Raw genomic sequence first — 65,185 nt, forward strand, 5'->3', positions numbered from 1 at the left:
TGTAAAATATTTTATATATATGAATGGGCTAGGCTTATATATATATGTTGGGCTCTCAAGCTTAAAAAAAAAAAAAGGCGTCCGAGTTGAGTGTTGGTAATCTCTAGGCATCACCTGCAGAGCAGATCAAACCAGCGACAGGCAGTTTTGTGTAGTTTAATTCAAACTATTATTCCTTCTTCCTGCTGACATCCCGGATCCTATGAAATGCCGTCGTGAAATAAACTGTCCTTAAAGCCACACCGTGACAGCAGCGCACTCGATCCGCTCACTGTGGTTGGCGGAAGAGGCGATGCTGGCAGCGGGCGCCGAGCAGGCAGAGGGTGGATGTGCGAGCAGGAGCGCAGGGAGGTGACGGACCCCAGCGCCAGCCCAGCATCGCCCCGGCGGGGAAGGAGCCGGCATCGCCGCCGCTCTGCCCGCCCGGCGAGGAAGGAGCCGGCCCACCCCGCCCCATCGCCCGGGGGGCGGCCCGGCCACGCCACTGCCCGCCCGACCCCCGCGGTCTCCTCAGGTGCCCGGCCGCGAATCCCCGGCGCCGGCTCCCTTCCTCCTGCCCCTCCCATCAGCAGGCGAGGGGCGGGACCGGCGCCGACTCCGACTCCGTTTTCACTGCCGCCGCGGCCGCCGGTACAGCTCCCGCTGTCGCTCCGCTCCGCCGTCCCTGCCGCCATGAGCGCAGACCCCGTCGTGTTCGTGTCCGCCGCCAGGACCGCCGTGGGTGAGAGTCCCCGCCGGGCCTGGGTGGCAGATGCTCCCCGCGGGCCGGGCGGATGTCCGTGTGCTGATCGCTCTCCCTCTGTCCTCCCTCCCTCTCTCCCAGGAGCCTTCAACGGCGGGCTGTCGGCGCTCCCCGCACACGAGCTGGGCGCCGCCGCCATCCGGGAGGTGCTGCGGCGGGCGGGGCTGGCCCCCGAGGAGGTGTCCGAGGTGATCCTGGGGCAGGTGCTCACCGCAGGTACTCCGCGGCCGCATCTCTCCGAGGTTGCCCCAGTGGAACAGCGCAGGGTTCATCTTGCAGGACGTTATCCCTTGCCTTTAGGAGCACACGGTTCCTTAACAAAGAGCTTAAGTGGCACCGTGGCCCACTTCTTCACGTGCTCTGGGTGACCGAACCCGTTGCTGGGTTTTTGGAAATGATGTGGTGTGGGATAGTTTGAGGATTTTTTAAGATAACAGTGTGTTTATGAATGTCAGTTTACTTTTTTTGTTACAGCCTCTCTTCCCTTTTCTTGATAATCTCTGTGCCTAAATTTAACATCCTAAGTAATGATAACTCTGAGATTCAATTTAAGAGACAGGCCTGCATTTGTGTGCATCTGCAAGATCGACCTGCAAGATCTGTGATGCCACTTACTTGGAGACAAATATTTTGATTTAATGAAAATGCAGCTGATAGGGAATTGTTTGTTTTGAACTGGATCCTTCGTTTTCCAGGGTCATGTTTGATCAGCAGAGTCATAGGATAGGTTTGTGTTTTAAAGATGGAGGAAGAAAATAAAGGAAATATTTTTGTCTTACTTAAAGCTGATTCAGATTCCTGTATGCTTTAGCTTGCTGAATGATGTGCTCTCCTTACCCATTTCTTTGCATACAAAGAGCTGGCATTAGTTTGGCCTGGGGGGATGCAGATGAAGACTCTTTTCTTTGAATATAGTGCTCCTGTTATCTCCATCAAAATTTCAACAAAGACTGGAAGCTTTCAGGAACTGCTTTTGTATAATTGTGCTTTTGATTTTCATGTGAACTTTTAGGGAAATTTGTCTGCTGGTGATGTACAGAAGATGTCAAAAGAATTTCACAAGCAGCAATTTAAAAGAGTTCTCACACACATACAATGGGCTAGTACTAATCTGAAGTGGGTGTTTCATCTGACCTGCCATCAAAAGCAGAGTGGCAGATATAAAACTGTCACTAGCAAATCCCTGATCTTACAGGCAGTTACTGATCAACAGTATAAGTGAGAGAAGCTCTTGTTTACAGATTACTGCTGGGAACTTCTCCATCTACCAACTGAAAGTAGGAGCAAGCTCTAAATTTTGGTGGAATCACAGTACTATTGTGGAAAATGACAAGACCAACATTCGTTAATTTTAAGAACAAAGGAAAAATACTGCCTGTTCCCACAGGTGCTGGCCAGAACCCTGTCCGGCAGGCGAGTGTTGCTGCTGGAATCCCATACTCTGTGCCTGCCTGGAGCTGCCAGATGATCTGTGGGTCAGGCTTGAAAGCAGTGTGTCTCGCTGCTCAGTCCATACTCCTGGGAGAATCCAGCATCGTGGTCGCAGGAGGCATGGAAAGTATGAGCAAGGTAAAGCAAAGCATTGCACTCTGGTTTCTCTGTCTTTTACTGGGAGCAAACAGCATTAAGTTATGTTGAAACTCCGTATTTGTAGGCTGGCACTCTGGAGGCAGATTGAAAGAGTAGCCGTCTGCTCTTGCTCTGCTCTTGCGCATGAATTTACATGTGCAACAATTGACTTCAGTAGTGTGGGGTTTTTTTTAAAAAAGGGCTCATACTGTAGCTAATGTTAAGGTGCCACGCAAATACACACCACATTTAAATTCCCATTTTCATTTCCATCTAGCCCTGTTGTAGTGAGTGATTTTCCTGAGACAACTAGCAATAGACAGGTTTTTTGTGTTGCAAGAAGGCCAAAGAAGGGATAACTGAAAATGTTTATGTCCACCAAGCAATTTGAGCTAGAAAAGGGAGCAAAGCATGTTTTTTTCAGGGTATCTATCCCAAGGCTGTATTCAGGAATCAACCTGGACCATTGATCTGATGTCCAGGAAAGGGATGGCTTCTTCTGTTGGGGTTTAGGTGCCCATGCTAGGGTGATGTTGGTCCTTACTGGTGGCTGAGTGTATTCAGGAACCACCTAGCACAGACTGGTGTGATGGGAGACCCATGGCCATGTGGGCCCAGGGATGACTGATTCAGTCTCTGGAGAGGAAACACTGCTCCATGATCTGCTGCCGGGGGAATGCACAGGCCAAATAGTATGCCAGCTGGCAGGCTCTGGAAGGAGAGGCAGAGTGGGCAGCTGGGCAGGCTGCTGGGATTTGGAGTAGCTACCTGCAAGGCAAGGGTCTGTCTCCTCAGTGGTCTGGCTGTATCGTGCACCTGAGGTGTAAACCATCTGACTCCTTTTGAAATACCCTCTTGCAGGCTCCTCATGTCATTCACATGCGAGCTGGGGTGAAAATGGGAGAGGCTTCCTTGCAGGACACTATAATCCTTGATGGCCTTACAGATGCTTTTTATCAATATCATATGGGTATAACAGGTAAGTGATGACAGTCCAAATGAAATGGTTAACTGGAGAGAAAGAGAATTCACTGACAGGAAATTTGGGAAATCTGAAGTTACAAACAAGCTGTTACAAGCTGTTGCTAAGTTGTAGTCATGAAAATGAAAGAAATCTGTAATACTGAAAGGCATTGAAGGCATCTTTCATTTTGTTTGTAAAGCTACTGTTTTGCGGTTTTTCATGCCTGAGCTGATCTCTCTGCATCTCTTCTACATGTGAGAAATTTAATTTCAGAAAAAAAAAATGATCCCTGTATGTAACTGGAGCATTTAGCAGCACAGATTTCAGTGGGGGAGAAAATGCATAGTGTGCTGTGGGTACACATGGTACTACAACTTCAGGTTATTTGCTTCTGGATGGATATTCAGCCAACTGCTTTTTCAGACCTGGATTGTGAAACAGATTAACTTCAGAACTGTACCCTCTTCTGAAGAAGCTGTAGAAATATCTGACCATAATAGTCCAAAGAAACAATAAACTGGAAAAGCTTGTTTGCTTTTGTATTTAATTTGATATAACATTTGGGAGGAGATCACACATGGAAATGTTCACCCTCACAAAAAATTACAGTACAGCAAACAAAATGAGGAAGTCAGAAAGAAAACTTCAACAAGCTCACCTGCTTGCTACAGCAAACATTAATGACTGTGTTTGTGCTTACAATTTTACAACTTAAAATTTTAGCATTTCCTGATGGCAATTTGCACTTTATCCCTATTTCAGCTGAAAATGTGGCCAAACAGTGGCAAGTCAGCAGAGCAGAACAAGACCAGCTTGCTGTACAATCACAAAACAGGGCAGAAGCAGCACAGAAAGCTGGCTATTTTACAAAAGAAATTGTTCCTGTTCTTGTACCATCTAAAAAAGGTAGGTGTGAATGGATAATGAAAGCTGTTTTTAAAGAAAAATCTGTTTTCTACTGTGACTCCTGTAATCAGTAGATGGTTTCCCACTTACACAGCCTTTCTGTGAGTATGTAGCCTGTTGCTCTCCTTTTCAGCTTTCAGTGGTTAGTTTTTAAATAAGAGAGAAGCAATACAAATATAGAATATCTATATGTAGCTCTATTTGGAAATAACTAAGACTGTGTTTTACTGGAAATATAATAACTACCTAGAAAAATCACTGACTTAACATAGTCTTGGATATGTTATCAAAATCAGTGTTTTTCATTTTATTAAGGTTCCTGCTGCACCAAACTTAAAAGTCATGCTGATCTAGCAGCACTTTCATGACATCAGTTTAGATAATTATATTTAATGACACATGACTTCTCTTTGCAAAAACATTACTACAAGTATCATTTGAAATATAGCCTTCTGCTGGAAGAGAAGCTATTGGGTTAGAAACAAGATCAACTTTTGCACAACTAGCCAATCTTTTATTTGATAATGTTTTTCTTGGGAAACCTGAGCTGTCTGCTGTGCTAGAAGGAGCTGGAGGGTTACAGCAATTTGATAAACTGTACTGAGTTGAACCTTGGCTCCAACATAATAATGGCTTGTTGGTTAAAAGGAATATGGTGTATATTCCCACTTAGCTGGTTGGTTGTGCCGGCTTTCTGTCTGAGATGTGTGTGTGTGATCAGACCCCTCTCTGAGGGCATAATGCTCTGTTTTGCAGGTCCTATAGAAGTTAAAACAGATGAACACCCTCGACCTGGGAGCAACTTGGAAACAATGGCAAAGTTAAAGCCCTGTTTCCTGACAGATGGAACTGGGACAGTAACAGCAGCTAATGCTTCAGGTTGGTCCATCTGGCTAAAATGAAATGAAAAAGAACAATAGCTGCCTGTGGCTCAAGGCAGGGTCCCTATGAGGGGTGGGTGCCACGTGGGTACCACAGGCTGGGCTGCCATGTGGGTACTACAGGCTGGGCTGCCATGTGGGTACTGCTGAATGTATTTTACAGGAAATGGCAATGTGTTTGACGACTTAAGGAGACCTCAATTTTAGATGTGGGGGATTTCTTTATAGATGTCTTCTTTTGCTTGTTTTCTATGAAGTAATACAAGAGTTTGGACAATAACATCAATATTTGATAGGGTGAAATGAATAGAAACTGCATTCTTTCCTTTTAAAAGCAGCTGTCTAAAGCTTTCTGATACTGCAGGTCTGGACAATGGAAAAGTTAAGGATTCATGTTTGAAAATGTTACTCCTGTGGGACTGCCACAGGCAGTTTTGAAGCTTCTTCCTTGGTCCTTATGCTTCCTCTTCCAAAGTCTACCTCATGAGTCTGATGTGCTTCTTTTTTAGATTGTACTTCAATTATTCCACCTGCTGCTTTCCAAATAGAATCACAAATGTGTCACATTTACAGCAGTATAGTAGATAGGTTCCCTTTTAAGTGTTTGTGGCAGAGGTCAGACTTTGCTGATCTGAACAGTACTCACCTAAACCAGTAAAATATTTGTGATTTTTGTTTTGTCTAGATCATGAACTTACACAAGCAGGAAAAACTGGTACAGTAAAAGCCCAAAAAAATACATACAAGTTGTTTGCCATTCCACAGGTCTAAACGATGGAGCTGCAGCTGTAGTTCTAATGAAGAAATCAGAAGCTGCTAGGAGAGGTCTTATGCCTTTGGCTCGGATTGTATCTTGGGCTCAGACCGGTATAGATCCATCTATAATGGGAGTAGGGCCCATTTCAGCAATAAGGAAAGCTGTAAGTAATCACCTATCTATCTATACTTCTATTGTAGTTGTAACTCTTGCTTGTAATGGCTTTTCATTTTCTGATCATGTCGTGGTTTTTCTATGTTCTATGGAAAACTTAGTAAAAAAAATAAACTAAGCAAAAATAAGGCTCAAAATAGTGGTGAGATTTCTAGTGCTACCAGGCTAGTGTCTACTGTTGAAAAAAAAACCCAAATGTGTAGGCACATGAATGGAATTTAGAGCATATAGTCAGGTTTGGGGAAAAGCAACCTTGGAGGCTAAAGGTCAAATTTCAGGGATGTGTATATAAACCTAGTGATGATTTGGTCCTACCCCAATATGGTTGATACTGTGCCTGGCCAGGTTAATTTTCAGATCATCGCCTGATTGTATGTGCAATAGCACAGCGCTCAGAGGGGCCAGTGAGTGCATCTGTATTGGCAAATGGGATGGTGCTCTTTGTCCTGTGAAAAGATTGGAGCATACAAATTGGATTCCTTTCAGGTGAAACTGAACAAGGTGCACTCTAAAACCACATCTAATGTGCTCAGACCGTTACTTCACCCACTGATGTGCTCAGTGTTCAGTCTATAGGACAAGGTTCTCAAACAAAACACCCCAGTGAACAGCCCTGATGGTACCACACTGCTTCCTTGTACAGACATTGCCCATGGCAACCCCAGCTGTTAAAACTGAGCTATGAAGTAAAGCATGAAAAAAACTCTTGTACAGCTAAGAACACATTTGCTTTAGTATTTGTTCTTAGTTTTTTTAATAGTATAAAGGCCTTATTTTTCTAACCTCTGAAATGTCCTGGCAACACAGTTTAACTTACATTGACCCAAGCTCTGTGGCTTTTCACAGGAACATCAGAACTGTAATGCTGAAGCTTTTTCTTACCTATCTCAAATTGTTTTTAAATCGAAAATGCTGTAGGTGCATATAGAATACTGTTTTAATTTAAACTGTAGAACAAACTATTTAACAGTACCTATAATCGTATAGGTACTCTGAAAAAGGGCACACTGTTTCTTGATGTAAACTTTGTGTGTTATCAAATGCTTTTCTCTTCAGATTTTTATAGTAGCAATTTATAGTGAGAAAGCAAGTAGGTTATACATTTTAGTGTTAAAACATAACGTATCTTAATCCTCTCCCAGAAGAAGTTTCCATACTATCTGTCATAGAAAGAGGCCCTTCTCCTTGACTATAGCCTTGAAGTGCAGCAGTAGGGCTAGCCTAGGTTGTGAAACATCATTGCTGCAGATGATTCTGCTGATAAAAGTAGCTGTTAAGAGTGGAAGTAAAAATGTATATATGTGAAACAAGCTTCAGCCTGTACCAGAGTAGGGAATTGCATAACAAGAGTTTCTCAAGTGAAAATAGGAGCCAAACATCTTCCAAAATAGTTACATGGAAAGAACTTCAAGTGGAAACTTTCAGCTTAAGGCAGCAGGACTGGACAAAAGTCTCAGTACTAAGTAGCAAATCTCTAGTCAGACTATGTCCTGAAAAACTTGCTTTGAATCTGTTAAAGCCCACTTTTAAATGCCGTGCTTGTCCCAGTAAGGGCACCATGAACAGTTCGATTTCCAAAATTGCGCCAACACCACTACCTGTAAAATTAATGAAGATTTTATGAGCAGCCAGCATGTTACTGCACATTGTACCGAGTTTTGACGACACTGAAATTTTGGCTGTCATCTTTGAGAATCCTGTCATCAACCTTGGCTATGGAAAAATTGTTTTCCTTCAACTTTTTAGAAGTGGTAGCTTTAAATTAACCAATTTAAGTCTTATGAAAAGCTTCTTCTGGTGCTAAAGAAAACCTAAAAGCTCCTATTTGTTTTCTCAGGTTGACAAAGCCAGCTGGACTCTGGAACAAATTGACCTGTTTGAAATTAATGAAGCCTTTGCATCGCTATCTGTTGCAATAGCAAAAGAACTGAATGTAAATCCTGAAAAGGTAATGAATATATCTGTAGGCTGAATTTCTTTGCCTCCTGCAATTCAAACGGGTTCCATTCTGTGCATCTGGATTGTATGGGCGAGCACAGCCCTCTTGCAATCACTTTGCTGTAAGCAAACAGGACAAGAACCCCAACAGGCATTTCCTCACACTGCTTGTGCCACCAGCTGGCTTTGCTAGCAGGCAGCTTCCCAGCTGAACAGGTTACACGTGCTGCAGTGAATTTTTATGCAAATCTAGATAACTGCTTGAGCATATTTATAATTCAGAACTTGGACTTGCGCCTGAAAGTGTATGTTCCACAGTATTCTTCTAGTGATGGCAAAGTCATCCCTAAATTTACCTTAATTATCTTCAGAGAGTAATGGTAGTGTGCTTTCAGAAGAAATACTGATTAACAGCTGTTGCACTCATGTTCACTTTCACTGTGAAATGGTGTTTGTGGTTTCAAGCTCACATATAATCAAGGGCTACATCCAGTGAAGTCATGCATGTGAATGTCAGCTAAGCCAGTTGAATGTTCTTGACCATCTATATTGGCTTTTTTTTTTTAGATTAATATTCAAGGTGGAGCTATTGCTCTTGGCCACCCTCTTGGTGCCTCTGGTTGTCGCATCCTTGTAACTCTTCTACATGCGCTGGAACGCACTGGTGGAAAACGTGGTGTTGCTGCTCTCTGTATCGGAGGAGGAATGGGAATTGCCATGTGCATTGAGAGATGAATGCAAGTGAATGAATTAACAGCTGATGTTAAGCTTTCAAACATTTTACTAACAAACTTCTAATAATGGAGCTCACAGTTGTTTGCTTTGCCTAAAATTAAATAAACTTACACAATTACTTTTTGCCACTCAATTGCTGCCTTGTCAAACACAAGAACTTACATTCTCTTTGCAAGGACCAACCTTCCTTTCAAAAATTAGTTTGTTCACAAGAAAATAGCAGCAACATTCAACCACCTGTTTTATTAACATTTGAGTTATAAGAGTGGGAAGTGTAAGTGAAACAAACATAAATAAAGCCTAAGTTATTCTTCAAGTGCTCCAGACTGAACTGCATCCTCATAGCACCCTCTCTCTTCTTTAGTCTCAGGGTGCAGCTTAATAAGATCATCAATTCGAAGAATAGTAATTGCAGCTTCTGTTGCAAACTTTAGGCTCTTAGTTTTGACCATGGTGGGTTCAAAGACACCAGCTTGCTTGTTATCACGAGGTTTTCCATTGATCAAGTCAAGACCAATCCTGCAAAGAAGAAATGTCAGATGGAGAGGTAAAAAAAGGAGAAACACAGCTGGAGTATGCTGTGTAACTATGATGTCAGAGACACAGACATAGGACTGAAGAACAGAGGCAGAGAAGCTCAGTGGTAACACATACCACCCATTTTTTACCATGGAAATCATGATTCAGTAAACTGGGAGAACAATATTCCATCTAAGTCACCAACCCACATCACTTTTGCTTGCCTTCTAACAGACAGATACTTGCCATTTCAGATTCTTGCGATCTGGATTAACTTGAGCCTCATTGTGGAATGCTCTCAACTTTGCAACAAGATCTGTTGCATCCTGAGCGGCATTGACTGCCAGTGTATTTGGAATTACTAAGAGGGATCTTGCGAATTCTGCTATTGCAAGTTGTTCACGAGACCCCTAAAAAGAGGAAAACAGTTTGTAAACCAATTGGCTGCAACAGGAGAGGAAAAAAGAGCCATGATCAAGAACATCAATAATAGGTAGGGGTTTACACATGCAAAATGTCTTGCAGTCTAATTATCAGAGAAAGAATAACTTATATTCTCCATTTTAAAGATGTGTCTTATTTTTTTAAGATGACTAGGTTTTCATGAACCACAGAAATGACTTTTAGTAGATGAAAGTAAATGTTTGAAAATACACTGTTCCTGTCTAACACATACACACTGTTCCTTCTTTGTGCAAGACTTACCATGCTGGTTGCATAATTTTCAAGATATATTGAAAGTGCTGCCTCTACAGCACCACCACCTGGGACAACAGACTTGGATTCCAAAACCCTTTTGACAACACAGAGAGCATCATGTATAGATCGTTCCATTTCATCACACATGAAGTCATTAGCTCCTCGTAAGATAATAGATGCTGAAGTCCGGGCCTTTGTGCTATGGAAAAAAAAGGAATCTGAAGTCAGCTGTGTTGAACAGAATATAGAACTCTTCTTGCTAAAAATATTTCTTCTAAAATCCAAGTTCAGCTGAGCCTCCTTCTTTCGACGTTTAAAAGAAAATCTAAACATTGTTATGCATCCTTGCAGGATACATACATTCTAACTTAGTAAAGTCAGTATTTTATACTATGCAAGAACCTAGTTTGAGTTTTAGTCTTTTGAAGAAAGCTAGCTATCAAAGTATGATGACATTTTCCCATCAGAGGGGAAAGCGTACGTAGATATTAAGAAAGATGTTTTGCACACCTATCAAGTAAGCTCATGACTGCCAACATTACAGTATAGGCAGTCACCATGGAGCTGCCCCACAAGTGCCATGATGAGAGCATTTCACTGGCACACAAATGAGACTACAGGAAGTTCAACACTGAGAAGGAATACTGAAACAGTGGAAAAGTTAATATCCAGGGTATGCTCGGATTAAACAAGCTGAAACTCAGGTTTTCAGGTACCACACAGCAGTGAAACCAACAGAAGTAAATGCTGTCTTCCACTAAAAATGGTTAAGATTTAGCTTGCACCTCTTTAGTCACATGCAATTATTCAGATGGTACCTATTGCTCTTTACTGCCTGTAAAGAGAAGTCAGTTTAAAAATATTTGTTTAGGAACAAAAACTTCTGTACGATCTACCAATCTGACTGTCTGACACATTATGTTTGGTGAAACAGGTGTCCACCCACAGCAAGAGATTAAATACTGACACATTCACCTCTAATATGCACTGTATTTGGGTACTCTTTCCCGTGCACATAACTATTCAGACTACTGAGGTAGCATGGAAATAAATCAATGGAACTTTATATCAAACTCAGAAAATATACACCAAACTGAGCGTTTTTAAAAGGATCCTTACTTCTTGATTAAAATCAGCTCATCGTCACAGATTCTCTCTTGAATCACCTCTTCTGCCTGTCCCAGCATTAATGCCTCAAAACTCTCCTCACCTTCAAGGTTTGCAAGGGTTGAACACACGGTTGCTTTAACAGACAAAAAAAGTGAAGTTAACATTCAATTCCACCCCATCCTCTGCCAATTTCCCAGAACAGACATACAGAAAGACAAACAAATAAAAACTGCCTAAGTAGATTTTTCTTAAATTAAACAGCACTTTTCATTCTCAGGCAGCAATTCTAATATTTTGTTGTTTATAACCAATGTTGCTGCTTTTGCTCAACTTTTACAGCACTCTTCTACAGGTAGCACAAACTTCCATGCTTTACTACAATGAAAGTGTTTTCTTCCAAAATTCAGAACTGACAGATAAAAATCTGAATAGGACCAGAATTTTTTAAAGTATGTATTTAGTGATTTAGGAGTTCTTCATTCCTCTTCAACTGTCTAAACAACATACTTAACTGTCTAAACAGAGACTTATGCATGTGTGTATAATAAAAGACTTCTAAATAAATAGAGATTATGGCTCCCATTTCCACAAAAGGCCAGTCTTCACAATGCAAGGCAGTTTTTTCTTTCTCCTGTAAATCTGGAGCAATCAACTCTTACAGTAGTCACCTACTTTGACAAAAGTCACTTAAAAGCAAGAGTAAAGTTAAAAATAAGTGGCTCAGCTTTACTCATCCTGGCCTTGCATGTTAAGAAGCTGTATTTCTAGAATTAGTTACTAATATCCTAAAAACGGCTTTTACTTTAAAGAATACTTTAAAAAAGGTACCTTTTATAAACACATACCTCCAGATGCCTTAGCAATCCGCTTAAGATCCTTCTTTACCACTCTTCGTACTGCCATAGCCCCAGCATCAACGAAGTATTTCAGACACATGTCATCAATACCTCCAGTGGTGAGAATAACATTAGCACCAGTGGCCAAAATCTTCTGGATCCTTTCTTTAGTAATATCTGACTCTCTGCAAAGATAAAGGCAAAGTTATAAAAACATACTTAAAAATCTACCATCAGCATTACCTGAAACCTTAATGCAAGAATGGACCACTGCATAAACATATTTGGATTTCTTCAAAACTGACTTAATGCTGGTTCTGCCTCTAGAAGCAAAGACTTCTACCATTAGTATTTGGTATTGTTGGCTAACATTCAAAGTAATTTTACCACTTGCTCTCAGCCAAAATGACATTGAGCCACCTCAAGCTGAAGAGACCAAATCAAGCCTGTGAAACCCCACTGTCTCAGTTACACACGCACCTTTGCCTTATCTGGTCCAGCTTCTCAGGGTCTGAGATAACAACCTGAACCCCAAGCTTCATTTTTGCTTTCTGCAGGCTGAAGTCAAGGCATGCAATCTTTGCATTAACTATTCTCTTGGTCATCCCTGATAAGGAAAAACAAGACAGAAAAAGGGTTTTTGTCAAATCGAGTTAACAGAACATCAAATCAGCATTAAAGATTAAAACTAATGTCACATTTCACATTTCTTTGTTTGTTTGCTTCTCCACCTCCAATCCTGCCCTAGTGCAGAAAAACACTAATGAAGACATTCCTGTAATTTATTACCTTTTTACATACCCTGTCCCCAAAATGCAAATGACCATGAAAATCTGACCAATCGGTCTTGTATCCTCTATGTTACCTAATGTAGCTCTGCTGAATGTAACAGTTCTCCACAAACCTGGCACTGGCTCCGCACAAGGCAGGCAGTTAAATTCAACCTGACCCACAGTGTTACAACACAGCTGGGGAAACTACAGCAGCATACCAACACTTTGTGTGTCACTACCAGCTGGCAGGCTTTAGTCTAAAAAACACTGGTGAAGTGCAGCATTTTGTGGTCATGTTTAACTGTTCTGGAATTGAAAACACACGACTCACGACTAATGCAGTCAGTAAGAAGAGTCACACAGAAAGACTAAGAGGACTGAGTTCACACAGAAGATTTATGAGGCACAGCATGTTCTTACCCTGTGAGCCCACCACGCAGTTCAGAGCGTAACCGTTCACAAGAATGCTCTCTTTCTGGCTGCGGCCATGAGCCTTCAAAACATTAACCGAGTTGATCGGATACCGAGCCTGACCCTTCTGGTCTGTGTATTTAACTGCTAGGGCAGCATCCACCACCATATTAGCAAAGAAATCACCATCACTAAAATGCTGTTAAGGTTAAAACTGAAAAGAAAACTAGTATTACGCTTGAGAGAAAAAAGAAAAAGTCACAAACACTGCCCAAACTAAGTTTTAAAAAAAGAACTTCAGAAAGTACTGAAAAGAGCTAGCTCTCTTTTCTATTGCCTTAAAAGAATGAGTAATTATAAAAACTGAAACACTAGTAAGAACATTATCACAGGCTAGTGTTTTGCCTACATTTTATACACCTTTTGTTCCTTATGAAAAATACCTATCCTGCATTAAGTCTGCACAAAAGCTAAAAACAAAGGTTTTTCTGTGACTATGGAGTAAAATGGACATTTCTTTCCTCTGGATTCACTCCCTAGGTACTTCTGTAACACATTCTTCCATTCACACAACTGTTTTTCCAGTCTCACTAACAAGCAGTGCAATTGTTAGGAAACAATATGCTGTTAAAGCTATCATCATATGCCAACCCAGATTTAAATAAATTGGAAAAGGTTGAACATGCTTTCCCATATGCCAGGTCATAGTATCTAGGAAATATTTTTCACACTCCCATTATAGAAGGAACAGCTTGAATACTTTACCCCATTCATAAAAACTGCTGCAAAGGCAGCTAGCCTAGCTCCTCAAGCTCTCCCATCACTCACTCAACTTGACTCACTTGATCAAGTTAAAGGATACACTCCTATAATTTTTGAGGACATTGATGTTTTAGCAGCATTAATTAGGCACTCCCTGCCCAATTCATCTGTGTTAATAACAAGATTTTCATTGATGTAGCGAACAGCTTCTCTGTAGAATAAAGACAAATACTGATAAAGAACCACCTCCACAAAAAGACAAAAAACATACATGTTTTCAGCCCTTCTAAATGTTACGTCAAAGAACAAAGGGCTGAAATCAATTAGTCTTCTAGGACAGTAACATGACTGTCGTTTGTTATGTGATAACAGAAATATGATTTAAAACCCCTCAATAACATACAAAAATCCCCAAACCAACAAAAAAACCAACACCCCCCAACAAACCACCCTATCCACTTGGCACCAAGAAGTTTCTGTTAACACAGTCGCAAATACAGAAATTCAACTGTATTAGTTTCTTACTTGCAAGCAAGTCGGTATCCACCAATAATAGAGGTAGGATGAATTTTCTGTTTCACCAGCTCATCTGCATTTTTGAGAAGTTCTGCAGCAATAATTACCTGTTTGAAATACGAATGTTAAATATAATCCATATAAGCAAAGTAACTACCTTTTTCAATCTAGAACCATAGTTTCTGACATCAGGTGAAAGCCACCTGATTCCACCTCTCACCAAACTGTCTTAATTCTCTAGCCAGTTTTCAACACTCAGCATCCTCGTAAGTTCTAACACTTGAATTTCTCACAATTGTTAAAAATTAAAAACCTTAAATCAGTACCTATCATCAATCCAAAAAGTTAAATACTGGAATTGAAGTGTGCAAATTCCCTTCCAGAGCACCAGTCTCATATGGAAATTGGCACCCCTAATGCAAAGTCTAATGCTTTTATTCTTTAGCCTACTTTAAAGAACTGCTTACATTCAGTTAACCACAAATTCTTAATTCTATACAGCTGATCAACATTGTAACAAGATTCATAATGGGTAAATCAAAAGCCACACTGTGACAGTAATAAAACACTGACTTTTGATGTTTCTGCCTGTAAAACTTTCTACATACCACTGAGGTGGTCCCATCACCAACTTCTTTGTCTTGCAGGTCTGCCAGCTCACAAAGAACTTTCGCAGCAGGATGTTCCACTTCTAGGAGTTTCAGAATGGTTGCACCATCATTAGTAATGGTCACGTCCTAATTTTCAGAAATCAAACGTAGTATGACATGAATTTCTATTATATTTTCAGTGTTGTTTCATAGTATTCATATGAATGGAAGTAAATTATTTTTTGCAGATGTCCATAAAATAACTATTCATACCAAAAATTTTTTCCTTCCTTTTAACTAGGAGTCCCATTCTAAAAACAGAAACAGTACCAATGCAAAATCTGCACTTTCCTTTTATCAGAAAAGCCTTTGTGCTACAGAATCTCATCAAACATTTTGCACATACCTGATCAGTAGTCATGAAATGACTACCTTCTAATACACTATTTCATTACAGGAGCCTGGAATGTGACAAACATTCTTCAGTTGCTTGAAATATTTTGAAATACAAAATATTGTTTTAAAATCATTATGGGATTATCTGAATTGGGTTTTTTTTTGTTATTTCTCCTGATGTGGAAGCCAGGATATACAAGTTGGCATCATGTTCTGTCTGACTTAAATTGTGATACTCACTTCTTGGAATCTGAGCAGTATTTGTAAGTGATGACAAGAACATATAGAAAAGAGGTAACTGTACCACATAAATTACAATAAATGAAACTAAAACGATGCAGCACAAATTACCTGATACTCAATTTTACCACAGTTCTCCTCCTCTCCCCTCTCAGAACCACTGAAAAAACAGGCACATGCACCTGAGGCCTATGAAGCACACTAAGTGAAACCACTTTTACCCAGGAATACAAGCCCTCCTGACATTTCTCAAAGTAAGCTGACTTACCCCAATATCATCCACCAACATCTTATCCAGACCAACCGGCCCGAGAGAACTCTTCACAATATTGGCAATAGCAGATGCAGCAGTAACTGAATAAATGAAAGAAAAAAAAGAAAACCATAAAGTTTTTTCTTTTTAACTTTAGGGTGAGACTCAGGTTTACAAGAGATCATGCCAAGAATCCACAATTCAGAAATTAGAGGTAAATGATATAATTTAGGATTAGGTTTCAGACTAACTTGAAGATCTATCTTACCTTTGCCAGGCTTGCTCTTCCAAAAAAATACAATCTGTGCCAAACCTCACTCATCCCTCCAAGCTGGTTTAGCTAACTAACCTGACAAAACTGACTGATCAGAAAATGCTATCTGGGTAAAATGGAGGACAGGACTGAGGTCAGAATAGCAGCAGTGTTATCTTAGGAGCGATTGGTAGTACTGATGCTTTTGACTGCAGCAAGTCATGCCATGAGACTCATTCTCATTTACTCCTCAGTTCTGTGCAGACAGAGATCAATGGTATCACCATGTATCAATTAGTAAAAACATCTTTTTGGTCCGCGACTGAAACAAAGCACTTACTCTGCAACTAAGTCACCAAAATAAAAACGTGAGCCTTTAGTCAACGTAACATAAAACTAAAACACTGGTTCATTCAATGGTTGTTCTGCCAACTTCATATAGGAAAAAGATACAATCAACCTTTTCCTTCAGACCGTGGCAAGTTTTTCTCTATCCCACAAGCATAGCCACTTAATCTAGTAAACGAAAAAGTGGTAGTTAAATGGGAATAGTTACAACTCGCATACCTTCGCTTTGAACTTCAAACAGTTCAACTATATCTTTTCCTTCCTAAGATTAACAGCAGCTTTCTGGAAAAAATAAACGTGATAGCAAAGATGCTATCTCGCAGAGCTTCGTCTGGAACAAAGCGACTGTTTATTTTGCTTTAGAGGAATAGTAGCAGCTTTCTGAAAGAAAAACATTGTACCAAAGGGTGCCATTATCGAGTACAATCTCAGTCGTGAATTAAGGTAATTCTTACTCTAAGTGTTCTCCCTGAAGTACCACCAGAGCTGCAAGACTCTCAGAATAATCAGGAAGCAGGTCTTCAGCTTTTCCCTTTGTCTTCTACGTACTCAGAATCTGCGAGCTGCCTCAGAATTTGCAGCGTTCCCGCAGGACTTGGCGTGTAACCCTGAGCAATGCGGAACGCGTTCGAGAACCACAGCCAGACATCCATCCCGAAGACGGTCCCCACTTCCACGGTTCCCTTGTGCTAGGCAGCAAGGCCCTTCCCTTCCCCTGCGGCCCCTTCCCCAGCGCGGCCGCTCGGCCAGCCCAGCCCGTAGGCTTTGCCGGTTCACGTCCTTTGCCGTCGGGACTGGACCGAGCGATCTCCGCCCAGCAGTCATCCTGTACCCCCGCGATACGGGATTCCGTCGGCACCCGGACTCCCGGGAGCGGCGCGGGGCTGCGCGTGCCCCTCGTGCGGGCGCTGGGAAGGAGCAGTGCCTCCCCACCGCCTTCCTTCCCGCTCTGCGGGCGGCAGCAGGCCGGGGCGGAAGGAATGCGGCGGGAGGGCGCGGCCGCTCCGGGCAGGCGAGCACATGGCGGCGCTGACCATGGCCGCGCCATGTTCGCTCCTCCATGCCCCTCCCTTCCCCTCCCGCTCCTCCAGCCCCGCCTTGGGCGTACCGTTCTGCGTGCGGACCGTATCGCCGCTGGTGCGCTCGCCGAACACGGCCAGGGGCCCCTCCATGGCTGACATGTTCCCGCCGGGCCGCGGCGCCGCACGCACAGGGACGGGAGGGCGCGGAGCGGCGGGATGGTCGGAGCGGCGCGAGGCACGCTGGGAGCGCGCTTCCCCCCGCGGGCGGGCGGTGGCACCGGGGCCGGCCCCGGGCGCGCGCAGGGGGCGGGACCATGCCGATCATGTCCAATCACGGGACGCGGCGCGCCCGGCGCCGGGTCGCGATTGGCGGGCGCGGCCGAACAACCCGCCGCGCGACGGGGGCGGGGGCGCTTCCAGGAGCTTCTAGAAGGTGTAGGGGCAGTGCGCGCGCATGGCCAGGAATGGGCGGGGAGGGGCAGTGGGAGATCCTTAATGGCCGGCGCAGGGAACAGCCTGTTCTGGGAGCTGGAGACCCTCCTCGGGATGAGAGTCTTTAACTGCGGTTCGCAAACGTGTTCCGCGTTGCTCAGGGTTACACCCCAAGTCCTGCGGGAATGCTGCAAATTCTGAGGCCTGTTGCAGATTCTGATAGGAGAAAGGAAGAAACTGAGGAGCTGCTTCCCGATTATTCGGAGTCTTGCAGCTCTGGTGATACCTTAGGCAGAATACTTAAAATGAGAATTACCTTAATTCACAACTGAGATTGTACTCGATAATGGCACCTATTGGAACAATGTTTTTATTTCCAGAAAGCTGCCATTACTCTTCTAATGCAAAAAAAACACAGATGCATTGTTCGAGGGGAAGGTCTGCGAGTCACCACTATTCCCATGATAGTACCGCTGTTCCCGCGTACTGCCCGCAGGCGGAGCGAGGCCGCGGGCCCGTGTGCCCCGTTCGGCGGCCGCAGACCCGCATCCCGCCGGGCAGGAGCGGCAGCGCGTTCCCATCCACAGCGTCAGGGAGACCTCGGACTCGAGCGGCTCGGCCCGCTCTTCCCCGTGGCTTTCGCAGCCGCCAGGAATCCCCGCCCAGCCCCCTGCCACGCTCCCAGCTCCTGCTTTCTTACACCCGTCCCAAGCAACGCAGACCCGGTCTCTGCAACCCGGTATCTCCCTCAAGCCTTTTTCCCACGTGTCTATCCTATCAGACGTGACCGACACAAGCGCGCACCTCCCGGAACAGTTGGCGCTGGAAGCGGCACTCGCCGCTTCCGCCTGACCCCTCCGGCGGCGGGCGGAAGTCCCGCGGCCGCTTCCGCGGGAAGTGCCGCCCCGCGCTCATGGCGGTGCCCCGGCGTTCCTGATCGGAGGGCACAGAGGTGACGCCGCCCGGGGCTGTGGCGGGCGCCGCTCACCATGGCGCTGAGCTGCCCCAGCCGCCTGCTGCTGGCGGCCGGCCGGCTCCGGGCACCAGCGGGTAAGCTCACGGCTCGCCGTGCCGGCCTCTCCCGGCGGGGGAGCGCTCCCGCGCCGGCCGGCCGCCGGGGATCTTGGCGGGGCTGCAGTGCCAAAGATGAGAGATTTAGACCTTGTTGTTTGGCAGCGTTGTCATTGGTTCCTCTTGTGTGCTTTGTTTTCAGTGTTTTGTAAAGTCTTGGTCTTAGGGATCGCCTAGTCACCTGTGAGTTTCTGTTTTATATACGAGTTTTGAAACAGGGCTAATATATTTGCAGTTCACCTCATTAATTGGAGAAACAGGTTGAGGTCTTGCTATCTGTCTTTTACGTATTTAGAAATAAACAAATTTATATTGCCCTGCTGACTTTTAAAAGCAGTCATACTATACTATATTCATTCTACTATCTGCACATCTTTTTTTAATCTATGTCGTTTTTTTCCCTGCTGTCTCCCAAAGATACATGTTTTGCATCAACTCTAGCCAGTCTTAAAACTGAGACTAAAGTGGACACAAGCGAAAATGAGGTTGTTGCCCCGGACTTCACTAACAGAAATCCTCGGAACTTGGAGCAGTTGGCCCTGGCTAGAAAGGAGCGCGGCTGGAAGACAACTTGGCCAAAGCGTGAGTTCTGGCATAGGTGAGTCAGAAAGTCACCAGCAGAAATGAAGACAAAAAAAAAAAAGAAAACAACCAAACAAAACCAAAGCCCTGGCGGAAACCCACTAAGTGGAAATTATTCAAAATGTGCTTTTCAGGTTGCTCAGTGAGTTGCTGTGCTAGTGTTTCTTAATCAGCAGGTATCTTCTTTGTTCAGAGAACAGCAGACTACCATCATGTGAAGATCAGCACTTTCATCTACTGTTAAGGCAGCAGTAGTATTGCTTAAGCAACTGCTTTTTAACTCAGGATTCTCTTAGTCCCGTGCCGACCAGCTTCATTGTTTTATTTGAGACAATGTAATTGTCTGGGGTTGCTTTTTATTTCTGGGATTTTGGGGGAGACAGGAGGAGTGTTTGCTTGGTTGGGTCTTTTGATTTTTTCTTTTTATTTGGTTGTCTTCTGGAAAATAAGTTCATTTTAAGCTGGGATTTCAAAATCATTATTTTGTTCTTGAGGGGACAACCATATCCATTTTGTTTGTATTGGGAAATCCAATATTGCCTCAGTGCAATAAAAAATAGCTGCTCCTAATAAATACTCTATAGTTACGTGTAATTAGAAGGTACCCTCTAACCACTTGCAGATCTCAATAAGGCATTACCTGCTGTGGCAGCACAAGCCTTTAAGGAACTGTGTAGCAACCGTACAGTTCCATTTCTGCTGGAGCAGTTCCCCTCATTCTAGCTCATATATACCTGTTCCACACTGTGCAGGTGTACAGTGCTTGGTTTGGAGTAAGTGCTGGCCTGAGGCAACACAGGAAGGACCTGAGCAGTTTCTCTGATGAAAAGCTGGTGTTGGAATTTCGCTCTTCTGGATTAGTAATAAAAGTTCTATTTTATCTCTAAATAATCAAAAACCTCCATATAATATATCATTTTGTATAATGTCATGTTAGTACATTCAATTTTATTTTATAAAGGGAGTCATTTAAGCATATGAATGTGTTCTCTGGAAAAGACATCATAATGCCACATTATTTCTTTTCTGTGCTCAGATTACGGCTTGAGCGGACACAGCATTATGTAGAAGCCTTCGTTGAGCGCTCCAATGGGGACATCGTGGTATCTGCCTCTACCCGAGAGTGGGCCATAAAAAGGCACTTATACAGTCCGAAGGGAGTAGCTGCGTGCAAAAACCTTGGCCGTGTAATGGCACAGCGCTGTTTGGAAGCAGGAATCAACTTTGTGAACTTTAAAGCTGTTATTCCTTGGGAATATCGTTGTGACTCGGCAAGTACCCATCTCCTTACTCCTTTGGCCCTTCTTTTCCTTTTTAGGCATTAATTTTAGTTCACCATTAATTTTCTTAATGTGTTTTGACAGTCCCTCCTTGTAACACTCAAAAAAGTAGCTTTGACAAGCTGCAGCTCATGGTGTTAACCCTTCCATGAGGCTGTTAACCTCTGCCCTCCATGATATTTCAGTTCTGATGGCTTTTCTTTGTATTTATTCGTGTCTCTGTGTTTTAAACAAGATTCAGGAATTCGAAAAAGCTATGGAGGAGGGTGGTGTTGTTCTGCATGAGCCACGAAGAATCTATCGGTAAAATGGAGACTGCTAGCAAGACTTTTCAAGGAAAAAGGATCACTGAAGAGTGTATACAGGTCCAGAGCTGGGAAAAGGTGGAACATGTCATATAATAAATACTTTTAAATGGACAGAACTGTGTCATATACTTCATTCTAAAATGATCAACACCTTTAAGGCTAGAATAAACATCATAATTCAGCCTGATAGGTTGACAGAATTTACTTTGTAATTCAACAATTTTAAAGTACATTTTATTTTTGTTATTTGATTTTGTTTGTTCTAACCTGAACTCTGAAAATGCTTTGATATTTGATCCCTGTATGGTGCCAATCTAATTTAGCAAAATGTATTCGTTATGTGAGTGTCAAGAACTGTCATAAAGAGTATGTGGTAATTTTGGTAAAAAAAGATGGAATTCCCCCTAACCCATCCTTGTTTCCTGCAACCTTGACATTTTAACTGCTTAACCTCATAGGTGGGAAGCTGCACAAATGCCAGCTGTAGGGAGTAGCAACCCCATTCTCTCCTGTCCCTGCCTGATGCTTGTCCACAGGCTGATGCTGCCAGTATCTCCAGCAGGTGGTCGGCACTGAGTATGTTCAGGCTGTGTATCCCACACTGTGTGTTCGCACCCCTCTGACAAGCAGCACCTTGTTCAGAGTGGCCAAGCCTGGCCAGTGCAACTCCCGTACCTGTATCCTGGTGCTGTACCTGCTGCCAACGCGTGCAGGCTCTGGGAGAGATGAATGCCACGGTTGTGTGCTTGGGTTCAGCAGCGTGCGGCGTGAGCCCGGGCCCCGGTGCTAAATCCTCAGCGTTCAACTAACACCATGGTTAAAAAAACTTTCTGCCCTTGTTCCCGCCGCTCGGATTACCCGCGCACCCCCCATGGTGCTGCCTTTCTCCTTGATTGCTGCGGGTGGGGCCCGCCCCGCGGGGCAGTGCGGGGCACGCAGGCGCGCCGGGCTCGGCCGGGCGCGGTGTCCGGCGATGGAGGTGTCCGCCGAGGGCTTCGTGCGCTCCCTGCCGCGCCTCAGGCGCCGCATCCGCCGCGCCGCCTTCGTGGGTGAGCCCCGGCTCGGGCGGGGGGGGCTCGCCCTTGACCGCACAGAGGTGCATCGCAATGGGTGATGGTGCCGCTGTGCCAGCGAACAGCGAGCGCTGAGGTTCGGGGTTTAGAACAGGCGGCAGAGCCGGGAAGGGGAGCCCTCGTTGCGGTGCTGGCCTCGGCCCGCAGCGCTGGGCGCTCCGAGGTTACCGCGCTGGGGCGCGCACACTTCACAGGGGGAGTCCGCCCCTCGTGGGCCATGTGTGTGCGGCCGTGCCGGATCGCCTCTCCCTGCCACGGGCATCAGCAGACTTCGGGCCCACAGCATTTGCCTTTTCTCTCGGGCATGCTGCCGGTGTGTCTGAAGGAGGTTACGGTGAAGAGAAGTGTCCGAGAGAGCCCCGCCCTGGTCTTGGTGAAAGACTTGCCTCAAATTTCAAAGTCTCTTGTGTTCTTTCCACCTGAACAGCCATTGATGCGGAGTTGACTGGCTTGCATTCAAGTTTCCCGCAAAACAACGAGCCCAGGTAAAGCTGTTGGATTTGAAACGTGAGCGAGACTTGTTGCTCTAGCTCTGTGAGAGCAACCTGTGCGTAACAAACCTTGGCATGTCCACTCTCCTTTCCCCAATTTTGGTTTTGTTCCTAGCCTGTTTGATTCCCCAGTCGAGCAGTATCTGAAGGCCAGGCAGAGTGTTCAGCGCTTCACTGTTACTCAGCTTGGTAAGTGCTCTGATACAGAAAGTGATCTTCGAGGACTTACAGGTAACCAGCATTTGCCAACAGGTGGGTCCTGCAGGTGGCTCTGGTCTTAATTCACTTATTACAGAGACGTTTGAGTTTTTTCCCCCTCTCTCTGATGTTTAATACTCTCAGCTTTTTAACATTTTAAATAATATAGGGTCAGGTGGGCTGTATACTTTTTGGTCTAAAGTTGATTATATCCTAATGTTGCAGTTAAAAAATAGGACTTTTAAATTAGAGGATGCAAGCAAGAAACGTATGATGGCAGCTCCTGTTTAAAGTTGTGTTATTTCATATAGTGCATGAGTAAGGGGACTATCAAAGAAAAATGAAGGCTACTATTTCTTATACTCCTAAAATAACAAAAAAAATCAACAAGAGACAGAGCCTCTGGAGGATGGCTATTGACAGTTAAGAACCAATAAGAAATAAAGAGGTGAGCTCCAAAATTGTTTCAAATACTGTTCAAAACCTTAGAGTACGTAAGATGTTAATGTGCCTTTTAGGGATTAACAGAAAATAAAAAAGAACCTGAAAATTAAAACCTACATTTTAGTCCTCTCTGGTGGCCACCTCCTTCCAAACCAACGCATAGTCTGAGACATTGATCACCAGCTGATCTTTTGCCCATTGCTCAGTGTTTGTTGTTTAATCCCTTTCCCACTTTGCAATAATAGCTTGTCCTTGTTCAGCTCTCGAGGAGCTGAGGAGCGGTCAGGCAGTTGCTGTTAGGATTTGCAGTGTGACATTACTGAGTGTGAAGCATGTACTTCACGAGGGATTCCCTGCATCCCTTATCTAATCTGCATACTATCTGTAGACATCCAGGTAAATTTTGCCATCTCAACGGGAGTTTCTCTCTTGTAGGACTGGCAATATTTTCAAAAGAAAATGCAAGCAAGTAAGTAGAAAAGCAGTTTTCTGCTATAATGAAGAGACTGTAGTTGAGATTTTATACTCGTTCCCTTAGGGGGGAGTTATTTCTTGTAATTATCTTCAAGAGATATTTTTCTTTTCATTTCAGGTATGTGGTACATTCATACAACTTTTTTCTCTTTCCCTCAACTCTGGGAGTTAGGGATGTGGAATTCACCCTCTCTGCATCTAGCATTCAGTTCCTGTCTCATTATGGCTTTGACTATAATAAGGTATGTAATCTCTCTGCCAAAAATCCAGAACAAATGAAATCTGTGCAGTTACAGAAGAATCAGGATTAGTATCCCTAAACGATATGTTTCTGGGGTAAATAGCATCTTGCTAAACTATGAATGCATCATGCAGTTTGTTATCAACAGGGATAGTGAGTTCTATTTTTTTCTGAACTAATGTAGAGGCAATAACCACATCTTTGTCAGCTTAAGGCAGGTTTTCCTGCCTCGAAAAAAAAATAAAGTAGTAAAAAACCTATCTCTGGTGATCTGAGAAGTTACTAATAAGACCCTAGTGGGTGTCCTTACTAGCCACAAAGATAGGAAATTATCAGTTTACCTATGTCTTGTGTATTGCCACATTTTACATAAAATTCAGACTGTCATACCATAAAGGTACAGTTTTGCAATTCTGGACAGGAAGCATCTGATACTTGACACTTGGAAGTATCTCATTAAAGGCAAGGTAAAAGCAGAACAAAAAAAATTATTACAGTTATCCTTTTCTTTGCTCCATAACTGTTGGATTGCCTGCAGTTTGTCCTGGCTGACCTGGTAATTCTCTGATATGCTGCAAGAAAATCCAAGGGAACATAAGCAACCTGACATGTTTTTTCCCCTCCCAGTTCCTCAAAGATGGAATTCCATACATGAATGAGGTACAGGAGGAGGTCCTTAGGCAGCATCTCCTAGCAGGTAGCTGGAAGTTCCACAGGTGAGCACTATTCAGAGAGGTGGCTCCTCAGTACTGACTGTGTTGATGGCTCAGCTTCACTTGGATCTTGTTTTGTGGAAATACTGTTGGTCTGTGGAAAGCCTGTTGGTCTGAATGTGTTGCCACCATCTGTTCCAGCATGCTGAGATTTCTCTGAAAGAAGACTGAGATCACAGGATACAGTGTGAAGAATTGCATGAATGTTGGGAAATGATGCTTTTGCATTCTCATGGCAAGGCACAAGGCCTCATCTGTAAAGCATTTCTCACACTGTGTCTTTTTCCCTCATCCAAAAGTAGTGCTGTGGACAGGGATGTGCTGAAGAAAGCTATTGATGAAGTGACCTGTTGGATAGTTGCAGCAGAGGAAGAGGAGACTATGATTCTGCAGGATCTGAATGGTATGAAACAGGTTGCCTCCCCTTAGGCACCTGTGGGCTCTGAGTGGCTTCATCATTTCTCCTGTACCTCTGAAGCTGCCACTGCCCTTTGCTGCTTGTTCTCTTAAACTGCTCTCTTGAGAAGGAAAGCACTAGTGTTCATTCTGCCCTTACAGGTCTTTGCCACAGATTACACTCAATTCCTGTCAGGAGTTCATCTCTGGGCTCTGCTTTTCTGCTCCATTGAGGTGGTGGGTCTTCCTGAAGTGGAAGTGGCTGGCTGGGTGCATGGAGCATGCTTTTTGGTAATCGACTTCCATTTTGTGCTTCTTCAGAGCAGCAACTGGAGAATGTGTAGTTGCTCTGAATCAGGATTGCTTTTGACTTGTTTTTAGTCCTGGGTGATCAGGTTTTTTGTTTATTTTTTTCCCCTTGGAAAAGGGAAAGGCAGATCTTCTTTCAGGTGCCCTCTCATGTGAAGCAGCAAGGAGCACCATGGAGACACATATATACAAGTGGGGAATAAAAAGGCCACTTACCACCTGTGCTAGGCTTTCGGAGCACTATAGCAGAGCTGAGGAATTTCTCTGCTGTTTTGAAAGAGCTGAAGGACAAGGAATTTTACCAGTGAATAATTTGTAGGTTTGCTCACAGAAACCAAAACTTAATCCTTTAGGTCAGGAAATAAAATACAGAAAAGGTTAGGAAGGACAGAAAGTATCCAAGGCTTTGTCTGTTGATGGTTTTTTTGCAGGGTGTGCAGTAGGAGCGCTGAGGACTGTGCTGTTTTTATCTACCTTGTCAGCTGTAGTAGATATGATGCTGATACTTTATAATAGAGTCTGGCAATGGTGAGCACCTGTGACAACGTATTTATTTAAGTAAGCAATAAGACAGACTAAGGCGTCTCTTTGAATGCTGTTCAGAAGAGAACTGTATTAGTTTCTTAGCTGCAGGTGAAAATGCATTGGTACCTCTTGTCTGCTTGGCTTCTGGGTCTGTTGCTTTGAAACCTTCCAAAACCACAGTGTGTCTTTTTTTCAGAGGAATAGCCTTTCTCCCTTTTCAGTTAGTCTTGTCCTTTCTTTTGTGTCCTTACAAAAGCTTATTTGCCTGAAATTTTTACTGTCACTTTTGTGGGGGTTTTTTTATGTTGTGTGTTTGTTTGTTTTGATTTTGTTGATTGGGGGTGTTTTGGTGGGGTTTTTGTTTGAGTTTTTTGTTTTGCTTTGTTATTTTGGTTTGGTTTTTTCTGTCATTGTGTTTGGTAATTTACCAGGATCATAATTCAAGAATATTTTCTATATGCTGGAGGAGAAACATCTGGTCAGTCGGTCTGTCTAGAATAATGTGTTTTCCCTAATAGGATTGTCTACACTTTTGAAGCTTTCACTACTTCTTTTTTCTTTTGTTTTTGTTACAGACTGTCATGTGCTTGAAGTTCAGCTGGTTCTGAGACAGGCTCTCCAAAATGTTTGGACGAAGCCTCTTGGAAACAAGAAGGTGAGGTGGAAACATGGACTTTTGAAAAGAGGACTTCTGTCTAGACAGATAGGCCTGACATTCTTGCAGGGACTCTGAAATGATACAGTCTAGGAGAAAAAGGCAGTGACAAAGGAATGTTCTAGGAGATGCTGATTGTGGGATCCCAAAGTGAGGAACATAAAAAACAAGTAACTCTGGTTTCTGTTTGTTCTGTAGCCAGAAATACATTGAACTGGAAATGGTTGTCCTTGAGGCACTTCTGGAGGGACTTTCTTTGTGTCTTCAGACCATATTAAGTTTCTCCTTCAATACCTCCACCAGAATGTACAGTTTCGATCTTTTTTGTGTTCTTCCTTTGCTGACTTTTGCCATGTAGTTGCTTTGAAGACTTTTACTCTTTTATGTGATTTGCTGTTTTGCTATTTGCTGCTCCTATTTTACATTTGGTGCAATATTTTCTATCATGACATGAGTATGGTATCAGTCAGTATCTTAGAAGTAGTTTACAGATATTGTGGTTTGTTTTTTTTTTTTGCATTATTCCTATTTTAGTATGATAACCAATGGCAACAATGTCAGATTTACTCAGCCTTCTCACCTGAAACGTCTCTGGGGACTCAGTTTGTGTGATTGCTGTTTGTTTCTGAGTTTTCGGTGCTGTGAATTTACCATATTGGTATCAAATTCAACTGAATTATGTATGTTTGTGCACCAGAAAAACCCTGCGGTTCCTACCAATGGTCTTCCTCTTAAGAAGAGAAGCATTAATAAGACACCCTTAGAGCAGGTCTCTTAGTTACTGGAGCACTCATCTCCATATAGAAGTGAGACAGTCCCAAAACCTCAGGGAATGCACAGTTTCTCTGTCCTTCATAGCCTTGAAGCTGAACTCATCCTCAGCATTACTGAACCTCAGTAAGCAATGTACATACAACTAACATGGGAGGCTGAGATACCCAGTGACTGTTCTTTTCAGGTAATGGTGAAAAAAGTGAGTCCGCAGCAACGTCAGTTTCTGGAGAACTCTTCGTATGACCACTGTCAGAAGGAGCTTGTTCTCCTGTCTGCCCGGGGCTTTACCACCCTCTTCCAGACACTTGTTAAAGCCAAGAAGGTAGAATGCCTTATCCCTATTCTAATTTTTCATGGTTTTTTTTTAATTTTCTGTGTTAAGTGTAGTGTCAAAAATCCTGGTGTTGTGCAATATGAGTCACCATCCAAGAAAGCTGAGCAGATTCTTGCCTTTTGGACAAGTTATGCTTGTCAGCATGTGACAGACCAGTTTATTGGACCATGCAGAGCATTGGTCTGACTTCGGGTGCAAATTCTTATGTTTTATGTGCAGTTTATTGAATGGATTACAGCTGCAGAAGACTATGGGTGATGTGCAGGCAAAGACTGTCCCTGCCCTTGTGAGTGTATAAATCTGATGACTGGAACATTTTACCAGTGTTCAGCTGAACTGAGAATCCAGCTAGCTCCTTAGGTCCACTGAAAATAGAATGCTGCTTAAAAAATACCCTCCTCAGAGTCCATAAGTCTGATTTCCTGCAAGCAATAGTGCTCCTGTGAGCCTTGTAGCCTGAATGACTCCTGGGTGAGTGTGTGTGGATGCTGTCTGCTGGAGGAAAGGGTTGTAGCTGTTGGGCATGCCTAAAGTTAGTTATCTCTGAGCTCTATCCAGAAATATGTTCCAATGGGCTGTTATGTTTGTGTTCTCCCTGTAGCCCCTGGTGGGACACAACATGCTTATGGACCTTATGCATTTTCATGACAAGTTCTACAAGCCGCTTCCAGGTAAAGCTCTATATAGCTGATGTCCCAGGCTGCTGCCTTTGCAGTGAGGTGGGACAGGAGGCTCGGTGGCCTTTGCCACCCCAGGCAGCCACAGTGCTTAGCCAGTGGCAATGATAGTTGGCTCTTCTGAGCCCCAGTTGTTGAAGCAGTGCATCGTTGTCTGCCTTAACCTCTCTATCCTATGAATTCGTGATACCCTTGGCTTTTCCTTGGTTTCATGATGCCTTTCTCCACATGTGTTTTGCTTTCAGAAAGCTATGAGGAGTTTAAAAGGAACATTCACAACTTGTTTCCTGTCCTCATAGACACCAAGACTGTAACAAAATCTATGCAGAAGGTGAGATGCACAGGTCTCTTTGTTTGGAGTTAAGGCATGTCTTTCACTCAGAAGAGAGGGTATCTTTGCTCAGTGTCTGTGGCTTCAGAACTGCAACCAGTTCTCAATGTTGCCCAGGGGCATTCTAATTTTAGATCTCATTTAATGAATCATCAGTACAGGGAATTGAATTCTCTTATCATGAGATCTGTCTTGGTTGGTTTTCTAATACATTCTTCTTTTATAGAATTACCTGTTTCCTCGAGCATCTAGTCTTTTGGAGGTGTATACAGTTTTGTGCAGGTAAGTGGTTGGCAATCCCCATGTTTTCTTTGGAAAGACATTCCAAAGTCAGTAATTCCATATGTTCATACTTTCCCTCCTCCAAAATGTTTTTAAGTTGGTTTCCTGTCTTTCTAAATTTAAAAGCAAAAGATTTAAACATCTTTATTATAGTAATTGTGTAGTAACTTCCTTGTTTTAAGTCACTTCTGATACTGTATCACCATTACTTCATTGATCACAAGTTTGGTTTGCAGACAGCTGTACGTGCAACTTGAAAATTATGTTGATTATGTCGTGTTCTGAAATGAGTTTGTTTCAGTTCTCGGTGAAAATACATCCTAGTTTCAAATGCCTGCTCTTAAAAGAGGACTGCACTGAGCCCAAAGTAGTAACTAAATACAATGTTCAAGTGGAACACATGAGTAGATAGCATATCTCATGAGCTTAGTAAAGATGTGGTAGAAGACATCTCTTATTTTACATTTCTTTTGCAGCTAAGTTTTTTTCATGTGAATTTTGCTAAGGAAAGCAAAATATTGCCTGTTTTCCCTTACCCCATAGTCTCAGGAAGCAGATGCAAAATGAGTATTTTTTTTCAAAACAGTACTGGGATTCAGAGTTTTTGTTAGTCTGTTTCTTATCAAACTGCAGATTCTCAGTTTTATGCTGGTTTGTTCTTTTATTTCAGTCATTCCATAGGTGTCCCTTTATCCTTCAGGGTTCCCTGTTCAAATAGAACCATTTAGTCAAGCCCCTTTCCTTGGAGTTTTAGTTCTGCTCACATTTTTATGATGCAACTAGAACAGATATGCTGGTTACAAGTTTTGAGTGAGGGAAGAGACTGAGGAAGTATTTAGGAGTTAGTTTTCAGGAAGAAAACTGGTAGATACTGTTCAGATAAGCATTTTAGCCTTTTCACAGAACACTACCAAAGTCTTCAGTGGCTTTTTCTGAAGTGCAGCTGCAGGTCACTAGAGAACAGTAAATTGTATCTTAACATACTGAGGAAAGACAAAAATCTTACACGTGCACTTGTCTTCAGCAGCAGCCTAAATCCCAAAGATCCACCGTGGCCGGTTATAGCTCTTGCAAGTGGCTGCTCAAGATACGGTATGTTCTTAAGCAAATCTTCAAAGTCCAGTAGGTAAAAGAGTTTTGTATTACTCTGTGGATGACCACATGCAAAGCATAAGTGAGTGCCGGGGGAGTCTGCTGAATTTGCACAGAGCTGCTGATACACATTTTTGTCCAGACCCAAAGAGGCTCCCAGGGTGTGTTCTGCATGTCCCTGGTACCTGTTGAGGGTAGTGCAGCGCATGTTTGCGTCATGGTGTGAGCACAGACAGCATTTAACTAAGTTGACCTGAACAGATCCTGACTTGAGGCTGTGAAGAGTCAGTAGTCCTTGGAAGGGACAAGAGAAAGTAGGAAACAGCTGTCCTAGAAGGGAAAATAGTGGGAGATAATGACAAGGAAGTCCTGGAAAGTAATAGGAGCTTGATGGCTGGTGTGCAGGGTTTGTGATGCTGCATGTGCAAGAGGTGTACAGTGTGTGGTGTGATACTGGCTGTGAGGCAGATGTTTTGTGGCTTCTGGCCGCTCTGCAGCACAGGGCCTCCTGTGTTTTGTAATAGGTCCCATACTATCAATAACATACACAACACTGTTTTCGACATTGGTAAAAGTTACAGTTTTTTCATGTGCATCTTGCTGAGCTTTTCAAACATTAATGTAATTGCTGCCTTTTTGTTGGTATTGTTTTAAAATGCATGGTAGAAGCACAGAGTATAAAGTTTTCAGGTGAGGAAGGAAACTGAGCTGAGGGTTGGGGGCAAAAAAACCCTCCAGAACAGTGGATCTTATGAATGTTAGGATTCTGCAGTGCAGCAGTTTTCAGAGCATGCTAAATATGTTTCCTACTTCTTGATTTTGTTGGATATTTACAGCTGAGAAGAAATCTCCTCATGAGGCAGGCTATGATGCATTTCTCTGTGGTTCAGGTAAAATGCTTCTTACAGACTCCTTCGGAGATTGTGTTGGGACTTGGCAATTCCTTTCCTTCTCTGCAGCTCTATTTGATGCTAAGAAATATTTGTTTATATACAGTCTGTTGCTCTTAGTAACTTAGCTTCACTTTAGTGAATTTTTGCTTTCTATTTATTTAGTTATGTTTCTTTAGCTTTGTTCTAATGCTACCTCATTCTTCCTTCTAGTTCTTCTGATGTCAGCTCATTTGCTACTGTGCAGATCCACAGAGTGAGTAATGTTTAAGTATTTACTGAAAATTGCATTACATGGATGGGTCCTATGGAAAACAGTCATCCGTTTGCTCTGGCTGACTTTTTGTTTTGCAGGCTGCCCTTCCTTTTGGGTAAAAGAAAGTGTTACTGGAAATGTCATGTTCTAATTAGATTTTCATTTTATAAATCTGAAAGTAGTAGTTTTATGTCAAAGCTGACATTTTAAAAATGAAATCAGGGGCCATGCAATGGTTCAGAGGTTGGGAAATGACATTGTGACTTCTTTGTCCTTGAATGAGCTCTCTCTCTCAAGTTCACTTCACTTGGGTAAGAGTCAAATAATTTTCCATGAGTTTCCATTTTTGAAATCTCTGTGAATCAGTGCCTTCAGTTAAGTTCATAAGAGACAATGTTCAAAACTCTTCCTTTCAGCTTTTTGACTTCTGTAGGAGATGCCAAGATCTCAAATACCTGTTTTGTCACTGCTTGAAGAGCTTGACACTGTGCAGCAGTGCAGCAGTGGGGAAAAGCAAAACTTTGTTCTGTTTTGTTTTTTGATTTAGTGATGCAGTGGAGGCTGATCCTTCTTTCTCGCAGTATCTCACCGTGTTAGCTGAGTATGTGAACAAAGTGAATTGCATCCGTGGTAGTATTTCAAACATTGTACGTATGAATTGCAAGTCTGTGACCAGTTTGTGGGGTACATAGGTCAGTAGTCTAGTCGGTGGCTTCATTAGAGGAGAAGAATCCACCAGTGCTGGGACTCACCTTGAGAGAAATTATCATACAAGTGACACAATGGACCTCTAAACATGGCAGATGTGTTCATATTGTTATTCTGTAAGATGACCCTAGTCAGTTTATGTTGCTGTTGCTCTGGTGGTTTCTCCATGGTAATTGTGACAGTTTGCTTTTGTAAAAGAAAAATAATTTTACACCAACAACTGTATTATACAACCTGTTATTTATTTGTTACATTTTGCATATTTTCTGATTATATTTGTAGTGCTTCTGTAGTATTTCCAAATTCATATATGTCTCAATATTGTATATTTTCCAGAATTTTTCTGGGGAAGATGCTCCCTGCCATCATCCCCCTGTCTTGGTTGTTCATGTCCGAGGCTTGCCAGGGCTGAATGAGAGACAGATTTACCAAGAATTTAAAGGTCTCGGTCGCTTTGATGTCAGACGGCTTTCAAAGAACCAGTTCATTCTGCTCTCCAATAAATACAAGCAGTGAGTGATCAGAAGGTCTTAATTTTTTGTCCTTTGCTCCTCTGATCCCAGTCTTCATCCCACCCTCTTTCTGCTGTGACAACTCTTAAATAGAGATTTCTGCCCTGAGCTGTGGGCTGCTGTAATAAGCAGTCTGCAAGCCATAGCTCAGGACATGTGCTTTCATTGCAGGGTCAGGCTTGTCCTGCAGTATTACAAGCATCACCCTAACCTGCAGGTTTCCGTCTATCGCCACTGGAGGCATTCTCCGTTCGTGAACTGCCTGCTGCAGTGAGTTACAGGAAGCACAGGAATGGGGAGTGGGGGAAGCATTCCTTTCAGGATTCAAGGCCCTGTTACAGCAGCAGCGTGCTGCACGTTTTTATTCCTGCCAGTCCTTCAGCAGAACGACGGGCTCAGAAACAGGTTTGCTGGCTGCTGGGTGGCTGCTCAGGAGCTTTCAGCCCTGGGAAACGCCTTTAACTGTAAATTGAATTGAAGGTTAACCGGGAATGTTACCTCACGGATAGCAGGAAACTATGGATGTGTGTGCTATCATAACAGACAGGTGGTTATCTTAGTGAGCTGTAGTGCCAGCTCTAACAAGCTTGATGAGAGGGAGGCAGTCTCCCAGGTGTGGGATAGATCTGTTTTTCCAACAGCCGTGTTGAAAGCTTGGTAGTGGGAGAGAATTCTAGATTCAAAGTGCACCCCCCTTGTGAGGTGGTGACAGTGATGCTCATAAAGGGTGAATTTCTGGCCTGACATGGTTTGGACGAATCTCAGGGCTTAATATAAGAAAAGTTAAGCACTAAATATAACTAGCCTAACAGTATTTTATTATCTTGCCCTTTAGAGTCTCTGGTGTTGTGGCACTGTGGTCTCTCTTGGCCTTTGTACTCGGAGGAGCTCCTAGCTGTTCACTCTAAAAGACTACCTTAGAGATGAGACATGAGGAACATAGATCTTACTACTTCTGTTTGTCTGTTTTGTTTCATTTAATTCAATAAACTATGAGTAAAAAGACCCAAACTTCAAAACAATGAATATTGTTTGAATTGTTTTCTTGGAAATATATTTTTTAAAGAGGATGTGTTGGATTCCAATTAGTGGTATTTTGTTGATCTGTTCAAAGCATCATCCCCTATTGAAGACGGAGATGATTCTTTCAATGCCTAATTTACTTTGACTGTCTGTTGGTTCTTCACAGCTATTCATAGCCCCCGTTTGTTCCCAGTGCTTGTGCTTGCTGCATAAAACACATTTCTGATGAGGTTCAGGAAGTTATGAAATGAGAGTATTTTTAGCTTCAGTTGTAAGGCAGGGGAAATGTCACTGTTTACCAAATGAAAATGGGCAGAGTTGATGGAGAAACCACTCTTGGGGCTCACAACAGATTCTGGGGACTAGTAGATAAGCTGCAGTGCTGTCAGTGCAGTATCATGCAGTAGTATTTTCAGTGACCGTATACCTGAGGATTGACACAGAGAAGTGGAATTTATCAGGTTCCGATCTGTAGAATATACATACACAGGTCAGGTGGGTCAGCTTCCAGTGCACAGCATGTGAGCAGTCCTTTACCCAAAATAGCATGAGACATGCTTTGTGGATCAGTTTCTCTTGATATAGCTGGAGTATTTGTCAGTGCAGGAACTTTGGTTTTCAAAAATTTTTTCTTATTCATTTTCTTCCCTTCTTAAAAACAGTCTGCTGATCCAGAGTTTCGAGATAATGGTTCCCAGATGTCATTAGTCACACTTAACTGGATGGGGCCTGTGATCACCTTATTGGCAGAACCTGCCTTGAATCGACTGTAAGGTGGAAGTTGGTGCAGGGGACCATAAGGCCACAGCACAGCACTGCAGTGTGCCTGGGGATTACACGTGCTCTCTGCTGCTGAGGGCCTGCTGCTTTGCTGCACTTTAGGAGCAAAGGACAGCACATCTTCAGGTGTGGTTCTCAACTTCTGCACAGCTTGTGGTTTACAGCTCTCGTTTCATAAGCTCCTAGCAAGACAAGTAGCTGACTTCTTTGTAACTTTTTTTTACCCCCTTCAGTAATGGGGTTCTCTGTCATGGTGTTCCTTCAAATAGCACTATAAGCATCTCCCTGTTCATTCTGTAACATTTATTTGTCTTTTATCATCATTAAACCCCCTCCTTATGTAAAGGAGAGCACAGACTCTGTGTGTTGTGTAGAGTTAGGAAAATTGTCACTGTGTGTTACATGCAGTAGTATGTGTTTTCCCATAAAAACTCTCTTGGCTTATGATCTAGGAAGCATTGTTTTGAGACCCCTTGTTCTCTGGGGTCTGGATTCATTTGGCTACTAAACATGGGGAGACAAAGCTTCACTTGCATCTTATCTTTACAATCTGGGCATCATTAAGTTAGAGATGCTCTTAGCTCTGAGAAGCCTAGTAGTTTTTAAGGAAGCATACACTTTCAAGGAACAGAGAAATGGTTTGTTCTGTGTTTAAATTTTGTTCTTTCCTCCTATTTTCTTCTCTGAGTAGCATAGCACACTGTCAAATGAGTCAGTTCCCTACAGTGCTGTTCTCTCTCTTGGCTCACCCTCTAGAGAAACACACTACCCCATGGAAAAAAGCAGAGATCCTTTCACCCTTTTTGGAAAAACAGCCTATGGGTCTGATCATCGTGCCTTTTCCAAGGGACAGATTCACCTCATGCAGCAACATAGCGTAGTGAATCAAGACACTTGGCTTTCCTGCTTTACAGCTGGGAGAAATTAAAAGTAACAACTGCTGTAGATATACTAGATATTCCAACTGCGAATCGGTTAAGTTTATGTGCAGAGTAAATACGTGAAGAAGAAATAAGAGCAGGTTGAATATATTCTGGTTCCCTTCCTAGGGGAGAATTTACAGAAACAAGTTGCCTGTCTGTAATAATTGAGGGTCACTCACTGTTGAGAGCCCCTTTAAGAGATCAATCAGATGTACCAGCAATTCTCATGAAATTAAATGCATTAGGTGGGCTGATCTAATAAATTGAAGCAGAAATATTTGGCAGTGGGAACAGAGCTATGAGTTTTTCTGAGCAGGTATCTATCAAGGCAAAATCTTCTTGAACATGTCAGAGAATTACAGAATATTCTGAGTTAGAAGGGGCCCACAAGGATCAAGTCTAACTCTTAAATGAATGGCCCATACAGGGATCAAACTCATAACCTTGGCATTATCAGAACCATGGTGCAACCAACAGCTAATCATGTGTCAATCTGGCCATTCTGATCTCAGCTGTTTCTTTTGCTTCAGACTAGGGAATTGTTACTCATTGAAGCTGGACTTACCAAAAGCATTTCAGGTTGTGCAGGGAACAGGAGACACTTTCGATTCTTGTGATGCGAATTTAAAGTGGTGCAACCTGCCTTGTAGCTCTGGCTCTGATGAGGTGCATGTCAAAGTTTCTGAGTGGCTCTGAGGGCCAGCAGCTCAGAAAATCAAACCTGTTTCCCTGAGTGGTAAAACCACAGCAGAGTCCCCAGCAGCAGTTTTAGCACATCTGCCTCTTAGCAATATGAGACATTTGTGCTTTAGATGTAAGACTTGAAAGGATAATTCCAACCCTCAGTGAAACAAGATACTAAAATTTAAGGTGTGAAGGTGTACATTAAAAGTATAGCCCTGCAAATGGAGCACTGTAGATCAGAATATATATTTCCAAAAACAATATGATTTTTGATACATTGACTTTTTTTTTACATGTTTAAGATTAAACACGTGCATTTTGACGTAATATCTCTGCTCCAATGGAAACGCATGGAAAAGGCAAAACTGTCTCTAAATAATCCTCTGTGCTTGCTGCTGCTCATGGCTTCAGTGGTGATACAGCAGATATGCACTGGCTTTGGAGGAGAACAGGATTTACCTTTCTTTTTCTTTTCATATAGAAGAAAATTTTATATACTTCTATGCTTTGTAATGGTGTGAATCAATGCTGCATCTTAACATCATGCTTTCATGCAAAAGACATCATAGCTGAAAATTTTGATGCATCTTGGAATAGCAAGGTTGTAGTTGCCTTGCTGGATTAATCAAGTGCAACAGTCTGGTGCCAAGTGCTGGCATGACTCATTCCCTTGGTAGGAGGTACCTCCACAAGCCAGAATGGCTTTGGCTGTATTGCAGCACCACAGCTGGGTCAGAACTTTGTGTGCTGATGAAGTAACTGATAAATGTTTCATATGCCTTAGACATGGGAAAATCCTGCTGTGCAACTGCTCTGTTAACACATTTGTGTGGTGTTGTTCTTACGCAGCGGCAAATCTGACGTTTATTTTCTAGTTTTATCTCCCTTTTTCCTATGGCTATTCCCAACAGACCCTCTCCACTGGTTGCTGTAGTCTCCAGCACTGGAGAACCCCCTCAAGAAGACTAACCAAGAGAGAGCAGTGCATGAAATGGTGTGGGCGTATTTCTTCCAACAACCCTTATGCTTAAGGAAAAGGAGGTGATTGTACCCAGTCTGACACACGGACCTTTGGATGGGGAGTGTTTTGTCAGCATAGTCCTCTCAGAAAGACGGTTGTGTTAAGGAGACACAGACCAGCAAAGCTGGGGAAGGCACCGATCTCTGATCCCTTGGTTTGCTGGAGGTGTGGCATGTGTCCTGATGGGATGGCTGACAACTGAGATGGCTGGCTTAGAGCTGTCACCTGAGCTAACCCACACATCCCCAGGAGTGCTGATGGAGAGCAACCCACATGAGTATATGTAAGCACTGTGGATTTTGTTACAAAAGCTGCAGCTGAGCAGTGGGGATGGAAGCAAACCACCTCCAAGCCCTACCTGTTCCCCCAGAAACAGAGATGGAGCTCATGGCACAGTAGATGACCAAGGATTGCTGTGGTGCACCAACTAGAAATAGGACATATCCAAGCAGAGGTGATGAAAAGTTGGGTTTTTTTTCAGAGGCCCCTGAGGAACTGTGAGTTTGTTGCAAAGTAGGAGGCCATGAGAAGTGGGGAGGAGGTGTAGTTGCCCCAGGCTGCATGGGGGATGAGGGATAGTTTATGCCCAGCGTCTCACCTTATGCTTTCTTTTTTGCAGAAACTACCTTGTTCAAGCTTGCGGTTTTAACTGATTTTACCAAAACCAGTACTTAATACTACATGAGTGCCTTTGGGCTTTGTTTTCAGGAAAGAGCTTGGCCCGGTCTGAGGAGTATCTGGGCTGGGGCTGCAGGCTTTTAAGCACAGGCACTATATGCACAAGCACCCATCCTTCACATTTTGACCCCTGCCCTGCAGCTTGGGCAGCAAATGAGACTCAAGATTCCTGGGAAGGGGGGATTCGAGTGTGCCTTTACCATCTGCATGCTAACAAGCAGGCAAGTAGTTGAACACTCTTGCAATTTCTCCCTAGACAGGTGAGCATATAGAGATGAACCCCTTCCTCCCCATGCAAGACAACCAAGGGCCCCCTTCACACACAGAAGTGGTTGACACTGGTTCTGGTTCTGGAGTAAGTGTGCTAGCCCATAGACCTGTACAAGACCTTCTGCAGACAAGTTTTAAAAGAAAATGGCAACAGCAAGTCTGTTGGCAAAAAATCTCATATCAGTGATGTAAGTTAGGCTGGCTTTTAAAATACCTGTGAGATGAAAATCTGCAAGAGGTAATGGTTATGATATAGAAGAAACACATCCAGTTAAAAAGGAAAATTAAAAACTGTTATTTAAAACATAAAAATGGGTTATTCGACATCCCCCAGGCACACACAAATTGAGGAAATCCTAAAGTACTTCTAAGTCTGGACCTGGTCCAACCCACTGACACTCTGAGTTTCTAAGCAGTGGAAGAGTAATCTGCAATCCTCAGTCTGAATTTTGAATTAATACAAACTATTTTATTTGCCCTATAAAACTTGGCATGGGTGTTTGGACAGAGCTGTTGCATGTTCTGACCTTGCTCTAAAAGATGCTAGAAATTTCTGCATTGCCTCCAGCTTTTGGTTACCACAGTTCAGGCTGTCCTAATTTCCCCCCATTTAACAAGCTGCTTGCTTCCAAGTGCAGCCAGCATAACCAAAACAGGCCCTTGTTCACTCACTCCCTGGAACTCATTTGTCCTGTGTGTGAAACATGTACAACAGACTTTGCCATTCCTACATAAATGTGAGGATTTGCAAACCCGCAGGCTCCCAGAACTGCCTGCAGTGCTCAAAACTTGCCCTCTCCCCTGGGATGTAAGACAGAAGCAGCTTGATGTAATTGTTCCACAGGGCCAGTGGGTCATGAGAACTGATGCCACAGAAGACATACTGGGCTCCTGGGCCTCCCCTGGGGTCCTACAGCCTCCAGAAGCTGGGCAGTCTCCAGGGGATGAACTGGGGCTGGCTGCTCAGCAAGGGGTGTCTGGAGGCTCTCTGCAGCCAGAAGCATCCCCATGGATGGGGGTTGCTCTTGCTTCCCAGTTTGCATTGATAAATGTCCTATATGTGCCATAACTTAGCACCTCAGAGTGGAGCATCGTGATGGGGGAACAGAAATGCAGCCAGAGCTCTTCCTAATTCCATAGGCATCTGTTGCCATCTTTAGACTCCCAAGTACTTGTATGGTCTGGCTGGCACCTCTTATTCCACACCCACTCCCTGCTGAGCTTAACCTCCTTTACCTGCATGGTGTCAGTGCTGGAGGAGGCACCTGGAGGAACAAATCGTGCCTGTTGGTGGCTGTTGGCTCATGGTGGGCTCACATTGAGCAGGAGACAGGGTTGCTACTGCACAAAGCTCTGCTTCACCCCTTGCTGCAGGCAGTTCCTGAGGAAGATGTGCTTGCCTGTTAGTATTTGTGCTAGAGCAATAGCCATGAACTCTGGACACACATGCCAGAATTAGTAGCCTTGCTGCTGGCAGGGCAAGAGCACAAGAGAACCTTGGTCCCGCCCTTTCTTCTCAGTAGTTGGTCCCCACCAGGTCCTAGGATCAGCAAGTATAGAAGAGTGAATGGGCTTTGCTCCTCCTCAGCAGGGAAGAGGGACTGGGAGAAGAAGCTGGATTTGGAAAGAATGGGCAGGAATAGTTGACTGGGAGCTGGAGGTGATGTGAAAGGGTTTGCTGATGATGATTTGCAGGGTGAAACTAGTCTCCAGCCCAAGGCTGGAAATTGGCACTTCCCTCATATCACTTTTGCCTTGTGAAGGTTACCACTTCTCTCACAGTTTTACGCATTCACCGTCTAATCTGCCACATTTGGCACAAAGTCCACCAGAGATGGACAAGAGGGCTGGAGCAGTTGCTATGAGGAACTGGCAACCTACAGCAAAGGTCAGTGTTTCCTTCCTGCTACTCTCCTCCTGCAACTCTGAAATTTAAAAATTAATCCAGCTTCTTTGTAAGTATGGATTTCCCCTGACACCAATACTTTTTTTTAGTGTGGGGATGGTGCTGGCTCTGTGTTTGCAGGTCCTATTCTCAGGCAGGTGTTCTGGGAAGCTGAGTACTGCCATGGTTGCCCTAATCCACACCCAGCTTGCCACAGGTGCCAGAGCCAGCCCATACTGGTGCTAGTGCTCCCTGCACTGGAGCTGGTTTCTCTGCTCCTTTTAGTCTGCTCAGTTTCTTGTTCAGTTGGGGCAGAGACTGGGAGGAAATTTCCTTTGAATCACTTTGGTAGGGACCCCGAGTGATTTTCATTTTCTAGCCAGGGGCAGGGTGCCTATCTGTTAGAGTGGGACCCTTCCCCTACTCCTTCCCCCTGCAATACTCAAGCATCAGCTTGCTATTCTGTAGCCACTTGGGCTCCACTTTTTGAGATTTGAATTGCTATGTCTCAGAAGATTTAGTGGGTTTTGGGTTTTTTTCCAAGAAATTCACCTACAATGAAGTTTTCACCACAAAAACTGGGGCAATTTGGGGAAAAAATTCGGAAAGTTTGCTTTAACTTTTCAAAAATGGCTTTTGTCATCAATGGCAAAATATTTCAGTTTTGTTACACAGCAAACCTGACACCACCACCTGCCACTTGTGTCACTTCACCTTCAAATCCATTTGTGCTGAAGACTGTGAACTCTTCCTGGGTAATCTCATGTAGTGACTTGCTATCTTTATAGTGTTCAAAAGTCTGAAAAACTCATCCACCTGCAGAGTGCATCCCATCAAGAGGGTCTTGCAACTCAACTCCTGGGTTTCCAATCTGCCCTGGCTCTGTTTCTGCTTTCACTTTGCCCTCCCTGTCCCATCCTTTAAGGCTAAGGCTTTCTGCAGGGCTCTCTGAATGGCTTCTCCATGCTTCTTTCATTCCCCAACCCAGAAGGAGATCAGGGGGTTTGCACCGCTGTTGGTGATAATGAAAGAAGCAGAAACATACACAAGTCTGACTGGCATTGATGTAGGAAGTCCGTGTTTCACAGCGGTTGTGAGTCTGACAGCATGGCAAAGATAAGGAATGCCGTGGTGGTGACCATGATGGTGAAGTCAAGCCTCATTTGAAGGCCTCTTTTAGACAGTGATGAACAAGATCAAACTAGAGAAAACCATGAGGGGTTTAAAAATTTTAAAAAGTCATTAATGGCCAAAGTGAAGATACTTATTGCATTGTTGCTCCCAGAGCCCTCAGCAAGCACAGTTTGTGAGTCCTCCATTTGGTGAAATTCTCCATCCCACTCAGCAGGCAGGACAGGCTCCAAGGAAGAGCACAAAAATGGGATGAGAGGGGCTCAGGCCACCTGCACTGGTGCCATGCCAGAAACAGGACCCTCAGGCACCGCACTGCAGCTGTTGAAAGGAAGGAGCCAGCATTGTACCCAGAGGAGAAAATGCCCTGCACCAAGTTAAGATGGCTGAGAAGTCCCCCTGAAGCTGCAGATGACAGCAGGTCCACTAGTGTTTGCATGGAGGTCATGTCAATGATGGTCAGAGAGAGGACATGCACAGTAAATTTGCTGCTCTTCATCCTGGAGCACAGATAATGGAGGCTGATAGCATCCCCACAGAACCAAACAGAGAAGCTGGGAAGTACTTACCTGACAAAGACTGCCTCCAGAAATACCATGCTGTCTTCCCAGCCCTTGGACTCAGTCTTGTTAGTCTTTACTGGGCCTGTAATGAGGGACAACAGTGTTCAACTCTATCATGGTGTCACTTGAACTGAGAGCTGTTTTCTCTGTCAGCAAGTGGGGCATGTTCTGCCATCAGTTTGTATTACTGAAGCTGACAGTAAAATATCACTATTTTATTATTATATAGTTTAAATGTTCATAAGTATTGTAATTCTGAGAGATTGCAGTCAACTTATTTTTTTGTGAGTCCAGTGTGTTAGAAATGGAGTAGTCTCTGAATGCTTAAATTACTGATCTTAATTTTGTGGATCAATACTAGGAAACCAGAGCACCAAAGCAATGAAAGATGCTTCTCCTGATAAAGACCCAGAAAATATGACCAGGTTAACAAATCAGTGTGTGCTTCATCAGCTACTAAGTACTTACTATGGAAATCAATCTGATAAAATCTTAACTATAATAAAAAAATCACTACATCTAGGTAAAGTCTTGTTTATATAACTGAACAGTCTGTAATTTTTTTAAAGAACATAAAGTCATTGATCGAAGTGATCTGTGACCCTCTGTGTCAAAATGGTGATAATGCATTGTGTTAATACATAAACATACGCAAGTGTGTATACATAACTCATGGTATCATTTGATCTTCTGTCTTTTGCTATCTAGTGTAGCTTGCTTATATTTATATAGACTTGGAAAAGTACAAAGTACCAAGCATCTTTTACCCCATTTATGGTAATAACAGTTGGTAATCCTCAATGCTTTATGGGACTAGGGCCTATATTTTCCATGAGTCATGAAATTTGATGTAATTTGTCTCCAAGGACCTAACCAGGGGTGCAGCACTGATCCCTCCAGCTCCAGTGTGCTGACTTCAGTTTGTTCTCTATATCAATCAGAAAAGGGGAGAGGTTGGTTGTGTCCTAGTCTTGTGTTCCCTGAGACTGTGTCTTCCTTGCCTTGAGATACGGCTTCAATGTCTCTTAGGAAGCGCTGGGTACTCAGCTCTGTCACCCTGACCTTCCCCAGTGTGTCCTGGGTAATCTGTCAACAAAGGCAAAGAACCACCTGTTGTAGTTTGGGATTATTATGTAAATTCTCTCCCCTGCCACTAACTGCCCATGCCAGCAGTTAACAAAAGAAGTAGTTAACTGTTGATCACTTGGGTGGGGGCAGGTTTGTCTCTTTTGTTTTTGGGGACAGCTTTCCATTCTTAGCTCAGCGGAATGCGGGAGCAGTGGCGCCGAGGAGGGAAGCTGCTCTGCTGGGGCTTCTGGCTGAGACGCTGTTTTTCTCCTCGCCGTGGCTGTCTCTCCTGGTTCCTGCATCTGGGATCCCGGGCCTCTGTTCCAGCCTCACCACCGCCTGCACCGTCATGGCCTGCCCGCCCCGGCTGGCACAGTGACCCGGGAGAGAGAGGTGTGCAGCTGCGTTTGCAGGACACGTGGTGGTTCCCCACTTTCAGCTTTCTTTTTCCTTCATCTGGGACAAGAGACACAGAGTTCATCTGAGAGCTAACCACTCATCTGTCTCGCTGGAGGGCGATTGGAAACACTCTGCAGCCAGCCGGGCTGTGACACTGACACTGCTTAAGTATAACTTTCCTCCCAGAGGAAAACCTGCTGGGTTTTGTTGTTTTTTATTCTTTCTCTTGTGGTGTTGGGGAAGCGGTTTGCACTAGTCTGTTTATATATAGCAGTTAAGAACAGTTATCCTTCTTGTATTAAATTCTTTTTTTTTTCTTAAATTTGATAAAGAGTGGCGTGATTATTGTGGAGAAGGCCCCCTCCCCAGCTTGTGGGTAAACATTTTGGTTTTTTCCCCTCAAACGAAGACACCACCTTATCAGTCTGCTTTTAGAGAGTTAACAGGGAATATGCAAGGGCATTTTGAAAGCATATAAGTAAGAATAAAACCCTACCATTGCTCTTTAAAAAAAATAAGTCTGGGATGAAATCTTTACTCTGCTGGATTTTATATCTGAGTTTTGAATGAAATGGAAAAACCCTTTAGGCTGTTCAAATATTTATTTGTAGACTCTATTAATTAAAGAAGACTCAGAAAATATTGACTACTACGTGGCATTGATGTAAGACAATAAACGAACCAGTATTACGATTCAAGTTAGTTTTCTTCTTTTGTAAGCAAAGTAGGCCAGAGGCATTTGTGAAGACTCTTGTTTTATGCTTACAGTGCCCACACTTACCATCCCCCTATTATCCTTGCTGGGGCAGAATATGAGCCTTGTGGCAGCCTCACATGCTCTTTCATCTCCCATGAAGGAGGAACTGTGGGCACAAGGGTGTATGCTTGCTATTACAGTTGTTTAAGGCTGCTCTGGTCTCCAAGGAATCACAGGAGATAGCCACCTTCTTTCCCAGACAACTCTCTTGCTTGCAAGACTGGAAAAACAAAGCAAATGGGATGCTAAATACTTCACTGGTCTTACAGGATAGGAAAGTCACAGACATACCCATGAACTGGATTAAAGTCAAACAAACACATTTTATTAGTACTACTGCTGCAGACAAAGCACGTGAATCTAGAATTCCCAAGATTAGAGTAGATGCAGAGAATATACTGATTTTTTTTCCCACTAAACTGAAAGGATATCATCAAAGTACTAAGTGGGAATGTAAGAGTAGATGGGAGCTCTTACTTTGCAAAGACCAATTTCTTGTTACTACATTAAAAAAAAATCCCATCCTTAAGATGATCATACTCCTTCCTAAAGGTATTAAGGATCTTCTGGCCTTTCTTCTCCTCCCTGGTCCAGAAATCGAAGTCCTCTGACGACCAGATCAGTTTCTAGCCTACATTCACTATCATGCTAGGGATGATACAATCTTGTCAGCCAGACCAAGGCTCTCTGACACTTTTAGGTAATGTCTGACAGAAGTAATCATGGAATATCCTAGCTGGAGGAAAAAAATGTGCTGCACAGGCAGTTTTCTTCGATCTTTCAGAACAAAAATGTAAGTCAAGATTCAAGCAAGTTTCAAGCCAAGGGGTGAGTTTTGCTGGACGTTTCAATGGGAGCTGCTGCAGGAATTAAATTAAGAAATATGCTTAGAAAGAATTACTTTTACCTTGAATAATGACAGCATGCTACTTTTTGCAGATAATGGATAGTTGTGCATGTGAAGAATTGCAGACATTTAGTGGCAGCTCATGGGAAGGGGAACCCTGGCTAATCCCTCTCGTGACTTCTTCACCATGCAGGTTAGTGGTGCTGCACTGCCTGTAGATGAGCCATGTGGGAGGAAAGCGAAAGGCAAAGCCAAAGCAGGTCACTGTGTGCACTTGGACAAGCTCCAGGGTTGATATTGTAACTGGAGAAACAGCACAATGCCTCCAAAAAAGGTAACATTTCCTCAATGCTCAGTAAATCTAAAGGGTTATGGTGAAAGAGAAGGTTTTCTTTTCTGCCTAAATTAGGAAAGATTAGAAACTTCTGAGATTCCCTGTTTTGTGTGTATGACTGTGTCCTGGAAGACCTGTACCAAATAAAGACTTCATGTAAACAGTTGAACAAAAATAGTCTCCCTGAAGTAGAAGGAGCACATTGTAAGAGGAGGTGAAGGCAGCCCCCTGGAGCCAGTGGGTGAGTTTGGAATAAGCACATAGAGAAGAGCTTTTATTGCTAGTGGTGTGACAGGAGAAAGGTATGAGGCAGGTTATGATTAGACTAGTATAAAGACCAGCTGGGTAGAGATGCAAACACAGGATGTTGCAGGGAGATACTGAAGATGTGTATGCTCTCCATACTAATCTTACTCATGCTTTGAGGGTGCTCTCTGCACTGAAGTAAAGGAAGAAGTCACATGGGTTTTTGCCCTAGAGTTTTTTTGTTTTCTTTTCTTCTGTTCCCAGTCTCTCAAGTCTTGTCTGCAACTTCAAGTGGTCAAAAGAAGGAAGTGAACATCTCAAGGGACAACTGTAGAAGTGATAAGAGGACAGAATAAAAAAAAAACAAGAAACAGCAATAAAGGAAGAAGAGAGGAAGTAAAAACACCCAAAGCTGTGGACATTGGAGTAGTATGGTAGGCAAAGGAGGCACAGCAGTCATTTTAGCACTGCTTATCTTGTTCCTTGGTCCAATTCAACACACGGCTGAAAGTTTGAAGCCAATGCAATGTCAGAAATACTATTTTAAGGTCTGTTTGTTTTCAAATCAGATGTCAAACAGACAATTTGGCAGCCTAGGTCTTTGTTTAGCCCCAGGAGGACATCTCTGGCTTCTACAGCCATAATATTGTGGAGCTGTTCAAGTGCAGAATGGATGAGAGCATAGGCCCAAAAAGGAAATACTTCCCCTCCTTTCCCCAGAAGTGTTTTCAAATCCTCATCTGAGCTTGGCTTTGGCATATGAGAAAGAAATGACCCTACAAGGGAGAGGCCACCTGTTCCTATTCCTGAAGAATTTTGACTTTATGCAACACTTTGTATGGAAAGAAAGGTTTTGCAGTGTACAAACATGTAATTTGCCTCATGGTGCTACAACAGCTGTGTCCAACAGCGATACAAGGGGCTGATCTGCTTGTAATAAAATGGTGTATTTGAGAACAGGCAAAAATGAGTATTGCCACTCTGGAAGATCATAGCAATTACTGCAAGTCAGGGAGTGCTCATGGCTGTGAATTAGGGCAGAGAATGTATCTTCTAGTGCATTATCATAAAGGCCTTTTCTTGGAGAAGATATAATTAGGCTTACTCAATCACATATTTCCACCGGCGAAGTCTGTTTTGCCACTGACATAAGGAGATAAATGCTTGAAAAGCCTGGCCTTGTTTTGCCTGGCACAATGTTCCTTCAGGAATCATGTACCTACAGTTTAATGATCATCACGAGAAAGGTTTACATTTGCAATTATGGGACAGGCAGTGCCACCTCCTCATCTGTTTTTTCCTAGCTGAAGAAAATGTGAAGACTGAAGCATATTAGCCATGATTGAACAAAGTGCCTGAACACAGGTTAGAATTTAGGTAGTGTTGCTTAAACCATGTTCTCATGCCATGCCAACTTGACCTTGCTTTTCAGAAGAGTTTGTAGTTTATATACCATACAAAGCCTTTGTCTTCAAAGTCTCCACCCTGATCCTATCCTCAGGGGCACATACCAGTTTGCTTACGTAGCTGAGAAGTTGCCAGAAACCCCTGTAAAACTAGTTAGCTAAGATCACATGCTCAGTCCCTGGTTTTGGGCTCCCAGATTCTGTACAGTAGTTTAACTCTGACAAAACAGGATTAGTAGATGCCCATGGAGACTACCATAGGTGATAGGAACAAAAAAAAGCATGTTTACAGATTCTAGCCAGCATCATCTTACATTGCCTTCTCTGTCCCAGTGCAGCCATCAAACCAACAATCATGATCCAAGACATAAGGGCGGGCTTCAGTGACTCATTTGCCATGTGAGAGATGAACTCCACTGATTTGCCATCCTGATGTGGTGATGCATGTGGGTCTGTGGGTAACCCACCACTGTCTCCACAGCTCTCTTGGAGCTCTCCATCATGATAGATCATTGCTAGCGTATGGAGGCAGGAGCAAGTGAGTGCCCTGACCTCCCTCATCATCACTGTGTGTGGTGATGTGAGTGCTGACAGATCAGAAATTCATTCATCTGCACAGTCCCTGGTACCAAGGCAAGCCACAGCAGTAGCAGGCAGTGCACACCAAGGATACCATCAACTCTGAGCCAGTGCTGGATGTCTGTACCTTGTCTGCAGGCCAACAGGGCACTGCTGGCCCAGAACAGTGTGACCTGCCAGCAGCTGACTGCTTTGAGACCATTTCCTTGCTCTGTGCTTTTGCACTTCTGCCTCTCCCCTATTAATTTCAGTGTATCATTTATTTGAAAAGGAGAGGTCAGCATGTCACCCTTCCAGCATCTGTTTCAGGACTCTGCCACTAGAGTTGCCTTATAGCTCTGAACGATGGCACTCCATCTCTACACAGTGTCAAAAGACAGGTCTGATTTTGGTCTTCAGCCATTACAATGTCTCCAAAACCTTGCAATGAAAAAAAGAAATATAGTTCATCAGGTTATTTCACTAATCTCTAGACCTACTTTTTTTCTGCTGACAACCCGCAAATGTATTCTAGTCTCTTACTGATTCTTCCATACTCCATCCCTGTTCCTCAAATAAAACAACCAGAAACTAAGCCTTTCTTCTCCTGAGAGAGCAGCAAGTTTAATTTTCTCAAGATATGTGTATAAATATTACACATATTACATACTATACAGTCATCTGGATGATTGGTACTTTTGGCCTGATGAGGAGGCACTGTCTGGCTCTGTGACTGATACCATCCATCAATCCATATTTGGAGGAGTACTGAGGAAATAGCTTTGCTGAGAATATATCTCAGATCAAAGTCAGATTTCTCTAGCACAGCAGAACAGTCCACATAAAAACATAGTTGGTGAAAACTTATGAAGCGTACTTAAGTGTGCCTTGAGTCATGCTTGTAAACTCTTCCCCTTAATCTCACTGAGAATGTATATTCCTGTCAGTGAGAATGTGGGTGCTTATAAACCACAAGACATTAAAAGATTAAGCCTGGCACACAGAGAAAAAAATATGGTAATGAGACAGAGAAACAGGATGGATGATAGAGCTGCCAACCGTCAATCTTTTTAATGTAGTTGTCTTGTGAGCAGTTAAAGGGAAGTTAAGTGCTTTGTTGCCAGGGCTATATCCCATGGGATTTACTGGGACTATGTTGGCCTGGGGGCTGGTGGTAACCTGAATTTTTCTGTAATAGCCTGGCCCTACTCTGCACAACCAGCTCAGGCTCACTGCATCTCCCTATGGTGCACAAGCAGACACGAGTGCCCACCTGGGACATGCTCATGAGCTCTTCCTGTGGCTGGCTCTGCTATGGTCACCAATACATATGGCATGGCCAAGAGTCACACAGAGATACTCATGTGTTGCTCACAGGGCAAGAAGAATCCTGTGTTCTTGTCATCAAAAGATAAAGCATGACAAGAAAGAAAAATTGTAGGCCTAGGAAATGTGTTCAGCAGGAAACAGAGGCAGCAAAAGTTCCCAGAGCATCTAAATTTTGAGGAAAACATTTTATATTAAAAAATGTCTGAGACTTAACTGACTCTGAACATACTTCAGTTGCTGGAACACCCTGTCAAGAGGAGGGAGAAAGCAGTGGTGTCTTTAACCTCTCCAACTCAGAGGAAGAAGGAACATTATGATTTGATGCAGGAAGAAGTGGAATTCCTAAAAAACACAGAACTTGAGGTTCTCCAGCTGCAAGCCGGTTGGTTGTTGTTCACTAAACAACTCATTTTGTGTTACCTCAACTCTGCAGCGCAAATGCTGTCAGCAAACCAAAAGTGCTGTTACCAAACCAAACTATGAATAGAGGAGGACAAGTCAAACTGTTTCTGAAAGCAAACTGATGTCACAGTTAATATAACTATTTAGGCTGAAACTTTGGCAAGATGTAGCACTACATCACTGTGGGAGCTAGAAATCATGAAACTTGAGTTCTCAAGAGCACCCTTTGTTCATGTGCCGGGTCTGAACTGTTACCTGGTTTGCTGACACCGATTTCCATGTGATGACTTGCCACAGCTCAGCATCTTGTCCCACTTCTGTCGAAGGTATAAAGAAGAAAGCTGAAAAAGGTAGAAATAGATTAAAAACCCCAAGACCCCTTGTTTTTACTGTAATAGAATCAAACTAATTGTGTTTGCGAGGTTGAAGTAGTAGGTGAATTCATTGTATTCTTTGTATATGTGTCTCACAAATCTGAAGTTGTCTCCCAGTGCTCTGATGTTACTCCCATTTTACAGAGGAGGAATTTGTATGACACTTATGAAGTCTGAAACTGAGTAAACAAAGGCCTCGTGATTTCTCAGTCATTGTTTTATACTCCTGATACATTTTAAAAATTTCTTTTTTCACAAAATATAATGGCTTTTTATGTTTTAGGACTCTAGATACACTTCAGATATATATACTTGATGGAAGAGATGGTTGAGTGTTTCCACTCAGTGACTTTCTGACTTCATGTAGTAAACCTACTGCATGAGCTTGTTTTGCACTTGTGTTCAAGCTGGATTACCTTGAAAAATAAAAATTATCTCTGACTCTATATTTTGTCTTTGGAAAGAGATGGGTATTAGAAGCAATTTAAAAACAATAGAAGAACTTTACTCAAAGGAAAATGTTTAGTTACTTGAAAGTCTTCATTTTAAAAGTTCATCATTTGGGAAAAATCCTAAAGCAGTAGGAAGTATTTCCCTTCGGAAATGATGTTTTGACTCACTGTACTCTGGTTCACCTCTGTCAGTCAGGCTCCCTGTTGGACACCAAGAGAAAAGAGGATTGTAATACAAAGTCACATTCCATGGTGCACTGTGGGGAGGATCAGTTCAATAAAGGAGAAACGAGACATGAGAAAACTGGGCTACAGTTTCCCTGCAGAACACAATGTGATATGCAAAGTGAAATTTCTATTTTTCAAAATACCAAATTAATTCATAGACCTTTAGACCAGTTCTGACAAAAATTCCTTTTTTAAACCCCAGCATCACATAGCACCACACACCTCATTCAGAAGTATCATTACAAAGCTCTTGTTGTTTACTGCTTGTAATCTAATTACAATCGTACACAGTAGTAACACTTGCAAGCATGTTATTAGATGACTTGTAAAGATGTTGCCCTGAGGAGTCATAGACCTATACTGGCTCAGTCCAAAGTGTCCAGAAAGAACTGTCAATAACTCCCATCTAGGTTAATGTTTTTAACTATCAGTGCCTCCATCATCTTTTTAAATAATCTTCCAATGCAAGGAATCCTCAGCAGCATAGCTATTTCTCTTGTGCAGAGGGCAGGGAGATAGGTGGACCACCAGACTTCGGGTGAAAAACCAAAGAGATCAAGGTTTCATGACAACATGCATCAAGCACCTTACTTAGTCACCTATTCCTGCAGTGCAGAGAGGAAATAAAGAATAATGGCTAACTTCTGTGATAGGTCAGAAATGCATGTAAATGATGAATATGTGATACAGAATAAAAATAAAAAGGGGTAAAAGAATGAAGGCAGGCAGATTATTTACCAAGAGTAAATACTATTTCAGGGCAATCTGTCCTACTAGGGCAGGCATTTGATATCACTTAGTCTTACCAGCAACTCTCTTTCAAGAAGTATTTGGACAACTGTTGATGGGAACATCCAGAAACAACACAGATCAAAGGACAGAGCACCATGGCACCAGACCCTTCTTTCATTAACTTTATCAGTAATACAAAATGTCTTAGTCAGTGTTCAGTAACTGGATATAACCACACCATCTTATCTCAACCTAAACAAAGTAAAAGCTAAGTTTACTGGCTACTTGGTACTCAAAGTTTTTCTTCCGATATTTTATCATGGAGAGCTCTGACTCATCTCTGTCATGCCTCAGTCACATTTTCTAATCTGTAACTTCTGCTTTGAACAATTAAAATTAAAATGGTTTAAGCTGCCTATATTAGTTAATCACATATGGAAAATTATTACTTCCATTCTTACCTTACTGTCTCCCCAGACATTTCCTGCATTGTCTTACATATATAAAATGAAAAATGTAGAAATAAATACTGTTTCCTGATTTTCTTACACTACATAGCAGTGGTGGCCCTAGTAGGCAATCACTATTGGGGCTGCCAGCAGACAGGTACACTGTATTTTCTCTTTTGATGCATGATGATGCAGGGTTTGGTGCTAGCATTTGTGCCATCGGTGACCACACCAAGAGGAAAATAAGACTCAGAATTATTTTTGCCAGGACAGATTTCCACTGGAGACAGACCCCACTGTCTTCAAGGTAAGAACTGTCACCTGCTATGCATATAAGGACTAAAGGGTAGGTCTATAGGCAGTTGAAGGAGCATCTGAAACCCATGACTATAGGGGATAAACATGGGCAGTAGGGAAACCTTGTTATTTTATATTACTTTTCCAAAGCTCACAGCATCACTAAGAGTTCCTCACTTGCTGATACTCTCTCTTTCTGCTCCCCACCCCTCTCTGATTTGGGAAACTCCCTACAATTTTCTCTGGCTGCTTCCTCACCAGCACTGAGACAGAACACAGAGGAACAAGCTCATATCCAGAACACCATGTGTGCCGACCTTCACACCGCACCCAGGTGGGTAAACATGGTCTGGTATCACATGAATATGTCTATGCAGCTTCTGTACCCAAACTGGCCAATTTCCCCTCTGGTTGTGGGGTTGCACAGCACATGTGGAGCCAGTTGTGTCCCCCCCACATCCACAAGCAGAAACGTGCATGAGCACTGCACACCTCACCCCGGGGCTGCCCAGTTGGAGCTCTGCATCGCCTCTGAGAGCGAGCCCTGGCATGCAACCCAGAACTGCTCTGGTTGGAAAAAAGAAGGTGTGGCTCAAGTCAGGAGCCGAAACAAGTCGCCTAACCTTCCACCAGTCTGGGCAACACAATGATGGGCCAGACATCTCACTTTGCTTCCGGAGATCTGCTCACCATTTTGGGGCCTGCCTACCCCTACCTTTCTATCTGCTATTAACTACCCTTTTCTCATCAGCATCTTCAGAGCAGAACCTAAAATTCAAAGATCATTCAAAAACATCTCTGACCATGAATAGAAATGTAATCTGAAATTTGCTTTACCAAACTATATTAGGGGCCTGTCTGGTCACAACAGCAACTATAAACTGCCCATCTCTCACTAGCCACCTTATCCTTACTGCAGGCAAGGTTTTTCCAAGATTCCTGCCGTACACCCAGCTTTCAAGCTCTCTGCCACAGGCCTTAAATCTACTTTCATAAACAACATGTGGTGGGTTTTAACCACCCACAAAACAATATGATTAACTCACCTCTCCCAGTTTAAGTTGTCAAAGTCTCTCTCAGTAGGATTGTAGGATTAAGTAGTAATCCTTAATTTAGAGCCTGCTATTCCATACTGTTCTAATGAAAACACAATCCTATGATTGCCCTCAGCAGGATTTTACAACTTGCCTTACAACAGCTGAGCAGCCATCAAGGAGTCTTCAGCCTTACACTGACTAGGGATGTAGTTGTCTCTGTCTTCCATTTCTTGAATTTTAACTCCTACCATAACCTTACTTCTAGCTATGAACAGATGATCCCTTGCTGGCCTCAAAACTTAACAGTGACACATACTTCCACCTTGCTTTGCAGGAACCAACAATGAATTCATCTCTTACACCTGTTGCCTATAAAACACAACCATTAATTACCACCCTTTAGGGAACTGACATGTGCTAGGCACATGGCTGATATGATTAGGATAAAAGATGTCTAGCAAGTTCTGTGGTGGATTTTGGATAAGGGTAATCTTAACTTTAAATTTACCCCAACCCTAGCTTTTACTTTAATGATGTCCTCATATCACATATTGAGGAGTAACCATAAGTCATAATGGCTCTTCCAGTCTCTGTGAGACTTAATGAGTCTTACGACACTTGTGACCCACCAAATGGTTTGGGTTTGAAGGGACCTTAAAGATCATCCAGTTCTAATTCCCCTGCCATGGGCAGGGACACCTTCCACTAGACCAGGTTACTTAAAGTCTCATCCAGCCCAGCCAGTAACACTTCCAGGGATGGGGCACCCACAGCTTTCCTGGACAACCCATTCCACTGCCTCACTACCCTCATAGTAAAGAATATTTTCCCAATATCTAATCTAAACCTACTCTCAGTTTAAAGCTATTTCCCCTTCTTCTATACTACATGCTCTTGTAAGAAGCCCCTCTCTAGCTTGTCCCCAGTGTGCCCCAGAGTCCTCTGCTCTCCACAGAACCCTAGAGACCCCTGTTAAGCCTTTGGCCATTTCACAACCCCTCTATTTTTCAGTGGGCCCCTCTGGTCTCTGTTAGTGGTTTACACCCAGATCTTCAGTCCACACTCTGAAATCTAAGCCCAGCTCCTAGACTTCTTTGGAGCTGAATGATTATAGAATGAATTTCAGCTGAAAAGTAATGACTTAATGACCACCAGGAAAAATTGCATTACCTGAAAGTACTACCAAAGCTCATCCATGAAGGGGTTTTTTTACGGCTCATGTAAGTATGTAGTTAGGAAATCTGGCTCCTGGGTACACAGAGGCTCTTTTATATACCAGCACTTATATCAACCACATAAACCCCTCTAATTAGGTTTATAAATCCTAGGTTGTTGGGTTCTGTTTGCAAGTTCTTTAGAGGTTACCTTCTGCTTCCAGGAAGTGGAGATTTAAGAACATGAAATTATTCAAAGACTCAAAAAAACCCAAACCAAACCAAACCGCTACCAACAAAAAACCCCCACTGCTAACTTCCTACATACTGCATATTTTCAAGTGTTAGTACTTTCAGTTTACATCCACTGCAAAGCTGATCTGCCCCACCAAGTTAGTGTCTGAGAGCAAATTTTTTAGGGTAAATTATCATTTATATCACATCTTCCTGTATATTCAGTTTAGATTGAAATTAAGAGTATCCATATTGTCCACCATGTCTTTATTGTCAGTACTAATTTCTAATCCCAAGATCCGTTCAGGTTCCATGCTTTGCTATTGTAACCCCCTTGTTCAATATCTGAATAGTTAAACAGAGTCAGAAATAGCTGCTCCATCTCTTGGCATCATCTGATATAAACACTGCAGCAGTCAGCAGGCATGGGGTCACCCTGTGCTACTTACCATTGCTGTTGCTCCTGAAACCACCAAGGATAAGCTGTGTTTGTGACCTATTCCCCTCAAGACCACGTTTCATTTTGCTGCCCTGGCCATGTAGATGGTGACTGATGGTGCTCCAGGGTCCAGCCACGAAGGAGGTGCTGTGTGCGTGAGGGAGGTCTTTGGGTTGCATTTGTATGGTGAGCTGCAAACACAAATATCCAGTCAATTTTGAAATGTTACCATGACCTTTCTTGTCACTTGTATGCATATTTCATTTTTGGGGAAAGGAACAAGTTCTTTTCTTTTTCAGAGGTGGCTTGAAATTTTTGGTCCAATAGGCATTGAACATAAGGTAGATTACAACTTAAGCCAACAAATAGCAATTAAAAGTTAGGGGTTTTCACTCTATTCCTTTCCTAACTTTATTCTGACCCTCCATCTGGGGTCATTTATTTCTCACATTAGTTAGGAGCTCTTCCCATTTGGGGATTTTGTACTTGTATTGAAACATCTAAAGGAGAAGACCAAGCAAACTCTTTCCTTTTTTGGCTAAGAATGTTTGTTCTGCTAACATCTGAATTTTTAAAAAACCTAATACTTGGGGCAAAAAGCAGGGGACATCCTCAGGGGATTTTTCAGAGTTTATCTACTCCTAGGCATGTTTGAACTTTTCAGGGGTGACTGTTTAAATCTCAGGAACAGTTTTTTGGTTTGCATCAGTGTTTGGGTTTTTTTTGCAGCAGTGTTTGGAGTTTTTTGGGGGGTTGGGGTTTTTTTGGTAGAATAATCTGAAGATACAGGTTTTAGCTTGATGAATGGATGTAGAAGACTAACACAATGATGGGCTATTTTCTTTGTTCTGTGGCTTCTTCCTTTCCTTTCCTTTCCTTTCCTTTCCTTTCCTTTCCTTTCCTTTCCTTTCCTTTCCTTTCCTTTCCTTTCCTTTCCTTTCCTTTCCTTTCCTTTCCTTTCCTTTCCTTTCCTTTCCTTTCCTTTCCTTTCCTTTCCTTTCCTTTCCTTTCCTTTCCTTCCCTCCTTCCCTCCCTCCTTCCTTCCCTCCCTCCTTCCTTCCCTCCTTCCTCTCCCATTCTCTCTCTCTCTCTCTCTCTCTCTCTCCCTCTCTTCTTTTCTCTCTCTCTAACTCCCCCTTTCTCCCTTCCTTCCTGCTGCCTGCCTTCCTTCTCTCCCCCCTTTGCCTCTTTCTCTTTCTCTTTCCTTCTTTTTCTTTTTTCTTCACCTCCTTTTTTCTCTTTCATTCACCCTCTCTGTCTTTCTCACTTTCCTGTTTTTTCATATTAAAACCATAAAAAATTTACAAATCAACTTTTTTTTTTTTTAGATGGCATGTGGTGGCACAGTTCTAAATTGAGATTTTTTTCCCTTGGATTTTAGCATCCCCAAATAGATTTCCTACTCACTTTGTGTTTGTTTAAACTAAGTCTCTGGATATTGTAGCAGCTCAGACAACTTTCCATATACTGCCATTTAGTTCTCACAAGAGTTAACTCCAAAGCTTTCCGCTAGATGAGTTAGCCAGTTACTGAGTGATGCCATTTGAAGCTCAGCCTCAGATGATGAGCTTGGGACCCTTTATTTGGCATGCCTCAGCCTTTTGGAGCAATGGGAGAACTGCACACTTCTTTTTGAGGGAGTCATGGTCAAAGTCACTAATTGCTCTCCCTCTTACCAAAGGCAAATGCTTGGTGAACGTAACCTTCAGCTTCTTCAAGGAACTTCTTCAACATCTTCAGGGAAATCTGAACAAATCATGGATGTATCCAGAAGGAGAGGATTCTTTCCATCCTCATCTCTGAATGCTCTCGTGTGGGAATGACCTTAGTAAGTCGAGAACTTTTTCCTCTTTGCTTTACTATCCAGAGGGAAAACTCCTTTTATACAGTGATAGAAACCAATAACTTTCTTGAGTATTTTTATACTTTGAGTCTTTTTTCCAGTTTTTTTTTAATATAGTCATTCTTTTTTTTCTTTCCTTTCTTGTTTTAACTCTTGAAATAGATAGCTTCTTTTCTCCTTTTCTCTTGTGAAGCTTTACTATACTTCCAGAAGCACACTGTTTGAGCACCTTCTCTCTGCAGTTTTTGCAGAACACTGGTTTTGGAAGGCTTGCCACTCATTCTGGTCATTGGATTTAGTTGTTGTATTCACGCTCACTTTTCTGCCACATTTCCAGCTATGTTGTTTTTTGCCTTCAGCTGTCTCAAATAGTGCCACAGTCAGAATCCAGGTGGGATCATAATTAACATTTTTGTGGAGGTTTAAATGCCATCAGGTCCTAAGTCTTCCCAGATTGTTTATTGAATGCCCTTTCTTAGATTGTAATATCTTGTCTTATGAAGGTGTTTTGAAACAAGAAAATGAAAGGATCATAAGTGAAAATGTATGACTGGGGTGAATGGCTCTGTTTAAATAATCCTTGCAAAAGTTGCCCCAGTAAAACTTCTTTACCTTGCATTTGATGTTCTTATTTGGGTAAATTTTCATAATGACATGTTAATGAACAAGGTTGCTTATATGGATAAACCAAGTCAACTAGGCAAGCTTATTGCCAACAATTAGTCCCTCTTAACATCAGTAAATCCATGAGTCCTGAATATGGTTGTGTATCATCTCAGGGGCAGCTGGGAAGTTAACAGGGAGAGGGACATGAAATATTTGTATGAAAATCAGCTGAAGCAAATGCTACTAATTCTCTGTTATGAGATAAAAGGAGACATACAAAAGAAGAACTTACCCCATAATTCAGCAAAGCAACAGTTAAAACCATCATAACAACAGCAGAGAACCTGAACAACTCATGATGATGATGATGAACATGATGTGATGACCATCTCCTTGTAATGTGTTAGATTTATAATGTTTACAAGATACCTGCAGTTGTGCTAAGTGTTCAGAGTGTGTAAATATGGTTAAATTATGTTATACTGTGATAAATAACAGTTTAAGTGGCTAAAACATTGCTCTCTCAACTTCTTCCTACCTCTGTACTTGGGGGGAACACATTGCTGAGTAACTACATACTATTTTGCTTTACTTATTAAATCCCTTTCTGGAAAACTGACGTCGGTATCAATTCTTTTCTTTAAACAAAAAACCTATGAGCCAAATTCACTTGAAATACATATATTTAACTTTAAATTAATGCCATTAGCCTCAATAGAGCTGAATAGACCTGTCGGAGAACAATCTAGGGCAGTGAGAAGAGCCACCAATGCTATCTGTGATGACTATATCACGATATTTTGCAATGTGATGGAGACATTGCTTGTCCAATAGCTCTTTGAGAGAATCTCTTTAGCTGTGGTTTAGCATTCATATGCTGAATCCTATAGAGAAGAAAGTTCAGGATTTCTGCTAGCATGATGGGCTTAGTTATCTGTAAGATTGCCAAAAGTAGTTCCAATTGGGTTTCAGCTAGTATATCAAAACTGTTTTTCCTTTTGCCAAGATCTTCGGGTATGACCAGAAATTGAGGGTCCGCAAAACAGAAAGAAAAGGGGGAGGGGAGGAGCACACAATGCTCACAGTATATTTTTATACATATTTACAGAAGGAAGAGCTGTGCTATCCAAACTTGAGCTTTCCCCATGGATGAGTCAAACATAACGTTTCATCCCAGCGAAGGCACAGAGAACATCTCAATGCACAGAAACATTTCTGCACAGGAAAGGGTCTGGGAGATATTGACCCCACTTTGGGTAATTATGATCATCTCCTTCCTGGGTTTTTGTGAAAATGGAATTGTCCTCTGGTGCCTCTGCTTCCAGATCAAAAGAAACCCCTTCACTGCGTATATCACACACCTGTCCATTGCTGATATCTCTTTACTGCTTTGTACGTTTATTCTGTCAATTGAGTACATTGCTGGTTTTGGATTTGCGTATGGTTTCTACTATTATATAACCACCACACTATCTATCATCTTCCTTCTTGGCTATAATACTGGTCTCTATCTCCTGACAGCCATCAGTATTGAGAGGTGTCTGTCTATTGTTTACCCCATTTGGTACCGATGCCACCGGTCACAGCATCAATCGGCAATTGTGTGTGCAATTCTGTGGACTCTGTCTTTCCTGATGACAATAGCTGAATATTTAACATGCAAAGATGATTCAACAAAGGAACAGTTCGATGATGGCAACCATTGCCAAGCACTGCTCATCTTCACATGGATCCTGACTTTCATGATCTTCATTCCTCTAATGATTCTGTCCAGCCTGATCTTGGTTATCAGGATTCATCGTAACTCCCTGAGACCTCATTCATCAAAGCTCTACATCATCATTGTAGCCACAGTCATTGTCTTCCTCATCTTTGCCATGCCTATGAGGTTGTTGTATCTTCTGAATTACCACCACTGGTCATCTTTGCTCAGCCAGCAGAACCATGTCACCGTTGTTCTCTCCACCATTAACAGCAGCATCAACCCCCTTGTTTACTTCTTTGTAGGAAGCAGCAAGAAGAAGAGGTTCAAGGAAAGCCTCAAAGTGGTTCTTAGCAGAGCGCTCACTGATGGGTTGCGGCCAAGAAGCCAGGAAGTTGGCATGAGTTTGGATATAGCTGAAACAATTTTCTAAAGCTTAGAGGGGAAACTCCAGGGCAAATAATTGGATTTGGAAGGTTTAATAAACCACTGCAAAACTAAAAGTATTTTTCTTCTATAGAATGTAAAAAGCAGCAGTGGAATGGTAATGTTATCTTTGGTGGTTGAGCAATGGAAAAATATGGACTAGAATAAAGATAACTTTTATTTGTATTTTCTTAATTATTCAAACACATGCTACATCCTGACGTGACTATGTCAGTCAAGATACCATAGTGGAAAAGAGAGAGGCCAACAGAGAATATAAAAAAGGACACAGAAATATGTTATAAATAGTGTGACATTTATACAAGCACCAAGCACCCATAAATGCTATTGAAGTCATCAGGGCCTATGTGTATTCACATTATTAAAAGTCAAAACTACTAAACACAGGATTCATGTACTGGGATTTAGTTACATACTGGGATTTAGTTTCAACTGTTTCAACTGTTTCCAGCTTGCTTAAGTGCGCAAAAGAGCTGTTCCCTGGGGGAAACAAAGGAAAAAATCCACATATGAGAGTAAGCCCCCATACATAGCCAAGCACACATGTTGTAGCTTTGGTCTAGCAAGACATCCAAGTGTATATTAAACAGCCTAGTTCATTTGCCATTAAGGGGCTACTTCAGAGTCTGTTTTCAAAGCATATGTTGCATAATTTCAGGTGGCATCGACATGTCTCTGGGCCCTTGGATAATTCAGTACCTGACACATAGGAGTATCTGACAATGTAGAGATGTTGTCAACTCACAGAGGGCTTTTGCCCTAATTATGAAGGAAGGGGCTGACTTATCCCCAAAATGCCAGTGTTTCTCCTGCAGGTTTAGTTATTTCAGGAGTCTGTGAGAAAGTCAGTCCCAACATTTGCTGTCCCAGACACTTACATAGTATTTATCTGTTTTCTGGACAATATATATTCCCTGTATGGTCCCTCTGTTTTATAACAATCAGTTTTGGATAAACAGAAAAAAGAAAGATGCTTCACAAAATGAATCACTGGGGCTACAACCCAGCCACACTGTTGCAGCCGCCTGTCTTCTGTTGTGTGACAGGGTACTGGGGCTGGTATTTTGTGGAGTTTAATTCCCAGGCTCACTTGCTCAACTATAGCCCAACTGCAGAGTGCAGAGGAAGACAACAGCAAGGAGGGATGGAGTCAGGTCAGCTTTATCACATAGAACATGGGAGGTCTGGGCAGTCAGAGTGCTGTGGCACTTCTAAAGAGACAGGCGTTTGCTTCTGGCCCCCATGGAGCTCCAAATTCATCAGGAGCTGAGACCTTCCCATCACAAGCAAAAGTAGCATCTTCAGCTCCCCGCCAAGTTTCCATTGGCACACTTAATAGCTGACTGGGGAAAGAAAAATACAACCTACCCCTCCTTTGTTGAAAGATTGCCAGTCCTGGAATGAGAAAGATGGTAGGTTAAGATGGAGGATTGGATGGGAATTCATGTGGAGAAGAGGTCTCAGAAGGATAAATGGGTTTTTTTTAGGCATGTGCCCCTTTCTCCGTATATTAAAGTGTTGCAATGTGTCATTGCAGAAAAGATTCAGAAGAAAAATGTTACCCTTATGTCTTTCTTAGTCTCTTACTCCATTAAAACCTTTTATCCATGACAGCCCCTCCACTTGTCCCAGTTTTTGTCTTTGAAACTCTAGTCCCAGGCTTGTCACCTCTGTTGATTCAGGTGGTGGGTAGATGAATGCAGGCTGCTTCTCTCTTAGGGCAGATCTACTTTACTGCTGGAATGGAAACATCAGCTGAGCAGCTTCCCATTGCTGATGGTGAGTGCAGGATAGGGCAAATAGGTCTGTGGACACATGAGGTTTGGAGAAAGAGGGAGTGTGACGGTCCACGTACATGTGGCATGGGTGTGCCTGAACCTGCTGGGAACTGGAAGACTGCTGGGAAATTTGTCAACACTGATCATTACCATAAACTTGAATATTAGGGTAGATCTAGCATCTCCCAAAAAACCAGACCCTTCTCTAAAGGCATTCCCTACCCTTACCTCAAGGCATTTTACAATAATCCTATGGAAAACCAGAGACAGTGGCAACACTGCAGGTAGCATGTTCAAGACATGTTTCTACTGTAACCACACATGTAACCCAGTTCTTTCAAGAGTGATTCTGGTGAGATAAGGTATATCATTTACAGTATTCAAATATACTCAGATTGTTATGACAGGTTTAGTTTAAGGATCACTATGCATGCAGCCAGGGCACTAGAGCTGAAGATGCAAAGATATGCAACAGGGCAATCTGGATGCTGATGAAATGAACAGGTACTCTAGGACTTATAGTTTCTTATCCCTATTCACCTGTGCCTGGCCATGCCCTCAAATGTTTCAGATTTTGGAAAATCATCCACACATCTGTTCACAGAGCAGACAAAATTAACTCTTAGCATGAGATGAATATCCAGAAGAAAAAGAATGAACACTTAACAGTTGAAAAATTATTAATGTTTCCCAGTCCACAGATAAAAATAACTCAGGGATGTTCTTTCTTCTTTATGACAGCACCTGATGACTGTTCTCTGTGCAGACAGGCTGCAGTGCAATGGAAACTAATAAGCACATGATTCCATGATTTAAAAAAAAAAAGGCAAGACAGGGAAAATGTGACAATTTGTTGGACAACAAGGATGTGATTCTCCACCAGTTTGCATTTTTAAAAATTATTTGCATCTGTGCAAGAAGTTGAAATAGCACTGTGCAGGTCAGATGGTGTAAGCACTTTGTAGTGGTGCAGAACAGAAAAGATTGTCTTGTGGGTAAAGTACTAGCCATGGAGTTTAGAGGTGCGGGTTCTATTTTAATGCAGTATTATTGGCATCCAATTTTCCTGCCCCTCTCCTTCCTGCCTGTAAAATGAAGGTCATATTATTTTGCTTCCAGTGTTATGCCTTCACATTTACCCTACAGACACTTCAGAACAGCAGCTATCTCTTGGTTATCTCTTGTCATGTCCAGGGCAATAAGGACTTAATTTTGCGGTGCAGTCAAAACAGGGAATTAATCAGGGAAGTAATGCCCTGTATACTGCTTACTTTGTTAAAACTCTCTTTACCAGACTTCTGTTCTGTTTGATACTAATGAGTATTGTGGGATATAAAAGTAGGACTAGAAATACAGAAGGAAGTCACTTCCCTAGGCACAGAAGAGTTTTTGCTGTTGTACGTACCCTCACTGGATGGTGAGGATGATATGGGGCAGGTTGCTGTGCAGGTTTAGGCCCAAAATGACATAAGAAGTTCATGCATCAGCTTTCCTTTGTAACTCACAGAGTTTATGAATGATCCTTATGACAACAAGGGCAGAGAGGTGAGAAAGAAGATATTGATTGCCCAGTTTACTTCTATCCTGCAGCATATTCTGGGAAATCCTCTCAGGGAAACTGAAATGCTTCCCAGTTGCACTGGTTGCTACTGCAGAAAAAACATTCCTTGCTCCCTTTCCTAGCACAAGAACAATCTACAATTGCACAGCACTCCCTGGTAAAATGCCTCATGTCATTTTGTGGAGAGAGGATAAGAGCAACAGTTCAATTGCACAGTCCTCCAAAAAATACTTGATAGACCACCCACAAAGTCCAGGAGCCTGTCATGTCTCGCTCTTTATGCACACTGGCACTCCTTCCCAAGTCCTCCCACCCTGCCAGTCTCAGGGGGAGTGTAATCCACACACTGGGTTTTGTGAGCAGAGAGGTTCAGTGCAGGGGATTGCATATGACTCCTTGAGTTCCATCCATCATGGATGCCTGATGAGGTTGTGTCCAGAGGGACCATTTGAATCCCTAGCTGACTTTCATTCTCTCCAGTCTGCAATTCTTTCCCTACACTGTTTTCTTGACCTGCAAATACCCACCGCCCTTAGGCTGGCTAGATCTGGACTATGTACTCTAAAAGATAGAGCACCAGGATCCACTTCAAATAAAAGCACTGTAGGTGCAAACCTCTAAATTCAAAGAAGAGGTACTGAGATGGGATAGTCTGCATGATTCTACTACTTCTCCCTTGCATATAATAATTCAATTTTTATTTATAGGATTACAACCTACTTCATTTTTGAAATTGGCCTCTCACCTCATTAAATACACAGCCTGGACCTGCTGCTGGTTTAGTTAAGTATTTCTAGAGTCCTACTTCAGTTGTTTCAGAAACATGGAGACTAGGAAGGGAGAGAGAGTGGTCATGGCAGTAACCATCTGACCCCAAATCCTGTCTCCGGCAGTGGTCACAAGCAGATGCCTGGAGAGGAGAATAACAGAGCAAACACATATCACACTTCCTCCTCATCATCCCCAAGCCCTCAACAGTTATCAGCTCAGAAACATTCTGGTCTAGAAACCTTTATATTTGGTAACTTTCAAAGGATTTCTCTTCAACAAATACATCTGACCTCCACTAGAAGCCATACAAGTTCTTTATGTCTTCAACATTGTTTCATGGTAGTATCTCATGGCTACCATGAAGGATTGTTCTCAAGGATAGGAGAACTAAGTTCTTGGATTCTATTATTCTAACACCACTAAGCAAGAAGCAACACAAAGTAACTAATTGTTTTTCTTTTAGAGTTGAACACAAAACATCTGTGGATTAAGAATTTGCTTTATGAAAAATATAAGCCTTGGCAATTGGACATGATAATAAATAAATAGTAATTTTCATGATAAAAGGTAACAGATTGTTGAAGTACAGAACAAATTAAAATATTTATAGAAGCAAGTATTCTTATGTATAGTCTACAAATAGATGTACAACTTTTAACAGCTATGTGCAGAAGATGGAGTGAACACCTTGGTGTCACTATCTCAGAACAAAAATACATTTGCTTAAATGCATTGGAGGAGGGTGCTTTATGTTCTATGTCACCTTTGGTCTATCTGGATTCACTTTTGACTCAAAGAGTGACATATGTAGTTCAGATAAAACATTTTTTTATATTATTTATAGGAAAAAGGTTCTCTTTGTTACAAGTAAAGTATTTCAGATGAACACATACTCTAAGATAAATGAAGACAGTTACATACTATATAAAAATGTGATTATTTTATGAAAATAAATATATACCATCAGTAATTTTTGTTTTGGTTAATTTTGATCTTTTTTTTTATTGCTGGGGTTGGCCTGGAATTGACCTGCCCTTATCCAGGGGACAGGCTGAGCCTGTCAGACCAGTGTCTGAGCAATAAACAACATCATTTTTTTTAACCTCAGCATGGCTGAGGTCCTCTGTAAATATGGCTTTATTCACTATGTTCTTTACTATCAGCTCTCTTTTTTTGGTTCATTTATCCTTCAGCATATATAGAATTTCAGCACAACACTGGCCTCTGTTCAGTGTTGAGAAACTTTTATCTGTACTCTTCCCCATCGGATTTTATGTCACTTCCCAAAGCATCAATCAGCTACTGTGCATGCCATCCTGTGGGTTGTCCCTTGTTCAATCCCTGTAGCAGAAGACTTTAGGCCTACAAAACAGCTATTTTAAATCTTGGGCAGTCACAGCAAAATATATGCCATCTATCTCTGAACTTTCTATCCATCCATAGTTTACTATTGTGCACTCCACTCATACTTCCCTTCAGTTTGATCCTTGGCATAAGACTTGTGAAGATCTGTGGGGATTGGATGCCTCCTGCCCTGTCTGCTCACTGCATCCATTATGCTCTTCTCTTGGCCATGCTCATGAGATCATGTCCCTCCCGTAGAGTTAGGATAGAAAAACACTGCTAAAAGGATTGAACAAGCTTTCAGCTTCACTGCCCATCATCAAACACAGTGTCAGTGTCCTCATTTTTGCTTTGTGTGGAGTTGCAAAAGAAGACACAGAAAATCTCTCCAAGTAGTTTTATTGAAGGCTTCAAAGACGAATTAACAGTAGCTTGTGAGAAAGCTCCAACACCTGTTTCAGAGACCAAGCTCTGAGGCTAGAGTACACATCAGAACATTGTGAAGGTAAAAGTGAAGACAAATAATATACAGAGAAAACTATTTTCCTTCTTGTTTGGCACAAACCTTCTACCCTATTTTGGATGAGAATATACATGGTATTTCCTAATATTACATTATTTCAGCTTCTATGGAAATAACTGTCTTAAAATGTCAATATTTATTACTAGTAATTTTCCCACCACAGTGTTAACTCACTTCAGTAAGTCTGAACTGTAAGATTTTCTTCTCCATTATAACTTCTATCATATCATTAAATGTCATGTCAGTCCATGACAAAATGCCAAAAAATCTTCAAGACAATTGTCATTCCATGTCCATCTGATACACACATCTTAGCATATTCACTATAATATTTAACACATATTCTGTTCATTTAACTCTAGTTCTGACTGAAAAGAGGCAAGGAAAATTGGGATTACTTGCACTGACTCAGGTGCAGATATTACAGATCGAAAATGGTTTGGAGATCTTCTTGCCTTGTGATCTACA

The 65,185-nt window shown here is 42.6% G+C and overlaps 5 protein-coding genes and 1 non-coding gene across 6 annotated transcripts; 4 read left to right on the forward strand and 2 right to left on the reverse strand.

Moving 5' to 3' along the window:
* The first annotated feature begins 589 nt into the window (after positions 1-589).
* On the forward strand, positions 590-8,799 carry ACAT2 (acetyl-CoA acetyltransferase 2). The gene is made up of 9 exons (XM_071549396.1): positions 590-721; positions 824-958; positions 2,130-2,311; positions 3,173-3,290; positions 4,038-4,181; positions 4,938-5,060; positions 5,828-5,982; positions 7,831-7,941; positions 8,499-8,799. Exons 1-9 carry the CDS (start codon positions 673-675, stop codon positions 8,664-8,666), a joined length of 1,185 nt encoding a protein of 394 aa, XP_071405497.1. The 5' UTR covers positions 590-672; the 3' UTR covers positions 8,667-8,799.
* An 84-nt stretch (positions 8,800-8,883) lies between these two features.
* TCP1 (t-complex 1) lies at positions 8,884-17,653 on the reverse strand. The gene is made up of 12 exons (XM_071549394.1): positions 17,481-17,653; positions 15,787-15,872; positions 14,901-15,029; positions 14,302-14,399; positions 13,877-13,987; positions 13,024-13,205; positions 12,311-12,437; positions 11,840-12,015; positions 11,004-11,127; positions 9,891-10,083; positions 9,432-9,595; positions 8,884-9,185 (listed from the first exon to the last, which is right to left on the reverse strand). The coding sequence occupies exons 1-12, from the start codon at positions 17,551-17,553 to the stop codon at positions 8,972-8,974; spliced, it is 1,677 nt and encodes a 558-aa protein (XP_071405495.1). The 5' UTR covers positions 17,554-17,653; the 3' UTR covers positions 8,884-8,971.
* Positions 16,439-16,574, reverse strand: LOC139669142 (small nucleolar RNA SNORA29). Its single transcript, XR_011697197.1, has one exon. It is a non-coding gene; the product is annotated as a small nucleolar RNA SNORA29 (small nucleolar RNA).
* Positions 17,654-18,697: 1,044 nt separating the features above from the next.
* Positions 18,698-21,183, forward strand: MRPL18 (mitochondrial ribosomal protein L18). Its single transcript, XM_071547957.1, has 4 exons — positions 18,698-18,876; positions 19,315-19,495; positions 20,516-20,750; positions 20,995-21,183. Exons 1-4 carry the CDS (start codon positions 18,816-18,818, stop codon positions 21,064-21,066), a joined length of 549 nt encoding a protein of 182 aa, XP_071404058.1. The 5' UTR covers positions 18,698-18,815; the 3' UTR covers positions 21,067-21,183.
* An 857-nt stretch (positions 21,184-22,040) lies between these two features.
* PNLDC1 (PARN like ribonuclease domain containing exonuclease 1) lies at positions 22,041-33,442 on the forward strand. Its single transcript, XM_071547959.1, has 19 exons — positions 22,041-22,116; positions 22,568-22,625; positions 22,747-22,820; positions 23,709-23,742; positions 23,866-23,989; positions 24,616-24,704; positions 25,001-25,104; positions 26,507-26,586; positions 27,545-27,682; positions 28,296-28,365; positions 28,617-28,702; positions 28,929-28,984; positions 30,009-30,076; positions 30,913-30,966; positions 31,180-31,222; positions 31,770-31,869; positions 32,267-32,442; positions 32,614-32,712; positions 33,278-33,442. Exons 1-19 carry the CDS (start codon positions 22,041-22,043, stop codon positions 33,348-33,350), a joined length of 1,602 nt encoding a protein of 533 aa, XP_071404060.1. The 3' UTR covers positions 33,351-33,442.
* Positions 33,443-57,736: 24,294 nt separating this feature from the next.
* On the forward strand, positions 57,737-58,726 carry MAS1 (MAS1 proto-oncogene, G protein-coupled receptor). The gene has a single exon (XM_071547960.1). It carries the CDS (start codon positions 57,737-57,739, stop codon positions 58,724-58,726), a length of 990 nt encoding a protein of 329 aa, XP_071404061.1.
* The last annotated feature ends 6,459 nt before the right edge of the window (positions 58,727-65,185 follow it).

This window comes from Pithys albifrons, chromosome 2 (assembly GCF_047495875.1).
Source record: "Pithys albifrons albifrons isolate INPA30051 chromosome 2, PitAlb_v1, whole genome shotgun sequence".
Classification (NCBI taxonomy): Eukaryota; Metazoa; Chordata; class Aves; order Passeriformes; family Thamnophilidae; genus Pithys; species Pithys albifrons.

What these genes read in the sequence shown, in the direction of transcription:
- MRPL18 (XM_071547957.1), top strand. Translation starts at nt 18,816, where the DNA reads ATGGCGCTGAGCTGCCCCAGCCGCCTGCTGCTGGCGGCCGGCCGGCTC. An exon ending in CCGGCTCCGGGCACCAGCGG is followed by an intron (nt 18,877 to 19,314) that starts GTAAGCTCACGG and finishes TGTCTCCCAAAG; the next exon opens with ATACATGTTTTGCATCAACT. An exon ending in AAGCGTGAGTTCTGGCATAG is followed by an intron (nt 19,496 to 20,515) that starts GTGAGTCAGAAA and finishes TTCTGTGCTCAG; the next exon opens with ATTACGGCTTGAGCGGACAC.
- ACAT2 (XM_071549396.1), top strand. Translation starts at nt 673, where the DNA reads ATGAGCGCAGACCCCGTCGTGTTCGTGTCCGCCGCCAGGACCGCCGTG. An exon ending in GCATGGAAAGTATGAGCAAG is followed by an intron (nt 2,312 to 3,172) that starts GTAAAGCAAAGC and finishes ACCCTCTTGCAG; the next exon opens with GCTCCTCATGTCATTCACAT. An exon ending in TGAATGTAAATCCTGAAAAG is followed by an intron (nt 7,942 to 8,498) that starts GTAATGAATATA and finishes TTTTTTTTTTAG; the next exon opens with ATTAATATTCAAGGTGGAGC.
- MAS1 (XM_071547960.1), top strand. Translation starts at nt 57,737, where the DNA reads ATGGATGAGTCAAACATAACGTTTCATCCCAGCGAAGGCACAGAGAAC.
- PNLDC1 (XM_071547959.1), top strand. Translation starts at nt 22,041, where the DNA reads ATGGAGGTGTCCGCCGAGGGCTTCGTGCGCTCCCTGCCGCGCCTCAGG. An exon ending in TCAAAAGAAAATGCAAGCAA is followed by an intron (nt 23,743 to 23,865) that starts GTAAGTAGAAAA and finishes TTTTCATTTCAG; the next exon opens with GTATGTGGTACATTCATACA. An exon ending in AGCCTCTTGGAAACAAGAAG is followed by an intron (nt 26,587 to 27,544) that starts GTGAGGTGGAAA and finishes TGTTCTTTTCAG; the next exon opens with GTAATGGTGAAAAAAGTGAG.
- TCP1 (XM_071549394.1), bottom strand. Translation starts at nt 17,553, where the DNA reads ATGTCAGCCATGGAGGGGCCCCTGGCCGTGTTCGGCGAGCGCACCAGC. An exon ending in GGATACCGACTTGCTTGCAA is followed by an intron (nt 13,988 to 14,301) that starts GTAAGAAACTAA and finishes TTTATTCTACAG; the next exon opens with AGAAGCTGTTCGCTACATCA. An exon ending in CTGCGTGGTGGGCTCACAGG is followed by an intron (nt 12,438 to 13,023) that starts GTAAGAACATGC and finishes TTTCCTTATCAG; the next exon opens with GGATGACCAAGAGAATAGTT.